Genomic DNA, 72,089 nt, shown 5'->3' on the forward strand with positions numbered 1-72,089 from the left:
GAGCAGGGCCTACTCTACTCTTCATTGTGATGTGTGGGCTTCTCATTGCAGTGGCTTTCCTATTGTGGAGCACAGGCCCTAGGTGCATGGGCTTCAGTGATTGCCACACATGGGCTCAGTAGTTGCAGCTCACAGGCTCTAGAGTGCTGGCTCAATAGTTGTGGTGCATGGGCTTAGTTGCTCCACGGCATGTGGGATCCTCCTGGACCATGGGGATCAAGTCTGTGTTCCTTGCATTGCAAGGTGGGTTCCCAACAACTGGGTCACCAGGGAAGCCCTGAAATATTTCTTAGAATGCACTCAAATTCAAGCCATCAGAATCTGGCATCCGTGTTTTGAAAAAGACAAACTATTCCTGCTTGCCAATAACTGGTTTTATAGAAATTCAGTTAATATCTCTGAACTGGCACTCGTGGTTAAGAACCCGCCTGCCAATGCAGGAGACATAAGAGACACAAGTTTGATCCCTGGGTTGGGAAGATCCTCTGGAGAAGGGTATGGCAACCCACTCCAGTATTCTTGCCTGAAGAATCCCATGGACAGAGGAACCTGAGGGACTACAGTCCATAGGGTCGCACAGAGTCAGACACGACTGAAGCAACTTAGCATGCATGCATGCAGGTTCCTTATCTATAAAATCAGAAAAGACCACCATCTCATCCTTAAATTCTCTTCTAGCACTCTTTACAATTCTATAGATAAAATTAAACATATATGATTTATGTTTTTATACATGTGTGTATATATATATATATATATATATATATATATAAAACTCCCCAAAGCAATAAAGATGTCAGCTGACTTTTCTTAAAAAATATATTTATATATATATTGACCAGAGTTAAAGGTTCTAATGGTCTGAATGACTACAAACAATGCTGCTTCTATAAAAGTATTCTATTTGCTGAATAAATATTGATACAAATTGGAAAATGGTTTGGGGCCTCTTTTGTGTGGTCTCTCAGCAATACTAGAATCACAATAACAATGATATATTAATAAAACATTGGACATATTCATTAGTTATATAATGTTGTCTAAAAGACAAAATATCAAGAGTAAGGAATCATATACTTCCTAAACCTGAGGTTGGGAACACTTCAGTATTATACATGAGACATATGTGAAAATGCTTCTTATCTACAGAAATTTTGAAAGAAAACATCATGCATGTAATGGGTACAGTTTTCATTCAAGGAAACATGTCATAAGTTATCATATAGGAATTATAAATCCTTTAAAGGTCTGTATATTTTATTTATGTATTTTTTAAAAAAAACTTTTTGACTCTAATTTATTTATTTTTGGCTGCACTGGGTCTTCGTTGTTGTGTGCAGGTTTTTTCTAACTGCAGCAAGCAGAGGCTTCTCATTGCCATAGCTTCTCCGGTTGTGGAGCACAGGCTCAGGTGCCTGGGCTTCAGTAGTTGCAGTGAGTGGCTCTAGGGCACATGGGCTTCAGTAGTTGCAGCACACAGGCTCAGTAGTTATGGCTCTTAGGCCCCAGAGTATGGGCTCAGTAGTTGTGGCCCATGGGCTTTGTTGTTCGGAGGCATGTGGAATCTTCCTGGACCAGGGATCCAACCCATGTCTCCTGCATTGGCAGGCTGATTCCTACCCATTGCACCACTAGGGAATATCCTGTACATTTTCATTTAATATGCAAAGGGCATTAACCATACTTACATTCCAAAATATTTTTTATTTTAATATTCAAATGTATTTATTATTAATATGTGCAATGATTCCACTGTGCATGAATTGATAATTGTTACAAAAATTCAAGCTCACAACTTACCAAAGTCTTATTTCTTCCTGTGATGGGAGCAGAGTGGTAGGCTATGGAACAAAAATTTCAAATTCTTGACTCTATCTAAAAATATGCAATCAGAAATATAATGGTTAGTTTTTTGGGTGCTCTGAAAATGTGTGAGCATAGTGTCACCTATAAAATAATTGTGAAGACATGATTTATATGCATATTTTTATTTATACCTTTATCTTTCACTATCAACCATTTTGTATTTTTGCCCATTAACAAGCCAACAATAAAAACTGATATTTTGAAAATGTGTTGCCTCTCTTATTTACATTATTTATTTTTAATTAAAGTGTCTCTTTTTATTGACACATGCAGTCATCTTACATGTTAACCAATAACACAACTTGTCCCGTTGAGATGGTTCACAGAGAGAAGGCTTTTCCCCTGAAATATACCTATGAACTATTCAGCCCTCTCTTGTTTTTCTTTTAAAATCATATCAAAAATAGTCTTTTGGGAGAAGCCAATTAGCTCAGGTGCAGAGAATGAACACCTCATTAAAATGTTCCTGGTAATAAGCATGCTGAAATGCCTCAAGTATAAGTAGATGGTACAGATGGGTAATTTGAATATGCATACACTGCTGCCTTTATGTTGCTCTGCCCTACTTAAACTACCATTCATTTGAGTTAATGCCATAGCATATCTATCCTTCTCTACATTGCATCCAGAGTTCAGACTGATAATTATTCCTCTGTGCTGTATCATGGATGAAAGATTCAAGAGGGATTTTTTTTTCCAGTGCCAGTCTTAATAACATGCAACTGAAGTTCCTCACTCACCATTACACCTAGGGAGTGTGGGTGTTCTCGCTTAGATAATCTCACTAACACTGCCATGGAATCTCTTTTTAGCCCATAAAACATCTGGCCTGCCTGTAGATTACCATGGTTCCAAACTCACAAATAAACCTGGTGCATTCTCTGCTTGTTAGATCATGTCAGATTTCAGTAAATTATCATCTTGTGACATGTCATTTCAGGCTACCCAACAGCAATTAAATCCCAAACAAACCAGTGCACAAAAGGAAATTAGCTTAACTCTTACAACATGCTGAATTCCTCAGAGTAGTATTTATAAATAGGTACAAGGTGATGACATGAGTATACAATAATGTGAAGCTTAATATGTGTTTAAATCAGTTTGCTCATGTAGTTCATTCCATGCTTTTCTTAATAAGAAATAGAAAAAATTGAGGTAGCACATTACTTATTTAAGAAATTTTGGGATACTTTTGATTGTTTTTTTTTATCTTCTCATAACACAAAAAGAAAATCATCTTAGCTCTCTTGATATTTGTTCTTCCTTGCAGTCTCTAGAATTCTGACTATGAACCAAAATGGTGAAATAATTAACATGCACGTTTTTGTCATACACAGTCTCACATTTTATTAAATTAATGTAAGTGTGGTGTTTGGGTTGCAGTATTTGTCTCTCTGAAAAATTTATTTCTTTTCCTCTAGTTTCCTTCCTTCTTTGATACTTTTCCTAATGCTAATATACATCTATATTTAGACCTCAGGTTTTCATCCAAGGTTGAACAGATGTTAGTTAAAACTTTTATTATTTTAATTCTTGTGAGGAGCAGTGGGGCAGGAAGTGGAGGCTAAGGCTTAGAAAAAATTGAAAAATGGAAGGAAAGAAGATTCAATTGCTGACAAGTGCTTATTGAACACCATGTCTTGCATCAGTGTGATACTGATCCACAAATGTAATTATGACTGTTAGTATGGCAAGAAGGAGAGAAAAGCCAGGGAATTCAGGTAACAAAAGAAGCAAGATCGGTGGTCATAGAAGAAAGAAATTACTTAAGCCTAGGAACACATAAAGATAATTTTTCAGAGATTTAATTTCAAAACAATTTAACCATGTTCATCAAATGCTTTAATACAAACATTTTATATACTCTTGGAAAATATCTGAGGTCCAGGAGTTTGTCTTTCCAAATAAAAGCAAATGGATTGCAGGTCAAAAGATAATTTATATTTAATAAGTTGTTGGAAACTAAGTTTCATTTCCCCAGAAAAGTACAGTTATAAGCAGTTAAATTCTCAGAGTGAGTGCTGAAGGTTGGACTCACTGGGAAATGGACTTTGGGACATAAATGTGCTTCTAGAAGCTTATTGAGCAATAGGATGAGCATCTGTGGGGGAGGAGTGAGGAAAGCAGGACTGGGCAGATGGAGAGGTTGAATTGTGTGCAGTCACAACGATGACCTCAGCCCATCTCACAGGGAGCTCTGAAGCTGGAATGGCTTTCCAGAATCATCTCAAATTAAGACAAGGGGGTAGGGGTTTTATATTTACATACTTACTAGTCATGAGACACAAAACAACCTTGGGGAAAGGGAGTAATTTGAGTGAAATAATCTTTGTTCAAGGCCAGATGCCAAAGAGGGACTCCACTGGAAGCCATCAGTTGGCCAACACTATTGGAAGCTGGGGAAATGGGTGTTTCAGTCCTGAAATGGGGAAAGAGATTAACTGGGTTGCTGACTACAACATCCACCATGCTAACCCATGACAGCCTGTTTCATCCTTAACACACCTGAGTTACCAGCCCAATGATACCACCCTTGATACAGGTGGGTTGTGTAATAAAAGTAGGAGCTAGTACTAAGCAAAATGTCAAAGAGGACAAAGGCTGTCATTGTCACCCTTCCATTTTCTTCTACCTACCCCTTCTTCATGATCACCTGGTGACTTATTCCTCAGACTGTAGGTTTTACATGTTGTTCCCTACTACCTCTCTTCCATCCCTACCCACATTGCAGCATTCCACCTTTGTTTTTCTCCTCCTATGAAGTTATTTACTTTTTATTGGTGTATAGTTGCTTTGCAATATTGTGTCAGTTTCAGTTTTACAGCAAAGTCATTCAGCATTTTCACTTTTTTTTTTTTTGGCAGTGCCTTGTGGCTTGTGCAAACTTTAGTTTCCCAACCAGGGATTGAACCTGGGTCCACAGCACTGGCAGGGAAAGCATGGAGTTCTAACCACTGGGCCACCAGAAGACTTCCAGCATTTTCATTTTAAAGAGAAGCTGTGGGAAACTTGAATGAATTCCCAGCTGGAAGAATTTCAGGTAGTATAACTAAGTGAAATGAAGTTAATGGATTTAGGAGCAAGACGTTATCTGCTGCAGAGCTCTCTCTCTTAAACTGACCAACAATAGAGAAGTACACTTTGATATCTTCTAAGAAGACCGCTTAAATTGCCATAGAAATATGGCTGATCTTTCTCTCAAATCCTTAAGAAAAGAGAATCCTTTCATTGATAGACTTGTAGTTAAGGAAGATGGCAATGACGACCCTGTATGCAAGACAGGAAAAAAGACACAGATGTGTATAACGGACTTTTGGACTCAGAGGGAGAGGGAGAGGGTGGGATGATTTGGGAGAATGGCATTCTAACATGTATACTATCATGTAAGAATTGAATCGTCAGTCTATGTCTGACGCAGGATACAGCATGCTTGGGGCTGGTGCATGGGGATGACCCAGAGAGATGTTATGGGGAGTGAGGTGGGAGGGGGGTTCATGTTCGGGAACGCATGTAAGAATTAAAGATTTTAAAATTAAAAAAATAAATAAATAAATTCTGTAGAGAAAATACTCAAAAAAATAAAATAAAATAAAATAAAATTTCTTCCATTTCTTAAAAAAAAAAAAAAATTTGAATGGAACCTCTTGGACCAAGAAGCTTTAGATGCAGTAAAAATTTTATAAATTAATAAAAAAAAGAATCACCATAGATAATGATAGTATTTTATCCTTCACCAGAATCATCTTGATTTTTATACAAAGCTCTATGTTTTCAGTTACAAAACTATATTCCAACAAGTTCAATATCAGACTGCACTACACTACAGCCCATGGGGTCCCAAAGAGTCAGACAAGACTGAGTGACTTCACTTTCACTTTCACACTACTGTTAGTAATTCATCAACAAGAAGTTAGATGACAATTTTCTTGTTGACTTAATTTAAAATGTTGTTGAGGAAATTAACCTTTCAGCTTCCTTCTTCAATTTTCCAACATGTAAAAATACAAGAGATTAATTTCCAGGGTTTCATATGTGCCTTTTTGTTAATAAGTTTCAGTGAGATTATAAGAATTATAAAATCAACCAAAATAACATTCCAGTAACTTTTAATTAATATTTACCTGCAGGGTCCTTTAGACTGGCATCTTTTGGTACCATTGTACATCTTTTTGGTTTAAACAATTTTATGTATTTCAGGATATGGCAAGAGTAGCAAAATCTCATAGTAAAATTCATTCATTGTTTTATCTAATACATATTTATTAAGTGTTTATCTAGTCTTTGGGTACCTGTCATTATTAGGACAACCCTATTCTAGATGTAGTTACATAAAGCAATAAGCTGGGTGGCTGGGATTACTAAATAAAGACAATAACATTTAGAATAAACTTAAAACAAACATTTAATAAAAACTGAGGCAATTCTCTAGGTAAACTAAATACAGGCTTTTCTGGCATAGAAATAACTAATTTGAAAGGTCTTCTATGAGTATGGTCAATACAGATAACTTTTCTCTAGCCATAAATGCTGAGAGTCAAAACATAAATCTGCTTCATTGTCACCTTCTTTCTTTTGATTTGTAAACACTTACTGAGTGCTTTGTATGCAGGATAATTTTATTTACCAGTCACTATAGGAAAGGTGTCCAGGCTCTATCAGATTTTCAAGGACTCCCAAAATCTGTTTGTGACATTAAAAACTCTTGGCACCCAATTAAGGAGAAAAAATTGTACATCAAGATCATTAAATGCTTAATCAAATGTTCACAAAATGGACATTAAGTCAACTTCATTAATTGTGAAATTTAGTATTCATAAAATTTTAATTGTATTTGAAAAAAATTTATGAATTAGGTCTTCTCATTTAAAATGGGAGAATCTCCAGGTATGTATAATGATTACACAGAAATCACTGTCAATCACAAATCAATGAGTTATTTGCACACAAATAATTTCAAAGCAAAATTACTTTAAAATTCCTTTAAAATTCCGAGTGTTTGAGCCCCATAAATGGTATTAAAATTATTATACATATGGGGTTGACCAAAAATTTTGGAGCTTCCCAGGTGGTGCTAATGGTAAAGAACCTGCCTGCCAATGCAGGAGACAACGGTTTGATCCCTGGGTTGGGAAGATCCCCTGGAGGAGGGCATGGCAACCCACTTCAGTATTCTTGCCTGGAGAATCCCATGGACAGAGGAGCCTGGTGGGTTATGGTCCATAGCGTTGCAAAGAGTCGGACATGGTTGAAGCAATTTAGCACCCATGGCAAAAGGTTCATTTGAGTCTTTCTGTAAGATGTTATGGAAAATCCCCAATGAACTTTTTGGCCATCCCAGTACATGTGCAAGCCTCTGTTCTAGATACCTTGCATAGATTATCTAAATTGATTGTAGCTGCTTCAATTCAATTCAATTCAATGAAACTTTTTGAATACCTGGTAAGACTGCTGAACAAGGTCTCAAAGTGTATACATTGACCTACATTGATCTTTGTAATTTCTATTCAACAGTAGTGTATTATCTATGCTGTGTCTGACACTGTGCTAGTTACTTTGGGTACAGAAATAAGATGGTTATGTACCCTACTCTCAAGGAGCTCAAAGGTCAACAGGAAATTCAGACAAATAAGTAAAAAATGTATATGAGAATGTGATAAGCATGGTTGATCTATGACATTATCTTCTGGATTTGGAGGAATAAAATCAGCTTTATGGAGGAAGATACTTCTAAAATCAAAATTAGTAGGATAAATTGAAGGCAGTCAAGGAAAATGGGTGGAAAGGGAGCTTGCAAGTTCCAGGAAGAAGGAGGAAGAGCATATGCCAGTCACAGGGCAAGAGAGAAAATGGCACATGGAGATAATTAAATTATCAGTAATAAGATGTATTTCTGTATCCTCTGAATAAGTCCAAGGAGTCTGACCATGTGGCCAAAAGCAGACAGAAATCCCTGACAACCCATCAAAAGATTTTTGCATCAAAAACTGCCTTTGATCCAACAGAATCAAGCCTGTTAAAAGAAAAGCTGTCAAAACGTGCATTAGACAAACCGATTTTCTATATAAGGAAGCTAACATCCCCACCCATATCTCCAAATTTATGCCTTCTCAAAATGTCAGCTGTTGTGTAAACATGACCTTTGAAAGAAGCAATTTGACTAATGATTTCAAATCATTCAGTGAAACCATGATACAGCTGCAGCATCAGAAAGAAAGTGAATGGTCCGTGCAGAGCCACTAATATAAGCCGTTAGCCATATTGTGCCTTCAGGAGAATTAGATGACCTTCCAAAGGCAATCCAAGTGTTTTAATGTTCTAGGGACCCATCATGTAAAGTGTAACTGACAAACAGCTTGTCTAAGGCAACTGTGGCCCACAAACTTAAAAAAAAAATGTATTTAGGTGGTGATATCTAATAAACCAAGTTATCTGAACTACACTTTCAGGTTTTAAAGAAGCAATTTGGAAAAAAAATATGATTAATAAAAGACTTCTGGGAGACATTTCTCCATGAATCTACTGCATTTCTGTATGTTTTGTGAACAGATGAACTGATTGTCTTTGTTCTGAACTATAATTTCAGAGATGTTTAAGATAGATAGATTGGCTCCCTCCAGAGCCAAGGGTGGGTTTGTTTACTGTCCAGTATCACAAGAGATATGGATTCAACCCCTGGCTTGGGAAGATCCTTTGGAGGAGGAAATGGCAACCCACTCCAGTATTCTTGCCTGGAGAATCCCATGGACAGAGGAGCCTGGTGGGCTACAGTCCCTGGGGTAGCAACTGAGTGACTGAGCACACATCACAAAGATAACATCCTCCTCTAGAGCAATTTGAGACAGTCGATTACTGGTAATCTAGAGCTCCCTAAGGGCTTCCCTGGTGGCTCAATTGTAAAGAATCCACCTGCCAATGGAGGAGATGCAAGTTTGATACCTGGGTCAGGATGATTCCCTGGAGAAGGAAATGGCAACCCCAAGTGTACTATGCTTGCCTGGAAAATCCCATGGGACACGAGCCTGGTGTGCTTCAGTCCACGGGATCAAAAAAGAGCTGGACACGACTTAGCGACTAAACAAAAACAACAAGGGCTTCCAGTTCCTTGGGTGTGATGTCAAACCAGGGTGTGGGCCACCCTCATATTCCTGTGTTTCGTCGGGGGAGGTCCAAGGGAACTAAGGTAAACATAATGAATAATAAACTCCAGGAGCCTCATGTTTTCTGACAGAGTGAATGGATTATAGCAGGCTAACTTTTTAGACTGCAAGTAGGGTAAAGTCTCAGACTCTTCATCATTCCTAACAATAACCTTTTCATCTTCCACATGTTTGATAACAAATCCATACTGAGAGGATTTATATATTTACATACTGATTTATTCAAACATTTTGTTCAATTTATATAAATAGGTTAAATCTTTGCCTGAGCTGAGTTTTATGACATCCCAATTTGCAAATGGTCCTTATCTGATAAGATTATTCATTATAATTAGACAAATTCATTCCTGCAGTCCATGGGGTTGCAAAAGAGTTGGACAAAAATTAGTGATTAAACAACAAAATATTTCTGCCTAGAGATAATTCATAATGAATAGAAATATTATGAATTAGTGGTTTACCAAGATCAAATTGTAATATGAGAAAGGATACTTGCTTTCTCCTGCCCTAGAAGGATTCTTAGGGTTAGATATCAGAAAGATACATAAAATACTTCTTGCAACTTAATTTCTACTCTTAAATGAGGTTATAGCATGACAGTAATTAACTTCTGAAATCTTATGGGATCTTGTTCCTGTGACAACTGATGGGCTTCTGCCAAAAAGAAAAAAAAACAACAACAAATTATTCCAGGTTATTTGCAATTTGATCCCAAGTTTCCAGTCAATATAGTCAGTCAACTTATTTTCAAAATTGACCTTAATACCTTAAGTCTGGGCTTCCCTGGTAGCTCAGCTGGTATAGAATCCACCTGCAAGGCAGGAAGATCCCCTGGAGAAGGTATAGGCTACCCACTCCAGTATTCTTGGACTTCCCTGGCAGCTAAGACGGTCAAGAATCCGCTTGCAATGCAGGAGACCTAGGTTTGATCACTGGGTTGGGAAGATCCCCTGGAGGAAGGCATGGAAATCCACTCCAGTATTCTTGCCTGGAGGATTCCCATGGACAGAGGAGCCTGGCGGTCTACAGTCCATGGGGTTGCAAAGAGTCGGACACAACTGAGTGACTAAGCACACAACACCCTAAGCCTTTGTTTTACTATCTGAAATATTCTGTTGCATTCTGAACCATATACGCATGCTAGAGTTAGTCCCTGTAATGCAATCAGACTCTAGTTTGTGTCACAGAGTGGCTGCACACTTAAACTGCCACTTTGTAAGCATCATTATATTAAGACTGATGAACAGCCATACAAGAGCAACCAATATACTATAGTAAAATAAAGTCTTAACAAAGGATGTAAAATAAATGTTTTAAAGGCCCTGAAGATAGTAAATACCCCCATAACTTTGATTCTGACCTTCTTTCAAAGATGTGAGTTTCAATCTAATTTTGAAAATAAAGTGGACTAAGCACATATAAATATTAAAAATACCTAAAGCCAATGAGTATTTATTATTTCACATCTAAAATGGTACTGATGTAAAGAATTTCAATCCAGTCACTTTATGACAAGACTAGAAATGTTTAACTTCTAATATTTTACTCTAAATATGCCTACCTTCCTGTCTCATATAGTAAATAGCTTTGTTTTAGATACTTTTAAGAAGTCTTTATAGATTAAAGTTGAAATTATTTTTAACAACTTCAATTGAGAACTGAATCATGGTATTTTGAATTGAGACAAATTTCTCATCTCATCTTGGTTTGAAAAAACAAAATTTTTGTGATCCCTTGGAAAATAATTACTAACTTTTTTTGAGACAAGTAGCCTGATTTAAAATTGGCCTAAGGGTGTGACAAAATTTGAAGTCAGGTAAACTCATCAGATTTCTTTTCTTTTTTTTAATGTAAATTTATTTATTTTAATTGAGGTTAATTACTTTACAATATTGTATTGGTTTTGCCATACATCAACATGAATCTGCCGCAGGTTTGCACATGTTCCCCACCCTGAACCCCCCTCCCTCTTCCCTCCCTGTACCATCTAATGCATATATACGGAATTTAGAAAGATGGTAACGATAACCCTGTATGCGAGACAGCAAAAGAGACAAAGATGTATAGAACAGTCTTTTGGACTCTGTGGGAGAGGGAGAGGGTGGGAAGATTTGGGAGAATGGCATTGAAACATGTATAATATCATATATGAAACGAATCACCAGTCCAGGTTTGATGCAGATATTTTTTCTAAGCAAATAATCCAATGTTCACATAGCATACAAAATATACAACTTCAAGGCAAATAAGCACATGCTAAGCTTTTTACAAATAAATATATTGCAGTAGTATCAATTAAAAATAAAAAATACAATGCAAGTAGCTGAAGTTCTTGAAGAAATACATTTTATTTGCAACATAAAATGTATTTTCAATTCATTCAAAAAGACTTTATTTGGCATCTGCTGTGTGTCAGTTGAGCTTTTTCAAATCCTAAAAGATGATGCTATGAAAGTGTTGCACTCAATATGACAGCAAATTTGGAAAACTCAACAGTGGCCACAGGACTGGAAAAGGTCAGTTTTCATTTCAATCCCAAAGAAAGGCAATGCTAAAGAATGCCCAAACTACCACACAATTGAACTCATCTCACACGCTAACAAAGTAATGCTCAAAATTCTCCAAGCAAGCCTTCAGGAATACGTGGACTGTGAACTTCCAGATGTTCAAGCTGGTTTCAGAAAAGGCAGAGGAACCAGAGATCAAATTGCCAACATCTGCTGGATCATGGAAAAAGCAAGAGAGTTCCAGAAAAACATCTATTTCTGCTTTATTGACTATGCCAAGGCTTTTGACTGTGTGGATCACAATAAACTGTGGAAAATTCTTAGAGATGGGAATACCAGACCACCTGACCTGTGTCTTGAGAAAGCTGTATTCAGGTCAGGAGGCAACAGTTAGAACTGGACATGGAACAGCAGACTGGTTCCAAATTGGGAAAGGAGTACATCAAGGATGTATATTGTCACTCTGCTTATTTAACTTATAGCACAGTACATCGTGAGAAATGCTGGGCTGGATGAAATACAAGCTGGAATCAAGTTTGCTAAGAGAAATATCAATAACCTCAGATATGCAGATGACACCACCTTTATGGCAGAAAGTGAAGAACTAAAGAGCCTCTTGATGAAAGTGAAAGAGGAGAGTGAAAAAGTTGGCTTAAAAGTCAACATTCAGAAAACTAAAATCATGGCATCTGATCCCATCATTTCATGGCAAATAGATGGGGAAACAGTGACAGACTTTATTTTTCTGAGCTCCAAAATCACTGCAGATGGTACTTCAGCCATGAAATTAAAAGACGCTTACTCCTAGGAAGGAAAGTTATGACCAACCTAGATAGCATATTAAAAAGCAGAGACATTACTTTGCCAACAAAGGTCCATCTAGTCAAGGCTATGGTTTTTCCAGTAGTCATGTATGGATGTGAGAGTTGGGCTATAAAGAAAGCTGAGCACAGCAGAATTGATGCTTTTGATCTATGGTGAAGCTGAGCCCAGAAGAATTGATGCTTTTGAACTATGGTGTTGGAGAAGACTCTTGAGATTTCCTTGGACTGCAAGGACATCCAATCAGTCCATCCTAAAGGAAATCAATCCTGAATATTCATCAGAAGGACTGATGTTGAAGCTGAGACTCCAATACTTTGGCCACCTAATGGGAAGAGCTGACTCATTGGAAAACACCCTGATGCTGGGAAAGATTGAAGTTGGGAGGAGAAGGGGCCGAAAGAGGATGAGATGGTTGGATGGCATCACTGACTCAGTGGGCATGAGTTTGAGTAAACTCCAGCAGTTGGTGATGGACAGGGAGGCCTGGCATGCTACAGTCCATGGGATTGCAAACAGTCAGACATGACTAAGTGGCTGAGCTGAGCTGAACTGTGTGTTTGAAACTATACAAAGCATTGGAGATGCAGATACCCTCCTGTCCTCAAGGAGTCTGTAGAGATGAGGATAATGACAGAGAGAGGTATAATAAAACATGCTGTGAAAGCATGAAGTAGGGGCACCCAACTCAGCTTGGGGTCATCAAATGAACAGTTTCCATGACTGAGTCTTTAAGGGTGAGTTGTACTTGTCCCAGAGATAAGAATGCACTAGGATGTGTAAAAGTGTATCTGTGCAAGAAAGAAGTTGAACCTGCTTCCAGCTGATGCTCTAACTTACCTAGGAAAAGTGGGGTGAGCATATGTGTGGAGTAGGAGGCAGCATGTTGTCTGGTGAGTTCCTCTGAAGAAGTCTTCATCCTCAACAAATGAAATTGTGTTTCACTCTGAAGACCACAATTGAGAAAAATTTTCTTTTTATTATAACCTTTTTAACACTATTTACTTTTTAATTTTTATTTAATTATTTATTGAGGTATAGTTGGTTTACAATGCTGTGTTAGCTTCAGGTGTACAGCAAAGTGTTTCAGCTTTATATGCATATACACATATGTCATTTCTCATATTTTTTCCCCTTATAGGTTATTGTAAAATATTGAGCATAGTTCTCTGTGCTATACAGTAGCACTTTGTTGGTTATCTATTTTATATATAGTAGTGTGTATATGTCAACCCCAGACTCCTAATTTACCCTCCCACCCTTTCCCCTTTGGTAGTTATAAGTTTGTTTTCTAAGTCTGTGAGTCTATTTCTGTTTTGTAAATAAGTTCAGTTTATCATCATTTTAGATTCCATATATAAGTGATATCATATGATATTTGTCTTTCTCTGTCTGTCTTAGTTTACTTAGTGTGACAATCTCTAGATGAAGCCCACAGTTATTTTTACAGAGTATATTTGCCAATACTTGCTAGACTTCTCTTATCTGGTTCTGTCTTAAAATATAGCTTATTTAAAATAAAGCTGACCCAGCTCATTGGATTGTAAGAAATAGCTCTGCAAAGAAAAGGCCTATTACAATGTTAAGTAATTGTAATGCCCATAATGATTCCAGGTTTGCTACCATCTAAACTGATGTGTGACCTTGTACACATCATTTAACTTCTCTGCTACAGATGTCATCGATAATTTGGGAGCAATATCATAAATGTTACCAAACTGTGAGCCTTAATAAAGCACTCTGAGAGACTCAAATAAATGGATTATATATGCATAAAGTGCATTATGATTATGAGAACTAATAGTAAATTGTTTCTTGGCACTTTACACACTAATTAGAAATGCAACCTGTTCCAGAGCGTTAGAGGAGTTGAAACTAAGTTGAGGATTCTGTTTCTCATTCTATTGCAGCTTATAAATAGAGTATCATATAATTTGGTAGGGGGGGGCAAGTCAGGATATTGTTGACTGTGAAAGAGCACACTAACCAGATGGAATGCTCAGACAACAGGCATAAATATGCGGGCACTCCTAGGCCAAACAGGATATAGAATCACCCTGCTTCTACATTTATCCCTTCATTGTTTGTACACACATAGCACCTTCCACAAAGCTGAAGGTCCTCTCTGGGAGATTCCAAGTGTTATGGTTGCCATTTGTGCAGAACTGTTGACAGTATCAAAGCAATTGTGGGGCAACTATGGGCATTTTAACCAGAGCACAGACAATAGAAGAATTTTACTGCACTCCACACTGTCAACCTGAACTTTTCACTTTATTTTGTTTATTTCTTTTATTTGGCGGTGCCAGGTCTTAGTTGTGGTATGTGGGATCTAGTTCCCTGACCAGGGATCGAACCTGGTTACCCCACATTGGGAGTCTGGAGTCTTTTTTTCTTTTTTTAACTTGGGATGGTATGGGGAGTCTGGAGTCTTAACCACTGGACTGCCAGGGAAGTTCCAGCCCAAACTTTAAAATGGAGCTCTCGTAACTATTTACACAGTCTCTAATCATGTACTTACCTCACCTTCATTCTCAAAAATGTTCGTTGACCTAAAGATGCATTTACCGCGTTAGCATAAGGTATTTGCTGTGCCCGCTGTATGTAAAAATCTGGCCTGTTTGAGCTCTGACTAATACAAGTCACTTGACATCTCTGAGCCTCAGTTGCCCCATATGAGAATTCAAATGTTCTTTAAACTTCTTTATGGCTCTGATAATGCTGAATTTTTTTGTCTTCTTTGTGTGCAAGAATGAGGAAAAAATATATTCTGTCTTTACTTGAAAATTCATAGAGGTTGATGTGATACAGCAATCCCACTTGTGGGCATATATGCAGACAAAATTTTAATTCAAAAAGATATATGCACTCCTATGTTCACAGCAGCATGACTCACAATAGCCAAGACATAGAAAAAACTTAAATGTTCATTGACAGATGAACAGATAAAGATGTTGTGTATATATATACACACTGGAGTATTACTCTGCCATAAAATGAATGAAATAATGCCATTTGCAGCCACATGGATACAGCTAGAGATTATCACATTAATACTAAGTGAAGTAAGTCAGAAAGAGAAAGACAAGTACCATATGATGTCACTTATACATGGAATCTAAAATATGACACAAATGAGCCTATCTACAAAACACAAACATAATCACAGACATAGAGAATAGACTGGTGGTTGTCAAGGGGAGTGGTGTTGTGCAGAGTGACAGAGTGGGAGGTTGGGATTAGCAGATGTAAGCTTTTAAATATAGGATGGATCAACAACAAGGTCCTACTGCATAGCACAGGAAACTGTATTCTATATCCTATGATAAACCATAGTGGAAAAGAATATTTAAAATGAATATATATATAACTAAATCACTTTGCTATTCAGTAAAAATTAATACATTATAAATCAACTGTACTTTAATAAAAATAAGCAAAATTCCTGTAGGTTGAAGACATTGTTTTTATCAATGCTTTCCCTCAGAGAAGGGGACGACAGAGGATGAGATGGTTGGATGGCATCGCCAATGCAATGGACATGAGTTTGAGTAAACTCCAGGAGTTGGTAATGGACAGGGAGGCCTGGCATGCTGCAGTCCATGGGGTTGCAAGGAGTTGGACATGACTGAGTGACTGAACTGAACTTTCCTCCTTCCCCAACTTGTCCAAACACACACACACACACACACACACACACACACACACACACACACACACACATGATTCATCACATTGAGAAGCAGCTGCAAGGAGAAAAGGCAAGGTAAAGGAAATTATATTGGTGAGGTGATGGTGTTGTTTAAAAATGGAAGGAGGGATGAGAAGATGGTTGGGAAGGGAGGCAAAGGAGGCAGAGCCAAGTGCAGGGCAGTGGGCAGCCTGCCATGCCAAGCACATTCATGATTGCTAGTCATGGTCACGGGCTAGGAAGACAAGGAAAAAGAAATTACTTTTAAAACTAATTTCCATTTTACATTTTCAATCTGTAGAAGAAGTCCAATAATATGTAATCAGTCAATGACTTGCAAGATCATTAAACTCCTACACTAGAAGGAAAGAAGTCATTCTCACAGATCTTCTTAGTGGCAAGTTTCAAAAGAAAATGTAGAAGTTGGTTACCAGGTGCAGAAATCTCTGAACTCAAGTTCAGACGACAGCTCTCACCAATAGTCTCTCAGGCTAACACATTGCTGTTGTTGTTGTTCAGTCGTGTCTGACTCTTTGTGACCCCATGGACTGCAAGCACATCAAGCTTCCTTATCCTTCACTATCTCCCAGAGCTTGCTCAAACTCATGCCCATTGATTGGGTGATACCAACCAATCATCTCATCCTCTGTCACCTCCTTCTCCTCCTGCCCTTAGTCTTTACCAGCACCAGGGTCTCTTCAATGAGTCGGCTCTTCTCTTTGCATCAGGTGGCCAAAGTACTGGAGCTTCAGCATCAGACTCAGTCCTTCCAGTGAGCATATTCAGGGTTGGTTTCCTTTAGGATTGACTGGTTCGATTTCCTTGCAGGCTGACGAATGGACTGGAGCAATTTGAGTCATGGACTTGTTAAAATAAAAATGATTTTATTTATGCTCCAAAAGCACAATTTTCAAGAGATGCTTACTCGAAAGGCATAGAAAATGATATATATTAATAATAATACAATTTGACCAAAGAGATGAGCTTCTGTCATTACTTGTATCTAGGCTAATATTTCACTGTTGTTTGAATGGAGGTGATAAGCACAGATGACTGAGCCTTGAACTGAAGATCCAAAGCTAAAGGACTGTTTGGGGTTTTAAGCATGCTCACTAGGAAGCAGTAAAATGGACACAGGGCAGGAAATATATGTAAAATCTTTCCTTTTCTCTGTATAACTAGCAAGATAATACCCTCTGCCAAAAAAAAAAGAAAGAAAAAAGAAAGAAAGTTTTGGACTCGGTATCAGGATACCTATACATTTTATTTGGTTCTTTAATTTAGTCAAGAAGCATTTATTGAACACCTAAAATGTGCCAGACATTGTGTCTTCTGTTAGGGGAATAACAAGTAATAGAGTTTGGGAAAAGCATAGAACGCATGGACTGGGGTAGGGAAAGGAATAAAAAGCTGGGAAAGCAAGTAGTCTGGGATACATCATTGACTTTGGTTCCTTGTAATGATGTTCCTTAGTTTTCTTACACTAGCTTGAGTAGGTTTGTATCACTTTTATCCTGAAGCTCCTCGCCTAAGATAATGTGTGGCTTACACATGAATGAACAACAACATGAATTAAAAATAGGGATAACATACAAAGTTATCTCAAAAGTAGAACCAAAGGAGATGATGTCATATTGGCCATCTCAGCAACTTGTATTCTTTTCACAATATATCTGTTTCTTTGTCTTATGCTTAACAGTGGTCTTTGCCTGTCCCCCTTTTTGACTTGTTGAGGGGAACAATTAAGTTTGTGGACTATTTTCTACATGTAAATCCTTACCCTATAATGAGGTAGTCTGTGAAAGTCTAAACATGCTTGTTTAGTGTTTTTGCTCCCACAAAACTGGAAATTGTATTTTATGGCCATACCAGACATCCTAGAGAAGACAGGGAACAGAAATTCCTCCCTTCTTGGCCAAAGAGGTACTGTGAAATCACAAAGACAAAAAAGAAGAAGGTGGAGAAGGAGGAGGAGACAGGAAGAGGAGGAGGAAGGAGAAGAAGAAGAAAAAAAACCTTCACTCACACCGATTTCCTTCATCAGTGCTTAACTGCTCAGTCTCTCAATTGTGTCTACTCTTTGTGAACCCATGGACTGCAGCACACCAGGCTTCCCTGTCCTTCACTATCTCCTGGAGTTTGCTCAAACTCATGTCCATTGAGTCAATGATGCCATCGACTTTATTTAAAGACCTCATCATTAAAAATGAGTTCTGACCCAGTGGCTATGTTTGCTATGTAATAAGTGCTGCCCCAAATGAGATATCTGCCTATGTGTGAAACATAGCTTGTTTATCTTTTTGGAAACAACAGAAAAACAATTTTCTCAAGTATAAATACTAGTGGAAGTATTTCCTCCAAATTTCTTCATTCATTTTAGTTGCTACTTTTTGATAACTGGGCTTTCAATGAGGCTATTTATATATTGTGTCATGATGTTGATTTTCTGTCTGTATATCTATTACCTTTCTATGTAAAATAACAAAATTGAAGAAAGAAGAAAAAATTTTAATTCCCAAAATAAAAAATTGAGTGACAAAGTAGTGAAGTTTAAGTTCAGTTCAGTTCAGTCGCTCAGTCATGTCTGACTCTTTGCGATCCATGAATCGCAGCATGCCAGGCCTCCCTGTCCATCACCAACTCCCAAAGCCCACTCAAACCCATATCCATTGAGTCGGTAATGCCATCCAACCATCTCATGCTCTGTCAGCCCCTTCTCCTCCTGCCCTCAGTCTTTCCCAGCATCAGGGTCTTTTCAAATGAGACAGTTCTTTGCATCAGGTGACCAAATTATGGGAGTTTAAGCTTCAGCATCAGTCCTTCCAATGAACACCCAGGACTGATCGCCTTTAAGATGGATTGGTTGGATCTCCTTGCAGTCCAAGGGACTCTCAAGAGTCTTCTCCAATACCACAGTTCAAAAGCATCATTTCTTCAGTGCTCAGCTTTCTTTATAGTCCAACCCTCACATCCATACATGACCACTGGAAAAACCATAGCCTTGACTAGACAGACCTTTGTTGACAAAGTGATGTCTCTGCTTTTTAATATGCTGTCTAGGTTGGTCATAACTTTCCTTTCAAGGAGTAAGTGTCTTTTAATTTCATGGCTGCAGTCACCATATGCAGTGATTTTGGAGCCCAGAAAAATAAAGTCAGCCACTGTTTCCACTGTTTCCCCATCAATTTGCCATGAAGTGATGGGACTGGATGCCATAATCTTAGTTTTCTGAATGTTGAGTTTTAAGCCAACTTTTTCACTCTCCTCTTTCAATTTCATCAAGAGGCCCTTTAGTTCTTTTTCACTTTCTGCCATAAGGGTGGTGTCATATGCATATCTGAGGTTATTGATATTTTTTCCCAGCAATCTTGATTTCACCTGGTGCTTCCTCCAGCCCAGCGTTTCTCATGATGTACTCTGCATATAAGTTAAATAAGCAGGGTGAAGTTTACTATATTCCAAAGCCAAAATTTACTTTGGACTTCCTGTCCTTCAAATTCTTTTCATCCTCATGCCCTTCCCTGAATATAGAAGCTATTAATCAGACCTTAGCTCCTGGCTACCAGGGACAATGCAGTTTTACCCCCAAGCCAGACATAATACTATCTGACCTATATTGGCTTATTGGTTTATTTGCCACTTTATATGCTGAAAATAATGGGGTCAGGCTGACTGGTGACACAGGGTTGACCCATTGAAACTGGCAAAAGGGGAAAAATGTGTCACTTCTTCCTCCTTTCCCAGAAGCCTTCAAGTGAGCACAAAGGATAAAATGGAAATAATTCAGGGTAGCAAGAGAAAACAAAAGAGACCAGACGATGTCTACAGGAGGCTGCCTCATTCATGTCTGAGTCTGTCAGGTGTTAGAAGCAAGTGTCTGAAATAATAATTCACTTCATCTTTCTCTTTCCCTCTTAGTGGGATATTTCCCTGACCCTCAATCTTCGTTTCCACAGCCATGTCCTTGGTAAGGCAGGCAACATCCTCTCCTATAGCAGCCTTCAGTTGAGGCTCCCTGTCTAGTGTCTCTCCTTCTGCCCCACCCAATCTTGTTTGCTATACCCACATTTAACCTTATGAAATGCCAGTGTCTTTTGATTTATTCCAGAAAGCTCAGAAGGCTAAATGAAAATTATCCCCAATACCTAAGCAGTCGTGGAAGAACAGTCTCAGAACTGTTCATCTCAATTGGCTAGTTATGTTTCATATTAACACAGCATCACAAAACTTTCAGAAGGAAAGAAGAATGTTTTGTGGACCATTTGTTTTGTGTGTGGCAATATCATTAGTTTTTTAAATCAATTCTTTTTATCGGAAATGACTTAACCAAAATCTGTCACAGAATTTGAGGCCTACAACACTTTCTTCTCATCCATTGGCTCAAAATGAAATTCTTCCCTTTGTTTTCATGTCCCTGTCCCAACTCCACCCAGTCACAACTTTTCTTATCTCATCTTTTATATTTTCACACTTAGTCTTTCCTTTAGTCAAACAGTTGCCCTACCTATAGTAGAAATAGTACAAGTGTGTACAATAAGACCATATAGGAGGCATTTCCATTATTTTAAAAATTGCTGTCTTTAAAATAGAGGTTAAGTATAGGGAGAATGTAAGGAGAAGGAACATTGAAGGAGGCAAAAGACCAAAGACCAAGCACCTGACCCCACGAACTCCAGGTTGCAGGCTTCCTACTGCTACCCCTCACAGTTCTGTTGTGGCCATTAAGCGAAAAAGACAGTGTCTGTTAAATGCCAACTACATGCCAGGCCCTTTCAGGTGTGTCATTTCATGGAAGATTAATGGCCCTCAAGTCAATGGAATAAAAAGCAAGTGAGCCAAGACCGACTCCAAAAACCCAGTCCTCTTCCATTTAATGTTCTGTCTTTGGTTAAATGAGGTAACAAGGAAGTAGTCTATATTGATTAGATCCCCGCCTCAATCCAGCCTTCAGGCAAACTGGATTAAGAAAGGTAGCTTGTTAATGTAATTGTCTTCCTTTCAGTAGTGCTTTTATTTTATTTTTTCCGCCACAGCACATGGCCTGAGAGATCCTAGTTCCCTGATCAGGGACCTAACTAAACCTTCAGCTGTGAAGTGTGGAGTTCCAACCTCTGGACAGCCAGGAAATCCCCCAATGATGCACTGAGATGGCCTTTCATGGATCCAAAATCAGGAAAGAAATAAACTCACGAAGTCTTATCAGTAGCAACTTTAATCACACAAATATACCTATGAGTAAAATAAAAATATAAAGATTACCTTTAAAATCTAAAGTGTAAATGGATTTCCATTAGATGTAGTTATTTTAAATCTAAAATATAACACATTAATAGAACAATAGCATCTAAATGCAGAGTTCCAAAGAATAGCAAGAAGAGATAAGAAAGCCTTCTTCCGCGATCAATGCAAAGAAATAGAGGAAAACAACAGAATGGGAAAGACTAGAGATCTCTTCAGGAAAATTAGAGATACAAAGGGAACATTTCATGCAACGATGGGCTCGATAAAGGACAGAAATGGTATGGACCTAACAGAAGCAGAAGGTATTAAGGAGAGGTGGCAAGAATACACAGAAGAACTGTACAAAAAAGATCTTCACGACCCAGATAATCACAATGGTGTGATCACTCATCAAGAGCCAGATATCCTGGAATGTGAAGTCAAGTGGGCCTTAGAAAGCATCACTATGAACAAAGCTAGTGGAGGTGATGGAATTCCAGTGGAGCTATTTCAAATCCTGAAAGATGATGCTGTGAAAGTGCTGGACTCAATATGCCAGCAAGTTTGGAAAACTCAGCAGTGGCCACAGGACTGGAAAAGGTCAGTTTTCATTCCAATTCCAAAGAAAGGCAATGCCAAAGAATGCTCAAACTACCACACAAATGCACTCATCTCACATGCTAGTAAAGTAATGCCCAAAAATCTCCAAGCCAGACTTCAGCAATACGTGAACCGTGAACTCCCTGATGTTCAAACTGGTTTTAGAAAAGGCAGATGAACCAGAGATCAAATTGCCAACATCCGCTGGATCATGGAAAAAGCAAGAGAGTTCCAGAAAAACATCTATTTCTGCTTTATTGACTATGCCAAAGCCTTTGACTGTGTGGATCACAATAAACTGTGGAAAATTCTTAAAGAGATGGGAATACCAGACCACCTAACCTGCCTCTTGAGATATCTGTATGCAGGTCAGGAAGCAACAGTTAGAAGTGGACATGGAACAACAGACTGGTTCCAAACAGGAAAAGGAGTCCATCAAGGCTGTATATTGTCACCCTGCTTATTTAACTTCTATGCAGAGTACATCATGAGAAATGCTGGACTGGAAGAAACACAAGTTGGAATCAAGATTGCCGGGAGAAATCTCAATAACCTCAGATATGCAGATGACACCACCCTTATGGCAGAAAGTGAAGAGGAACTAAAAAGCCTCTTGATGAACGTGAAAGAGGAGAGTGAAAAAGTTGGCTTAAAGCTCAACAGTCAGAAAACAAAGATCATGGCGTCCGGTCCCATCACTCCATGGGAAATAGATGGGGAAACAGTGGAAACAGTGTCAGACTTTATTTTGGGGGGCTCCAAAATCACTGCAGATGGGGACTGCAGCCATGAAATTAAAAGACGCTTACTCCTTGGAAGAAAAGTTATGACCAACCTTGATAGCATATTCAAAAGCAGAGACATTACTTTGCCGACTAAGGGCCATCTAGTCACGGCTATGGTTTTTCCTGTGGTCATGTATGGATGTGACAGTTGGACTGTGAAGAAGGCTGAGCGCCGAAGAATTGATGCTTTTGAACTGTGGTGTTGGAGAAGACTCTTGAGAGTCCCTTGGACTGCAAGGGGATCCAACCAGTCCATTCTGAATGAGATCAGCCCTGAGTGTTCATTGGAAGGACTGATGCTAAAGCTGAAACTCCAGTATTTTGGCTACCTCATGTGAAGAGTTGTCTCATTGGAAAAGACTCTGATGCTGGGAATGATTGGGAGCAGGAGGAGAAGGGGACGACAGAGGATGAGATGGCTGGATGGCATCACTGATTCGATGGACGTGAGTTGAGTGAACTCCGGGAGTTGGTAATGGACAGGGAGGCCTGGTGTGCTGCAATTCATGGGGTCACAAAGAGTCGAACACCAGTAAGCGACTGAACTGAACTGAACTGAACTGAACTGAATAGAACATAAAATTGAAAGGGGCTCTTGAAGGTTATTTGATCTTTAATGCCCTGTAAAATGTTGCTTCCACTTCTTGCATGGTGATTGAGATGGCTGCTGTCTTTCACAGCAAATCCTACTTCCCAGCAATATTACTCAAGGGTGGCATCAAGAGCAGATTGAACTTACCGATATCTCACTCTAGATTTTCTTCTGTTGATTGCAGCTAAAGAATACCTTCTCCAGTAGCTGCATCAGACTACTGATGCATACTGAATTTAAAAGTCAGCTAAAAGAGCTTAAAGTGGTTTTCATGAATTGCTGTGAAGTCACACTTCCTGTAATATGCACTTACACAGTTGAGTTGTTTTTCAGGTGAGGTTTGAGAATCCTAGGTCAATATCTTATGGCTAGCTCTACTATAAATGTACGTTATTGGATTCAGACTATCAGGAGACTAGTCAAGGCTGATGGCCAATTTTCTGCCTTGGTTACTGAGCAGTGCAGTTAGAGATAAGAAACTCAGGAAGGAAAGCAGATATAGGGGAAAGAATCAAGTAGTTTTTTTTTTTTTTTAAGGTGTTGAGCTTGAGCTCCTCGTGCTAACACAAGAGAAGAGGTCTGGGACTCAGGCATAGCTCTGGGAATTATTAGCTGATCGGTAGGAATTTAAATAGTGAAATTATGAGGAGGATCAAATGCTTATGAATATTAGTGTTTATGGTATAGTTTATATAGGTTTAAGAAAAGCAAGTTGTAAAGGTTATAAAAAGCAGAGAGAGAAAAAATTTTGTAGAATTATGGTGCATGTGCCATATGATCATCAGTGTCTGACTCTTTGTGACCCTGTGGACTATAGCCCACCAGGCTTCTCTGTCCATGGAATTTTCCAAGCAAGAATACTGGAATAGGTTGCCATTGGCTCCTCCAGGGGATCTTCCCAACCCAGGGATCTAACCCACGTCTCCTCTGTCTCCTGCATTGTGGGTAGATTCTTTACCTGCTGAGCCATTAGGGAAGCCATCAGGGAAGAATTGTGGAGCAACAGGAGTTCAAGAAGAAATCACACTTATAGTGTCAGTTAATGTATAGCAAAGGATGCAAGAATATACAATGGGGAAAAGACAGCCTTTTCAATAAAAGATGTTGGGAAAACTGGATAGCTGCATGCAAAAGAATCAAGCTGGATTACTCTCACCATATATAAAAATAAACTCGAAATGGATTATCAAGTTAAATATAAGGCCTGAAACCATAGAACTCCTAGAAGCAAACAGGCAGTACACTCTTCTGTATTTGGTCTTAGTAATGTTTTTTGATGTCTCCTTAGGCAAGGGAAGCAAAAGCAAAAGTTTAAAAATGGGACTATGTTAAACTAAAAGGCTTTTATACAGCAAAGGTAGCTATCAAGAAAATGATACTACTGAAGATATTTACAAATAATATATCTGATAAGGAGTCAATATCCAAAATATACAAAGAACTCATACAACTCAATATCTAAAAACAGCCTGATTTTTAAAATGAGCAGAGGACCTAAACTGATATTTTTCTTTTGTTCAATATAAATTTATTTATTTTATTTGGAGATAAATTACTTTACAATATTCTATTGGTTTTGCCATATATCAACATGCATCTGCCACAGGTTTACACGTGTTCCCCATCCTGAACGCCCCTCCTTCCTCCCTCTAAAGAAGACATATGCATGGCCAACAGACACACAAAAAGATGCTCAACATCACCAATCACCAGAGAAATGAAAGTCAAAAACCACAATGAGATATCACCTTACACCTGTCAGAATGGCTATCATTAAAAAGACAACAACAAAATAGCATTGGTGAGGGTGTTGAGAAAAGGGTGGGATTGTAAATTGGTGCAGCCACTATGAAAACAGTATGGCGGTTTCTCAAAAATTTAAAAATAGAACTGCCATATGATGACCCAGTGATTTCACTTCTGGGTATTTACATGAAAAAAAATGCAAAGACAGTATTTTAAAAAGATATATGCACTTCAATGTTCATGGCCACATTATTTATAATAGCCAAGATGTGGATGCCACCTAAGTGTCTACTGATGGATAAATGGATAAAGAAGATATGGAATATTACTCAGCCATAAAAAATGAAATCTTGCCATTTGAGACAACATGGATTAAGAGAGTATTATGCTAAATGAAATGTCAGACAAATACTGCATGATCTCACTTATACATAGAATGTAAAAAACCAAGCAAAGCAAACTGAAAACAGATTCAGAAACAAACTGGTGACTGACAGAAGTGAGGGGGCGGGTGGGTAAGTGAAATAGGGTAACGGGATTAAAAGGTACAAACCTCCAGTTATATAGTAAATAACTTATGGGGATATAGTATACAGCATAAGGAATATGGTCAGTAATATTGTAATAATTTTGTATGGGGACAGGTAGTTACTAGAATAGATCATTTCATAATGTGAGCAAATACCAAAAACTAACATAATATTGTATCAACTTATTTACATTTAAAAATTATTTTTTATTTGGCTGCATTGGGTCTTAGTTGCAGCAAGTGGGATCTTTCCTTGCTGCACAGGGTCTCTAGTTGCAGCATGCGGGTTTAGGTGCTCTGCAGCATGTGGAATCCTAGTTCCCTGACTAAGGATCAAACCCTCATCCCCTATATTGCAAGATGGAATCTTAACCACTGGACCACCAGGGAAGTAAACCTTCACTGACTGTCTGGTCCTTCTTTCTGTAGCTATTTCTCCACTCTTCCCCTGTAGTATATTGGACACCTACCGATCTGGGGGGCTCATCTTTCAGTGTCATATCTTTTTGCCTTTTCATACTGTTCATGGGGTTCTATTTATTGGAAGGACTGATGCTGAAGCTGACGTTCCAATATTTTGGCCACCTGATGTGAAGACTCATTGGGAAAGACCCTGATGCTGGGAAAGATCGAGGGCAAGAGGAGAAGGGGGCAACAGAAGATGAGATGATTGGATGGCATCACCAACTCAATGGACAAGAGTTTGAGCAAACTCCAGGAGATAATGAAGGACAAAGAAGCCTGGCTTGCTGCAGTTCATGAGTTGCAAAGAGTCAGACCCCACTTAGCAGCTGAGCAAAAACAGCCAGGGAAGTCTCTATTTCAATTTTCTAAAAATTTTCAATAAAAAGTTAATGTCAATTCACCTGAAAGTCATATAATCACCTTTAATCAAAGACTATCAAGTTAAAAAGAGAAGTAATCAAAAAATAATCCATTGTTTTAAATACAACTAGGGGATAGTTTGGGAAAAGTGAAATTCTGTGGTCTGGGTAGTCTATGCCTGTACAATTTCCTTGATCTTTCTCATCAATGAAAGAAATGGTCTGTTATGATTTTTCTTGGTGACCTCCTGGTGGATTTGGCTGATCATTGCTTTCTCTAATAAGAGCTAACAAACTTTCATAACTCCTTCTCAATTCATGCACAAATTTGAACATGTATCCATTGGTCTGTAAAGGACCCATTTTCTTTTTCTTATCGACTATCTGACTGACTTTTCTCTCATGTATGGATGTGAGAGTTGGACTATAAAGAAAACTGAGCACCGAAGAACTGATGCTTTTGAACTGTGATGTTGGAGAAGACTCTTGAGAGTCCCTTGGACTGCAAGGAGCTCCAACCAGTCCATCCTAAAGGAGATCAGTCCTGGGTGTTCATTGGAAGGACTGATGTTGAAGCTGAAAGTCCAATACTTTGGCCACCTGATGCGAAAGCTGACTCATTTGAAAAGACCCTGATGCTGGGAAAGATTGATGGCAGGAGGAGAAGGAGATGATGGAGGATGAGATGGTTGGATGGCATCACCAACTTAATGGACATGAGTTTGGGTGAACTCTGGGAGTCGGTGATGGACAGGGAGGCCTGGTGTGCTGTGGTTCATGGGGTCGCAGAGTTGGACACGACTGAGTGAATTGAAATGAACTGAACTGAATCTCTTGGTATATTTTCCCATTCTCAGTAATCAACAGACATGTTGAACAATTTCATCTACAGAATCTCTTAGAGACCTGGTGTTTGATGCCCCTTGATCAGGAGCTGTACATTTATTTAGAAAAAAGAAGGGATCTTTAGAAAAATTTCCCCATGTATCTTGAGTTAATATAGTCATTCTGCCATTTTTATAAAAATACTGTTATTCCTTTCCACCTAAAGGACATAAGCAAAATAGTTTGACTTTTAAAACTTCAAATGCCATCATAGTAACTTAGTCAATTTGTCAGTAGAATGATGCCATTGAGTTTCAAAATTCTAAAGGCAAGATGTATTCAAGATCATTCCTAATAGCCTGCAAAGAAGTGTTTTACCCATGTTCTATTAGCTATAACAAGAATGCATATTTAATTCCCTTCAAATTACATTGAAACTTTACTGCATCACATCTTCAGACAGCAGATTTTTATGATCTGCTTAATGGAATTAAATCTTTCAGCATTCTCATAAATTATAAAATGGCTGACATTGCCTCTACTGGTTTAGCTAGAACTAGAACTATCAAGTCATTTAACTATAGATATGAATAGTACTTAAGTTAGAAATGCCTTAATCTTAGAATAGGAAAAACAAAAGCAGATTGTACCTTTACCTGTAACCCTAAAGAAACAACAATTTTATCTCAAGGCAAATTTACAATTTAATACTGAACTCACAGATGTGAATAAGAAGAGAAGCCAGTAGCTTTCTTGCCAGTTTTTTTCTGGCTCTTAGCAGGAAAGTCTAGTTGCCACTTCTGAAAACTCACTTTCTATTTCACACCCCTCTGCAGTACCAGAAAAACTGTGTCTCTTCCATGGCAAAATTGTCTTTCATTTCAGGGGTCTAAAGTAGTATTTCTGGCTTCTCCTATTTTAAATTTTTAAATTTGGGTTGGATAAAACCCTCAAGATCCCTCCCCTTGCTTAACCAATATCTATTCATCACTTCCTCCCCCGCCTCTCCTCCTCCCTTACAAACAGTTGTCTGGGAAAATCAACACAAGGAGATCCAGCTAGATGATTCACCCTACAGCCACACAACTCTTTTCAGAGGCACAGACCTTGGAAAGCTGATGGGGACCTCCTTCTCAACAGCAATTTGGGAGTTAATCCTCAACCAAACAACTCTGTTAAATAATTCAGAAGTACAGTTTCTAAAAAGAGTTGTAGAGAAAATGTAGAACATAGTACCTATATATCACTTTATTGAAAACTCCAGAGATCCTTCTGCCCTTCAAGCAGATGGAGATCCCACTCTATCAAAGGTTTTGTCTGTTAGCTCTTTTAATGAGGCTGGTGCTGCTGACTCTTGCAGAGTAAAAAAGAGAAAGGTAAGGATTTTGCTGATTTACAATTGTCTTATATTTCTGGCTACTTTGGGTCTTTTTTAGGGGCTCATATTTGGTTTAGTTTTATTTAGTTAGTCCCAAATGTAATCAATATTCTCTGAAGTCTAATGTATGACTTCAGATGACTAGTTCTTTGAAAGTCATTTTCAGAATCTTGAATGATAAAATGCCTAACTCTCATGACAGCACCAAATCCCCGAAAAAAATCTAAACAAGTTGAAAAAGAGTTCCACATTATTACAGATTCTATGAAAGACAAACTGGTTTTAAGTTAATGCTCAGTAGGGAATTTAAATAGTGTTTTAAAATTAATCACAGAAGACTGCTCAAAGCCTTCAGACTTTTAAAGGTCAAATAAGAACTAAACATTGCACGAGTAATAAGGGATTCATAATTTTAATTCTAATTTTTAATATGTTCAGGAAACATGGTCCCAGATTAACCATTATAGAAAAACATTCACCATGACTGATATTTTTGGTCATTAAAGATTGAAACCACTTTATATAAAAATGTTTTTAAAGTGTTTCTGGTTTTGACTCTGGATCATTCCGTATAACAAAATTGAATTGCATTTGTATAGCATTTTTAAAGGCATTTGTTTCCATTTTGCATTTATATAAATACTTATGAATAGCTACAGATGAGGAAATGAAAGCAGAAAGGTCTTAAAGTCACACAACAAATTCATAATACGGCAGTTATAAATTCTGCTTGGTTGTTCACAGCTTTTCCTCTGCCACTATCTTTTATAAAGAGAAATATGCATCTTAGTCTCAAGGTCTTGGGTGAATACTACTGCCAACCTTTGTTCCAAAAAGATTGCACTGATTTGAACTATCACTTAGCTGTACGTATGGTGTCTCTGGAAACTGGTCCTTGGTCAGAAAAGGAAATTATACTTTTTCTTCATCTTTTGATGTCCACTGGTACTGTCATCAATTGTGTCTTTGTCCTTTTGTTTTGAATTGTTGTACTTGTCTATTACTTATGGAATTGTAGGAACTTACTGCATGCTTAGGATGTGAATTCTGTGTCATTTGTGAACATTTTCTCTTATTTATTTGCTTTTCAATTTATTATATAATTCAAAATTTATAACCTTATGAATATTCAATATACTTAATCTAGCAATGACTAGAATTTATGAAAAACACACCATACTAATGTAGTTTTGTCAGGTTATCCTTCTGTTTCTAACAAATTTAATGTTTGTTTTTAGATGTTTTGTTTTGTTAACTGGTTGCAGATTAGTTACTGGTATGATTAGAAAGTCAGTGTTGGACTTACAGAAGTTGTGAGATTTTACTTAAAACAGATCTATCAGTCTTACCACTTATGAATTGCAACTGTGATGTAAGGCTTAGAAAATTCGACTCATCCTATGATAACTTCAATGTTCTACCTATATTCTTTTCTAGAATTTAAAAGAAACTTTCAATTCCCGTGGAATTAGAGAGGTATGATTTTCTAGGTGTCTCCACTGAATTTACTGAAACATACACTCTGTCTCACTCGCTTAAAATGCCACTCTGTCTCTCAGATTTATCTCTGGCTGCATTGGCATTTTCTCTAGTCTTTGAACATGCCAAACTCATTCTCATGTAAAGACCTTAATATTTGCTATTACTTGGACAGTGAGCATGGCTCACTGCTTTACTTAGGTCAGATCACCACTTGAATGTTACCTGCTCATAAAGCCTTTCCCTGAACACTTCATCTAAAACAAAATACCACACTCTTTGTAGTCTGTTTTTTCTTCAAAGCACTTAATTTTACTTGATATTTACATGTATTTACATACTGGTTTATTGTCTTGTTTATCATCATATGTTTCATGTGGGCAGAGATTTTGTCTTCTTACTCAGCCTCTATATCCCCAGTACCTAAAGAGTGATGGGCAAACATGAAGAGATCAATAACTACTTGCTAAATAAAGAAATTAATACCAAATGTTAATACTGACCTGTATATTTCTGAAATGTCTAATATATTCCTCTGATTTATCCATCTTTTTCCACACCAATTCCAAAATATGTATCTTTATAATATATTTTTATATAATGTATTTTTAAATCTACAAGGACATTCTTCTTTACTTTTTCATTTAAAAGATATATCAATGTCTAATCTTCTGCATATATCCTTCTAAATGAACATTTTCCCCATTTCCAAGAAAATTGATATTTTAAGTGAAATTCCATTAAATCATGAATTAATGTGGGGAAACTTGATAGCTAGTATTTCTAACCAGGAACAAATTTACATCCAAACATTTAGTTGATTCTTCCTTTCTGTCCCTCAGTAAAGTTTTTATAGTGTCCTTCATGTAAGTTCTGTGCATTTCTTCTTGTGCCTATTTCTAAGGATTATATAGTTTTGTTGTTATTGTAAAAGGAATTTTCATTTTCATTATTTTCTATCTGGTTATAAAGTTAGTATAAAAATTATATATTTATCTGTTATATTTAGCAAATAATTAAAATTTTATAATATACTCAATATACTTAATCTAGCAATGACTAGAATTTATGAAAAATATACCATACTAATATAGCTTTGCCTACTTATCCTTTTGTTTCTAACAAATTTAATATTTATTTTTAGATGTTTTGTTAACTGATTGCAGATTACTGCTGGTATAATAAGAAAGTCAGTATTATCATATTTTTGGTTCATAACACCTCTTTTTGGTCTGTTATATGATTTAAAACACAAATGCATAAACAGTAATTATAAATTCATGTTAATGGTCAAATGATGTGACAGGATGTAATTTATGATGATAACAAGATAAAGGGGGAAGCAAAGGTGTTTAGATACAAATAATAAGTGATATTGAAACTACATTCATATCAGTTCAAAATAGATTGATGTAAATTTAAGATATTAACTGTAATTCACTTGGAACCACTAAGAAGATAACTAAATATGCAGAAAAGGAAATGAAGAGGGAATTAAAATGGCACACTAGAGAAAATCAAACTTGAAAGAAAGCATTATTGAAAGAATTGAGAATCAAAACTATATAAGATATATTTATATTTCTTAATTCTAAATATATGAGTATTTCCTAGTTATTTATTTGAATTTTAACATGTCCAACCCGATAGCACTGTGATCAGATAATATAATCTTCACAATTTCAAAATTCCATTGTTTTATCGAGAATTCAGCCATCATCTAATGTTATTCCTCTAGAGTCAATCTATCTTTATTTTCCTCTGGATGCACTTAAGATTTGATGTTTGATGTTGTTGTTGTTGTTTTTTTTTCCATCAGTTCTATAACACCTAGATGTAGTTTCATTAGTATTTATCTTGCTTTGTGTTCATAAGGCTTTCTGAACATTAAAAAAAAATGGGCTAAATCTCAAAACAATGCTGGGAAAAAGATTACAGACACAACAGTGTATGATTCTATTACATGACATTAGAAAATACATATATATTCTATGGTTAAAGATCAGTGGATATCTGGGGCCAAGAAAGGGAATAAACTGCAAAAGGAAACAATGGTATATTTTTGGATGGTCTCTGTCTTAAATATGGTGGAAGTCACATAAAATTTTGTTGTTTTAAACCACTAAGTTTTAGGGTGGCTTATTACTTTGTAATAGATAACTTATACAGCAATTGGATGTAGAAACATGGTTATGTTGTAATAAAATCCTAAAAGGTGTGACATTTTCTATGGGATCAGAAGGATGCAGAGACTAGAAAAACAGTGAGGAATCTGTTGGCAAAGGCTTGAGGAGTGTTAAGCAGCTAGTGAAAACTATAAGGGCAGTGAAGAACTGCCATTTGAATCTAGCAAAAAGAGAATTCATGTCTTGGAGTAGCAGAACTATTAGCAAAATATCACTCAAGTAAACTTGGAAAATAGGAAGTGTACATAAATAAATTTAGAGCTCTGACCAAGGACAAGTCTCAGGAGAATGTTGAACATGACAATTGGCTTCCCCTAGCTATGCATGACAAAGTACAGGAAATGAAAGATGAATCCACTGATTAATTCCAACAGTTTTTTTGTGGAATATTTAGTGTTTTCTATATATTAATTTTAGGTTGGTGAAAAAGTAATTGCAGTTTCAGACTGTGAATTTTAAATCATTATAGCTAGGTTCAGACACATCTTTATTAATCACAATAGGAACCCTTACAATCAACACATTTTTTTTTTTTTGCCACGAGAAATAAGTTGGCTTATTTCTGTAGCATAAAAATCCTTGCTTTAGGATTCCAAGAACTCTTGAAAAGTACTTTCTGCCTCCTGCTGGTTGAGGAAGAGTTTTCCCTGCAAACGTTGTTTCTTTATTTTTTAATATAAATTTATTTAATTGGAGGCTACTTACTTTACAATAATGTAGTGCTTTGCCATACACTGACATGAATCCACCACGGGTGTACATGTGTTCCCCATACTGAACCCCTCTCCCACCTCCCTACCCATCCCATCCCTCTAGGTCAATCCAGTGCACCAGCCCCGAGCACCCTGTCTCATGCATTGAACCTGGACTGGCGATCTGTGTCACATAAGATAATATACATGTTTCAATGCCATTCTCCCAAATCATTCCACACTTGCCCTCTCCCACAGAGTCCAAGACTGTTCTATATTATATCTGTGTCTCTTTTGCTGTTTTGCATTATAAGGTTATCGTTACCATCTTTCTAAATTCCATATATATGCCTTAGTATACTGTATTGGTGTTTTTCTTTTTCTTTATTTATTTATTATTATTTTTTTGCATTGGTGTTTTTATACTTTACTCTGTATAATAGGCTTCAGTTTCATCCACCTCATTAGAACTGATTCAAATGTATTCTTTTTAATGGCTGAGTAATACTCCATTGTGTATATGTACCACAGCTTTCTTATCCATTCATCTGCTGATGGATATCTAGCTTGCTTCCATGTCCTGGCTATTATAAACAGTGCTGCAATGAACATTGGGGTACACGTGTCTCTTTCAATTCTGGTTTCCTCGGTGTGTATGCCCAGCAGTGGGATTGCTGGGTCATATGGCAGTTATATTTCCAGTTTTTTAAGGAAACTCCACATTGTTCTCCATAGTGGCTGTACTAGCTTGCATTCTCACCAACAGGGTAAGAGAGTTCCCTTTACTCCACACCCTCTCCAGCATTTATTGTTTGGAAACTTTTGGATAGCAGCCATTCTGACCAGCATGAGATGGTACCTCTTTGTGGTTTTGATTTGCATTTCTCTGAGAATGAGTGATGTTGAGCATCTTTTCATGTGTTTGTTAGCTATCTGCATTTCTTTGGAGAAATGTCTGTTTAGTTATTTGGCCCACTTTTTGATTGAGTCATTTATTTTTCTGGAATTGAGCTGCAGAGTATATTGTATATTTTTGAGATTAATTGTCAGTTGCCTCATTTGCTATTATTTTCTCCCATTCTGAAGGCTGTATTTTCACCTTGCTTAGTTTCCTTCGTTGTGCAGAAGCTTTTAAGTTTAATTAGGTCCCATTTGTTTATTTTTGCTTTTATTTCCATTACTCTGGGAGGTAGGTCATAGATGATCCTGCTGTTATTTATGTTGGAGAGTGTTTTGCCTAAGTTTTCCTCTAAGAGTTTTATAGTTTCTGGTCTTATGTTTAGATCTTTAATCCATTTTTAGTTTATTTTTGTGTATGGTGTTAGAAAGTGTTCTAGTTTCATTCTTTAACAAGTGGTTGACTAGTTTTCCCAACACCACTTGTTAAAGAGATTGTCTTTTCTCCATTGTATATTCTTGCCTCCTTTGTCAAAGATAAGGTGTCCATAGATGTGTGGATTTATCTCTGGGCTTTCGATTTGGTTCCATTGATCTATATTTCTGTCTTTGTGCCAGGACCATACTGTCTTAATGACTGTAGCTTTGTAGTATAGCCTGAAGTCAGGAAGGTTGATTCCTCCAGTTCCATTCTTCTTTCTCAAGATTATTTTGGCTATTCAAGGTTTTTTTGTATTTCCATACAAACTGTGAAATTATTTGTTCTAGTTCTGTGAAAAAATACCATTGGTAGCTTGATAGGGATCACGTTGAATCTATAGATTGCTTTGGGTAGTATGCTTATATTCACTATATTGATTCTTCTGATCCATGCACATGGTATATTTCTCCATCTATTTGTGTCCTCTTTGATTTCTTTCATCAGTGTTTTATAGTTTTCTATATATAGGTATTTTGTTTCTTTAGGTAGATGCCTTAGGTTAGGGCTTTTCACAGGATAGTTCTCTCTCTCTCTCTCTCTCTCTCTCTCTCTCTCTCTCTCTCTCTGTCTCTCTCTGAGTATCCCACAGTTTGGGTTTCTATCTCACGTTAGTTCCCTCAGATTGCCCTCAAGGCATTCAAGCCTGGTCCTTACCCTAAGCAATGCAGCCCGTGCCTCCCTGTTCAGCCCCTGCTTGCTGGTGGCAGATGCAAGGGCTGGGAGTTGCTGTTAAGCACATAATCTGTGGATTTGATTTGTTTATTTTTCCTCCCAGTTATGTTGCCCTCTGAGATTCCAAAACTCCCCACAGACCTGGTGGTGAGAGTGTTTCCTGGTATTTGGAAACGTCTCTTTTAAGACTCTCTTCCTGGGACAGATCTCCATCCCCACCTCTTTTGTCTCTCGTTTTATCTTTTATATTTTGTCCTACCTCCTATCAAAGACAATGGGCTGCCTTTCTGGGTGCCTGATGTCCTCTGCCAGGATTCAAAAGTTGTTTTGTGGAATTTACTCAGCATTCAAATGTACTTTTGATGAACTGCTTGGGGAGAAAGTGGTCTCCCTGTACTATTCCTCTGCCATCTTAGGACTGCCTCCAAAACTGATGCTTTTGAGCTGTGATGTTGGAAAAAACTCTTGAGAGTCCCTTGGACTGCAAGGAGATCCAACCAGTCTATCCTAAAGGAAATCAGTCCTAAATATTCTTTGGAAGGATTGATGCTGAAGCTGAAACTCCAATACTTTGGCCACCTGATGAGAAGAGCTGACTCATTGGAAAGACCCTGATGCTGGGAAAGATTGAAGGTGGAAGAGAAGGGGTCAACAGGAGATGAGAAGATTGGATGGCATGACTGACTCGATGGACATGAGTTTGAGTAAGCTCCGGGAGTTGGTGATGGACAGGGAAGCCTGGAATGCTGCATTCCATGGGATCACAAATAGTCAGACATGATTGAGCGACTGAACTGAACTGAAGATTAGCTAAATGTTTATCTGTTTTGCTTACCTTACCTTATTCCATTTTTGAATGGAAGCACCCATCATAGTAATCTTATCCTTGTCTCTTATGTGTGTGTGCTCAGTTGTGTCCAACTCTTTGCCACCCCATGGACTATAGCTCACCAGGTTCCTCTATCCGTGGGATTTTCCAGGCAAGAATAATAGAGAGGGTTGTCATTTCCTTCTCCAGAGGATCTTCCAGACTCAGGAATCAAACCCATGTCTCCTCCATTGACAGGTCGATTTTTTTTTTTTTTTTACCACTGAGCCACTTAGGAAGCCCCTATGTATATCTGAGGGAGGCAGATAATATCTCTGTTACTTGATAGGTCTCAAAATCAAGAAGATCTCCACCTCCAGAGATGTACTGCATGCATGTGTACTAAATCACTTCAGTGTTTCTGACTCTTTGTGACCCTATGGACCATAGTCAGCCAGGCTCCTCTGTCTATGGTATTCTCCAGGCAAGAATACTGGAGTGGGTTGCCATGCCCTTCTCCAGAGGATCTTCCTGACCCAGAGATTGAACCTGCATCTGCTGTGTCTCCTGCATTGGCAGGCGGGTTCTTTATCACTAGCACCACCTGGGAAGCCTAGAGATGAACTTTATCTAATGAGTCTGCTCTATATTTAGATTAGATTTAGATTTAGATAATGAGGTTAAAATTTTGAGCCTGAGCCAAATATCATAATGGGATTTGAATTTTGGGTGACGGGATAAACTATTCGATACAAGGGAGGAGTATAAATAATTGTGCCTAGAAGAAACTATGCTAGATTGAAAAGCATGGCCACAATACATTACAGCTCCCACTTTCAAAAGGTGGCATATTTTCCCCCATTCCATGAATTGGACCTTCCCTATTGTTTTGCCCAGTGAAATATGATAAAAGTAGCATCATGTGTTTTCCAGAGACTAATCCTAAAAAGAAAGCCTTGAAAATTCTGCCTTCAATCACTTAAAATGCTGTCCTGAAATTGAGATACTGTTGAGAAAGACCAGATTAATGTCCATGTGAAGAGAAAGGTCCAGCCATCCCAGATGTTTCGAATGAATCAAGACCCCTGACAACCTGTCAGCTGAATGCAGCCACATGAGTGAGTCCAGGGAAGATCAGCAGAAAAACCAGTCACTTCACCATCATAAAAATAGTAGATAAAACCTTGTTGTTTTAAGCCACTAAATTTGGGAAGCAGTATTATGTAGTATACTAGCTTTCTACTGCTATTTAAAAATTATTCTAAAATTTAGAAAGTTAAAACAGCAAACATTTTTTACATTAAAGTTTCTGAGTGGTTGGATTCTTGGATCAGCTTAGCTGAGTGTTTCTGGCTCAAGGTCTATCATGAGGTTGTAGTCAAGCTTTTGGCCAGAGCTACAGTCATTACAGAGCTTGGCTGGGGTTGGAAAATCTGCTTCCAAACTCACTCACATGGTTGTTGGCAGGTTTCTGCTCCTTTCTGACTGTTGGCCAGAGGCTTCAGTTCCTCATTATTTGGGCCTCTCCATAGGCCAGTTCACAGCATGGCAGTTTTGTTTTTTTTTTTCCCCAGAATAAGTGACCCTATTGGGAGAAAGTACACAAAATGGAAACCACAGTTTTTTTTAAACCTAATCTCAGAAATGACATATCAACATTTCTACTGTATGCTATTGGTCACATAGGCTAACTTTGGTACAGTATGGGAAGGTACTATCTAAGAGTTTGCATATCAGAAAGTGAGGAGCATGTGGTGTCATCTTGGAGGCTGACTACCACACATATCAAATGAGATCTGAAACAGATTATCACAGAACTATTGTTGGCTTGTTTGTTATGAGACATAAAAATTATGCAAAATTTTAAAAAATTATATATACCTCTCATAAAATTTATAAGAATTATATATTTCTCATAAAATTATAAAATTGTTATCTCATATAAACTATATCTCATAAGAATTATATGTCATAAAAATCTCATAAGATTATATATAGTTCTCTTATGAAAAGTTCAGATGTTTAGAAACACATCATCAAGATAGAGTATATTATGATATGGGTAATAATATGTATTTAAAATACTTCAGCAGCAATAATAATAACAAAAAAAGAATAGATAAAGCAAGTGAGGGAATATTAAAGATTGTTGAATATTGGTGATGGGCATAGGGAGTGCATCATCTTATTTATGTAGGCTTGAAATTTTTCCTCTAAAATTTTATCTTTTTATTCTTTTGTAATAACTTAAATCTAGACAGTGTATTAAAAAGCAGAGACATCACTTTGCTGACAAAGGTCCATCTAGTCAAAGCTATGTTTTTTCCAGTACTCGTGTATGGATGTGAGAGTTGGACTATAAAGAAAGCTTAGCGCCAAAGATTTGATGCTTTTGAACTGTGGTGTTGGAGAAGACTCTTGAGAGTCACTTGGACTGAAAAGAGATCAGACCAGTCAATCCTAAAGGAGATCAGTCCTGGGTGTTCATTGGAAGGACTGATGCTGAAGCTGAAACTCCAGTACTGTGGCCACCTGATGCAAAGAGCTGACTCATTGGAGAAGACCCTGATGCTGGGAAAGATTGAAGGCAAGAGAAGCGGATGAGAGAGGATGAGATGATTGGACGTCATCACCAACTCAATGGGCATGAGTTTGAGCAAACTCGAGGAGATGGTGAAGGATGGAAGCCTGGCATGCTGTAGTCCAAGGGGTCACAAAGAGTTGGACATGACTGAGCAACTGAATAACAAATAACTTCATTTTTTATTTATATTGTAGTATAGATGATTTACAACATTGTATTAGTTTCAGGTGTACAGCAAAGTGAATCAGTTATACGCACACACACACACACACACACACACACATCCCGTCTTTTTTAGATTCTTTTCCCACATAGGACATCACAGAATATTGAGTAGCATTCCCTGTGCTATACAGTAGGTCCTCACTAGTCATCAGTTTTATACATAGCAGTGTGCATATGTTCATCCCAATCTCCCAATTTACCCCTCCCCACTTCTCCCCCTTTTTCTCTTTTTCTCTATTTTCCTGGGCTCCAAAATCACTGTAGATGGTGACTGCAGCCATGAAATTCAAAGATGCTTGCTTCTTGTAAAAAAAAGCTATGACCAACCTAGATAGCAATAAAAAGCAGAGACATTACTTTGCCAACAAAGGTCCATCTAATCAAATTTTCAATTCCACACATAAACTCTAAAATTTTAAAATCAACATTTACAACATGCCAGAAACAGAATCCTTTGTAATTTTTTAAACTTGGGGAAATATTTAGATATCAACTTAAAAATGTGTAGGAATACCTACTTTTTTTTTTTCAAATTTCTCTTAAGGGTTATGCAAACAAAATATAAACAAAGACTACTGACCAAAAAAGGGTGACTTTTCTTTTTGCCTTTGAATAGTATCAGCAGCCCAAACCTGAGAACAAAGGACAGTTAAACACTTGACATTTTAAGGAGGGCCTCCAAGGTGGCTCAGATGGCAAAGAATCTGCCTGCAATTCAGGAGACTTGGATTCAATCCTTGGGTCAGGAAGATTCCCTGGAGAAAGGAATGGCTACCCACTTCAGTATACTTGCCTGAAGAATTCCATAGACAGAGGAGTCTGGCTACATTCCATGAGGTTGGAAATAGTTGGACACAACTGAGTGACTAGCACTTTCCCTTTTCATTTTCCAAGACCAAATCCATAATTGTGGTCAGATATCTCTTACGGTTATTAAAAAAAAAAAAAAAAGCTGCTGAACTGACTCTGTTAGCCTAAAGTATCTGGAGAGGCCAATGGCAAAGTCTATAAGAGGAAAAGACTAAAGAGAGGTAAGATAAGTCAGCATTTAGTAAGCACTTTAACAGCAAATGGGCTTCCCCAATGGCTCAGCAGTAAAGAATCCACCTGCCAATAAGAGATGTAGGTTCAATCTCTAGGTCAGGAAGATTTGTTGGAGAAGGAAATGGCAACCCACTCGAATATTCTTGCCTGGAGAATCCCATGGACAGAGAATCTTGGTGTGCTACAGTCCATGGTGTCGCAAAGAGTTGGACATGACTGAAGCAACTTGGCACTTAATGTCAAGATATAGCAGCTTTTCTCTTTCCTACACCTGAAGATATAGGAGATAATTATCTTACTCCTTGGCATAATGCTGGTTACAGCCTGCTTGTCACACTGTTGTAGGAGTGTAGTGGATGAGTAGTGAGCCTTATGGGAGAGCTTGGCATGCGCCTCATGGAGTGTGAGTAGTATATGGAGACATAGCTATTGTTGCCTGCATCTCTACTAGAAATGTCTGCCATATGTATATGATTTTTTCAGAGTAAGAATACTTGCAGAGATAAAAGAAGGGTTATTTCTTTAGACTATACTACAAAGCTACAGTCATTAAGACAGTATGGTCCTGGCACAAAGACAGAAATATAGATCAATGGAACAAAATAGAAAGCCCAGAGATAAATCCACACACCTATGAACACCTTATCTTTGACAAAGGAGGCAAGAATATACAATGGAGAAAAGACAATCTCTTTAACATGTGGTGCTGGGAAAACCGGTCAGCCACTTGTAAAAGAATGAAACTAGAACACTTTCTAATACCATACACAAAAATAAACTCAAAATGGATAAGAGATCTAAATGTAAGACCAGAAACTATAAAACTCCTAGAGAAAAACATAGGCAAGACACTCTCTGACATAAATCACAGCAGGATCCTTTATGACCCACCTCCCAAAGTAATGGAAATAAAAGCAAAAGTAAACAAATGGGACCTAATTTAAAAAGCTTTTGCACAAAGAAGGAAACTATAAGCAAGGTGAAAATACAGCCTTCAGAATGGAGAAAATAATAGCAAACGAAGCAACTGACAATTAATCTCAAAAATATACAAGCAGCCCCTGCAGCTCAATTCCAGAAAAATAAATGACCCAATCAAAAAATGGGCCAAAGAACTAAACAGACATTTATCCAAAGACATACAGATGGCTAACAAACATATGAAAAGATGCTCAACATCAGTCATTATCAGAGAAATGCACATTGAAACCACAATGAGGTGCCATCTCATGCCGGTTGGAATGGCTGCTATCAAATATTCTACAAACAATAAATGCTGGAGACGGTGTGGAGTAAAGGGAACCCTCTTACACTGTTTGTGGTAATGCAAGCTAGTACAGCCACTATGGAGAACAGTGTGGAGATTCCTTTAAAAACTAGAAAGAGACCTTCCATATGACCCAGTAATCTCACTGCTGGGCATATACACCAAGGAAACCAGAATTGAAAGAGGCACATGTACCCCAATATTTTTTGCAGCACTGTTTACAATAGCCAGGACATGGAAGCGACCTAGATGTCCATCAGCAAACAAATAGATAAGAAAACTGTGGTACATACACCCAATGGAATATTCAATTAAGTTCATTTCAGTTCATTCACTCAGTCGTGTCCGACTCTTTGCGACCCCATGAATCGCAGCATGCCAGGCCTCCCTCTCCATCACCAACTCCCGGAGTTCACTCAGACTCACGTCCATCAAGTCGGTGATGCCATCCAGCCATCTCATCCTCTGTCGTCCCCTTCTTCTCCTGCCCCCAATCCCTCCCAGCATCAGAGTTTTTTCCAATGAGTCAACTCTTTGCATGAGGTGGCCAAAGTACTGGAGTTTCAGCTTTAGCATCTTTCCTTCCAAGGAAATCCCAGGACTGATCTCCTTTAGAATGGACTGGTTGGATCTCCTTGCAGTCCATGGGACTCTCAAGAGTCTTCTCCAACACCACAGTTCAAAAGCATCAATTCTTCGGCACTCAGCTTTCTTCACGGTCCAATTCTCACATCCATACATGACCACTGGAAAAACCGTAGCCTTGACTAGATGGACCTTTGTTGACAAAGTAATGTCTCTGCTTTTTACTATACTAGGTTGGTCATAACTTTCCTTCCGAGGAGTAAGCGTCTTTTAATTTCATGGCTGCAATCACCATCTGCAGTGATTTTGGAGCCCCCCAAAATAAAGTCTGACACTGTCTCCACTGTTTCCCCATCTATTTCCCATGGAGTGATGGGACCGGATGCCATGATCTTAGTTTTCTGAATGTTGAGCTTTAAGCCAATTTTTTCGCTCTCCTCTTTCACTTTCATCAAGAGGCTTTTTAGTTCCTCTTCGCTTTCTGTCATAAGGGTGGTGTCATCTTACTCAGCTATTTAAAAGAACACAACTGAATAAGTTCTAAGGAGGTGGATGAAACTGGAGCCTATTATACAGAGTGAAGTAAGTCAGAAAGAAAAACACCAATACAGTATACTAACGCATACATATGGAATTTTGAAAGATGGTAATGATGACCCTATATGTGAGACAGCAAAAGAGACACAGATGTAAAGAACAGACTTTTGTACTCTGTGGGAGAAGATGAGGGTTGGATGATTTGAGAGAATAGCGTTGAAACATGTGTATTATCATATGTGAAATAGATCTCCAGTCTAAGTTTGACGCATGAGATGGGGTGCTCAGGGCTCGTGCTCTGGGATGACCCAGAGGGATAGGTTGGGGAGGGAGGTGGGTGGGGGATTCAGGATGGGAAACACATGTACACCCATGGCTGACTCCTGTCAATGTATGGCAAAAACCACTACAATATTGTAAAGTAATTAGCCTCCAGTGAAATTAAATAAATTAACCCTAAAAAGGGAAGGGCCATCTCATGATAGAGAAATAGTAAATTCATCAAGAGAATATAATAAATAATCATAAATATTTATACATCAAATAACAGAGCTTCAAAACACATGAAGCATAATGTCATTATTTATAGGCAGCATAACTGGGTACATAGATAACCCCAAAAGACATAAAGAATTATTACAATTAACAAGCAGTTTACCAAAGAAACTATATACAAGTCAATGTATGATGTTTTCCAATTTCGCTATTCTGGTGGGTATATAATGGCATCACATTGTAGTTTTAATTAACATTTCCAGGGTGACATTTTAACGTATTTATTGATTATTTAGAAATGTCCTGTACAAGTCTTTTGCCCATTTTTCTGTCAGGTTGTCTGTCCTTTTTCTTTATTGACTTGTAGTAGTTCCTTATATAATCTGTTTGTGGGTGGTATGGTTCAGTTGCTAAGTTGTTTCTCACTCTTGTGACCCCATGGACTCTAGGCTACCAGTCTCCTCTGTACATGGGATTCTCTGGGTAAGAATAATGTAGTGGCTTGCCATTTCCTTCTCCAGGGGATCTCGCTGACCCAGGGATCAAACCTGTGTCTCTTGCATTGCAGGCAGATTCTTTACCTACTGAGCCACCAGGGAAGCCCATATAATTTGTATATGAGTCCTTTGATAGACATACACATGGCAAATATTAGAGGAGTTTTGTCAGTACAGCCAGAACAAAGAGGGGATGCCCTATAGTGTTCTTGGTAGGAAGGGAAGAGTCCTCAAACAGAATAGTAACCAGTACTCCACAGTACTGGGGTGTACAGAAAAGGGCCTCAGCTGTTTCCTTGAATCTACACAAAGGATTATATTGTACAGAAGAGACAAATACAGTGGGGCTACCTAGGCAGCCAAAAAATGAGGAAATATCTGAACCAGAGAAGTTCTTGGGGTGTGGCTCTACAACATTTCATCAGCCAGATAGAAGGCTCAGAGAGATTACACTGTACTCTGTACACTGCCCCACCCTCCACAAAGCCAAAAGAAAAAAACAAAAATGTCTGTGTTGTGCATTACCATTATTTGTCAGTATTGAAAGCCTTTTGATTTCTTGGACTTCCCTAGTAGCACAGCAGGTAAAGAATCTGCCTGCAATGTGGGAGACCTTGGTTCGATCCCTGGGTTGGGAAGATCCCCTGGAGGAGGGAAAGGCTACCCACTCTTGTATTCTGGCCTGGAGAATTCCATGGACTGTATAGTCCATAGAGTCACAAAGAGTCGGACACAACTGAGCACCTTTCACTTCACTTTGACCTCTGGACACATGAAACAGTTGCGTATTGACATTGTGTGATGTGGCCCTGTGGTGTGAACTGGTCACATCACACAGTGGTGTGATGTGGCCAGTTTTAATTTCACACACAATGTGAAATGAAATGTGGGCAGAAATTGCATGCATCTCTTCTATACTGAAGGATATAATTGCCAGTGTTTGGTGCTACAGCCTACTTTTGCCCACTGCAGTGCCTGTAGAAGCATTTATTATTGAGATAACATATTGATTGACACATCTTAGAATACTGAGCCAACGTATGGAGGAATATGAACTGAAGTGTCACCTAGACTCCTGAAGACTTTGTAAGATTAATGAAAAAGCTTTTTTTTTTTCTTCACAAGACACTGAGATTTTGGAGTTGTTTATTACTGTAACAGAGTCTAGAAAATCCTGTTACTCCATCAATGATGGATTAGCAAAAGTCACCAGCAACTGATAGAAAACTTGTTATGGGAGATGATACATGCAATCTCTCTTATTTTTCCATCTCTCAATCTTAAAGAAGTTTTGCTTGAGGAGGAAGAAGTCCAGTTTCCTGTCAGTGGTGGAGAGAGGTCTCCTGATATCACTTTGAGGAAAGCATTGAATCCAATATGAGAGTCAATATTGGAGTAAAGTTAGATGACTTATGAAAATTACTGAAATTGGGTAGTGATCGGAAAGCTACAGCATCTTGTCAAGATAGTTTTAAGGTATTTGTCACCTACTATGGAAGCAATATCAGAAGTAGTACAATTGGGAACAATGATGACAGATAACAAAATTTCTATAAGTGTAACCCACCAAGATCAGAGTGATCATGATCAGTAAACTAGTTATATTTCCTACAAAATTAAAGAACACACTATATACAGAGAGAATGATTAATAGTATCTGCTTTTCTGTTTCTACCATCTGAAAAGTAGGTACCATTTCTTACATTTCTCAGTTGAAACTTCAGAGTGCCCACCACAGTGTTTTGTTGTGTTGTGTTTTGTTTTGTTTTCAGTTGCTAAGTCGTGTCTGACTCTTTGCGACCCCATGAACTGCAGCACACCAGGCTTCCCTGTCCTTCACCATCTCCAGGAGTTTGCTCAAACTCATGTCCATTGAGTCGATGATGCCATCCAACTATCCCATTCTCTGTCGCGCCCTTCTCCTCCTGTCCTCAACCTTTCCCAGCATCAGGGTCTTTTCCAATGAGTCAGCCCTTCCCATCAGATAGCCAAAGTATAGGAGCTTTAGCTTCAGCATCAGTTCTTCCAATGAATATTCAGGGTTGATGTCTTTTAGGATTGACTGGCTTGATCTCTTTGTTGTCCAATGGACCCTCAAGAGTCTTCTCCAGCACCACAGTTCGAAAGCAGCAGTGGTTTTTAGATTATGTCTAACTAAATATTTATGACATAGTTTACTAAAGGACAAGGAGCTCTCAGGATGCAAACTATTTACAGAATAGTCAAATTACAGGTATTAATACAACATCTCACTTATCACTTACATTCAGTTGACTTAGTGTAAATCCTTAGTGTTTTCTGCTTAATTATTTATTTATTTATGGCTGTGCTGGGTCTTCATTGCTGCACAGGCTTTTCTCTAGTTGAGGAGAGTGGGGGTTACTCTCTAGTTGTGGTGCTTCTCATTGCAGTGGATCCTCTTGTGGAGCACAGGCTCTAGTCCCTCAGGCTCAGCTGCAAGTATGCAGGTTAGGTGTTCTAGAGTGAAGGCTGTATAGTTGTGGCACATGGGCTTAGGTGCTCTGGAGCATGTGAGATTTTCCCTGACCAGGGATCAAACCCCTGTGCCCTGCATTGGCAGGCGGATTCTTATCCACTGTACCACCAGGGAAGTCCGTGTTTCCTGCTTTTAATACTTTGTTCTTGTTCGAGATTTCCATTATCTTCATCTGTGGGTTTACACTGTCCTCTCTTGATTTTGTACTCTTGTTTCTATCTGCCAATCTAAGCTATTTTATCTCATCTCCTAAGGCATTTGAGGAAATGTTGTCCTTCCTGAATATCTGCTTCTCACCAAACACCCTCCCCTCACCACCCTCCCCCACCATTTCATAAACACTCCTCAACTCAGTGGCATGCACAGCCTTAGTACAGACTATCCCAGAGTTTGCTCTTTCTCTTGAGACACATCTCACCTCCCTGAACTGTCCCTTCTCCATACATATATGTTCCTCTTGCCCCTCTTATTCCTTGCTAACTAGCAATTCTACTGTCCTCCAGTGCATAGCACACACATTCTCTGGTCCTATTCGAGCTGAGATTACTCTCAAAATGACATGTGATTTTAAAGCCAGGTTTGATGAATTCAAGAAGATAATAAAAATCTCTCATTATAGCTAATGAAAAATTGTATGGGACTTTTCAAATTTCTCAGTCATTTAACAGTCTAGAAGTTGTATTTAGTCACAGAGATTAAAACATATTCTTGAATCTTGTGTACTCCTTGAAAAGACTCCAATTGTAATTTAAAATAAATCTAGATGAAATATTCACTGCTAGTATCGTGCTATTTTCTTTTAATGTCAATTTCCCCTATATTTCTAGTTTATAAAATAATTCTAAACAATTTGCAAATATTAATTGTGGTTTTGATGCAGTTTGAGTCAACTTATTTTCAGAGTTACTCTTATAGCTTGAATAAAAAGTCACTGAATTTAAAAATGGTAAATATAAACTATAGTGTATCTTATTTTTCCATTTGTTTTCTTACCTTTTAAAAATTTTCTTCCTCCACTGTTTTGGTGAGCTAGACATCTACTCTACGTCTTTGCTACAATTCAAGGAGCTGCCACCAGGTGTATGACAGCACTGCTATTAGATGAAATTGGCTCAAGAAGTTCTTTTGTCACTTGTGAGAAAGGAAAATTAATATACATGACCTAGATTATGTTTTAGAATATGCTTGATATAGTAACACAAAAGTGTTAATGTGCTAATCATATCTATTATCTCACAACTGCAGAAGAAAATCAGCTGATAAGTGCTTCATAGTGTTGGAAACCTATAAAACCAACCTCTGAGAAATAAATAAGACAATAAGGCAAAAAAATATAAGATTTTACAAACATGCTATAGTAGACAGATTCACCTATATGTCAAATAGTGCTTCAAAAGGCAGTGCCTCAAGAAAATAGGATGATAAAACTATAATTCCAGGATTGTTTTGAGTAGTTCTGATGCATAAGTCTGTACTAAAAACATAGAAGATTATGTAGCATAAGAAAAATGGGAGACTGAAGGAAAAGCTAAAAGCTAAAGTTTCAAATGGGTCACTGAGAATTCAAGTTCCTGCACCCTGTTTTAATTCTCTTCATATCAAAATGTCCTTTCACACAACAACTTTAAGCCTAATTTTTCCTAGATAAACAGCAATTAGTGATTTAGAGAACTGCTCTCTAAACATTTTAAATCATGCACCCAGATCAGTTTTAAAAAATAGTTCAGGAGAGCAAGACAGAGGAGGAGTAGGTAGACGTGGAGTACATCTCTCTCCACAGATACAGCAGGAATACACCTTCAGACACAGAAGTGCATGCAGAACACCAGCTGAGAGTGCCAGGAGTACCTGACCAGAGGAAAAGAATATATAGAACCTCGCAAAACTCCACAGGACTAAGAAACTAGGGGGAAAAACAGGAGCATTAGTAGAACTGGATCTGCCCTCTGCAGGTGGGGGAACTGAAGCAGGGGTCTGACCCCCACATTGGGGCAGTTGTCTGAGTCAGGGAAGAAACATTTAAGGCTGAAAGTGAAACAGCTGATCTGTAGCAGCCTAAATGGAATGAGAATCAGACAGTCCTTGCTGCAGCCATACATACCCCAGAAGGGATGCAGGTCTCCTGGAAGGTGCAGCAGCTTGGAGCTGAATTTTAGGGATTGTGGAGCAATCCCAGGGCTAGGACTGCTGTTGACTGTGGAGAGACAGATTGGATCAAGGGGATGTGAGGGAGGAGATTGCGGTGGGAAATGCCTGTGGAGGAAAGCCAGGCAGCCATGGAAGCAAGGCGATACTGCTGAGTCACACATAGGGGGTGGAGCCATCACCATAGCCTCTCTCTCCCCACACACCAGCATCAGCATCTGAACAATAGAGAGGCTGGCCCATCAAATGCCTGACACACAGCATTACAGAGCAGGACCCCACCCAGGGTGCTCCTTTAAGTGATGGATGTGCCAATCTACAGGACCCCAGCCAGGGGGGGACCCTCTATGTGCCTGATGTGCCAAACAACAGAGAAGGACCCCAGACAAGGGAACCCTCTAAGTGCCTGAAAGGGTGGAGCTATGGAGAAAGATTGGCCAAAGAGGCCTTCTGATCGCCAGCCACAAGAGGCTCAAAAAAAACCTCTGATAGGGTCATAACTTCTGCAGCATAAGTCTGTGTCCCTGTGCAGTTGGCACCACCAGGGTCCCTGCAATCCAAGCAGTTGTGCCACCTTCACACTCAACTCTCACTGGGGAAGAGCTGCCACAGTCAAAAAAAAATGTCTTGTGTCGATGCGCACAGGGTCACTTCAGTAGTGTCAGACTCTTTGAAACCCTATAGACTGTGCCCTGCCAGGCTTCTCTGTCAGGGATGGTGGTTCTCCAGGGAAGAATGTTGGAGCGTATTGGCCAATACTGGTTGCCATACCCTTTTAGAGCATTATATTTCCTGTTGCCCTAGCCACCAACACCCTTGAGTACCTGGTGCTGCCAGAAGCCCTGCAGTCAAGCAGCTACACCATCTCCACACTTGGCCCTCACAAACCCAAGTCCTCCAAAGCAGCCTCAGGAACAAACCCCAGTGGATGACCCACATGCAGAGGTGGAAATAAAACCACAATTGAAGCCCAGGGGCAGTGTGCCTAAGGAAGAAGACCCAAAACCTTCCCACCAACTGTACAAGCTGCAGATTAAATCCACACGATCAAGTAGGCAGACTCTGTGTCTATGGAATATATAAAATGTCACTGAAAGCTCCTATAAAAGAAAACGCACTCGTTTTGATAGCTATGGACACTGGAGACAAGAACACACAGGAGTAGGACAAGATTAGAATCTGAGCTACACACATAGCAGGTCCAGAGATCAGCACGGTGTTGAAGGGCATCTTAGGGAGGTGAGGTGGACTATGACTCCCAGTGAGGAAAAGACTGACAGCAATGACTTGAGAAAAACACTTATTATTCTTATATTTTGACTTGTTTTGTAGATTCTTTTGGACTTTTTTTCTTTTTTTTTACTTCCTCCCGCCTCTCCCCCCATTGTAGTTGTCGATTTTACTGGAAGTATGAAATCTTATTAAGCTTTTGTGCTTTTATTTTTTCTCAGTCACATTTTTTATTGCTGTTATAAACCTCTGCCTCTGCATTGGGCTTTGACTGTTCTGTGGAGTTTTCCATTTTTTCCCCCTTTTTTCTTGCTTCTTCTGTGTTTTTTTTTCTCTCTTTTTTATATTTTTAATTTTTTAAAAAAACATTATATTTTTTCTACATTTATTCCTTTGTTTGCCTTTCCTACTGTTCTTTTTCCCTTGCAGTTAATCTTTAATGTATATAAATCTTCTTCAACCCCAAACAATAAAGAAAATGGCAATAGGAACATATATATCAGTAATTACTTTAAATGTAAATGGATTTAATGCTCCAACCAAAAGACACAGGCAGGCTGAATGGATACAAAAACAAGACCCATATTTATGGTGTCTACAAGAAACCCACAAGCAAATGGAAAGCAAAAGAAAGCTGGAGTAGCAATCCTCATATCAGACAAAATAGATTTTAAAATGAAGATTACAAGAGATAAGGAAGGACACTACATAATGATCAAGGGATCAATCCAAGAGGAAGACATAACAATTGTAAATATCTATGCATTCAACATAGGAGCACCTCAATCCATAAGACAAACACTAACAGACATAAAAGGAGAAATTGACAGTAACACAATGATAGTAGGAGACTTTAACACCCCACTTACACCAATGGCTAGATCATCAAAACAGAAAATTAATAAGGAAACACAAGTCTTAAATGATACATTAGATGAGATGGATCTCATTGATATTTTCAGGACATTCCATCCAAATGCAGAAGAATACACCTTCTTCTCTGCACATGGAACATTCTCCAGGATAGACCACATTTTGCATCACAAATCAAGCCTCAATAAATTTAAGAAACTTGAAATTGTATCAAGCATCTTCTCCAACCACAATGGTATGAGACTAGATATCAATTACAAGAAAAAAGCTAATAAACACAAACACATGGAGATTAAACAATACATTTCTAAATAACCAACAGGTTACTGAAGAAATCAAAAGGGAAATCAAAACATTTCTAGAAACAAATGACAATGAAAACATGACAACTCAAAACCTATGGGTTGCAGCAAAAGCAGTTCTAAGAGGGAAGTTTATAGCAATACAATTCTACCTCAAGAAACAAGAAAAACATCAAATAGACAACCTAACTTTATATCTAAAACAACTGGAAAAAGAAGAACAAAAACACCCAAAATTAGTAGATGAACAGAAATCATAAATATCCCAGCAGAAATACATGAAAAAGAAGTGAAAAAAATGATAGTAAACATTAATGAAACTAAAAGCTGGTTCTTTGAAAAGATCAACAAAATTGACAAGCCTTTAGCCAGACTCATCAAGAAAAAAGAAAGCAGAATCAAATCAACAAAATTAGAAATGAAAAAGGAGAAATTACAACAGACAATCTAGAAATACAAAGGATTATAAGAGACTCTTATGAACAACTATATGGCAATAAAATAGATAACCTGGAAAAAATGGACAGGTTCTTAGAAAACTTCAATCTTCCAAGACCAAACCAGGAAGTAATAGAAATAATGAACAACTGAATTACAAGCACTGAAATTGAAGCTGTTATCAAAAACCTTCCGAAAAACAAAAGCCTAGGACCAGATGGCCTCACAGGAGAATTCTATCAACATTTAGGGAAGAGTTAATGCCTATTCTCCTAAAACCCTTGCAAAAAATTGCAGAAGAAGGAACACTTCCAAAATCATTGTACAAGGCCAACATCACCTTGATACCAAAACCAGACAAAGACAACACACAAAAAGAAAACTACAGGCCAATATCACTGAACATAGATGCAAAAATCCTCAACAAAATTTAAGCAAATAGAATTTAGCAACACATCAAAAAGCTCATACACCATGATCAAGTTGGGTTTATTCCAGGTATGCAAGGATTTTTCAATATATACAAATAAATCAATATGATACACCATATTAACAAACTGTAATATTAAAAACCATATGATAATCTCAATAGATGCAGAAAAAGCCTTTGACAAAATTCAGCACCCATTTCGAAAAATGGACATAGAAGGAAACTACCTCAACATAGTAAAGGCCATATATGATAAGCCTACAGCAAATATTATTTTCGATGGTGAAAAACTGAAAGCATTCCCCCTAAGATCAGGAGCAAAACAAGGGTGTCTACTTTCACCACTATAATTCAACATAGTTCTGGAAGTCCTAGCCACAGCAATCAGGGAAGAAAGAGAAATAAAAAGAATCCAGATTGGAAAACAAAAATTAAAGCTTCTCACTGTTTGCAAATGGCATGATACTGTACATAGAAAACCCTAAAGATCATATCAGAAAATTACTAGAGCTAATCAGTGAATTTAGTAAAGTTGCAGGACGCAAAATCAATACACAGAAGTCACTTGTATTTCTATATACTAATAATGAATAATCAAAAAGAGAAATTAAGGAATCAATCACATTCACCATTCCAACAAAAAGAATTAAATATCTAGGAATAAACCTACCTAAGGAGACAAAAGAAGTGTACACAGAAAATTATAAGACACTAATGAAAGAAATCAAAGACAACACAAACAGATGGAGAGATATTCTGTGTTCCTGGGTAGGAAGAATTAATATTGTGTAAATATGGCTATACTACCAAATGCAATCTACAGATTTAATGTGATCCCTATCAAATTATCAATGGCATTTTTCTCAGAACTAGAACAAAAATTTCACAATTCATATGGAAACACAAAAGACCCCAAATAGCCAAAACAGTCTTGAGATAGAATGGAGCTGGAGGAATCAACCTTCCAGATTTCAGATTATACTACAAAGTTACAGTCATCAAAACAGTATGGTACTGGCACAAAAACAGAAATATAGACCCATAGAACAAGAGTAACAGAAATAAAAACAGAAGTAAACAAATGGGACCTGATTAAACTTAAAAGCTTTTGCACAGCAAAGGAAGCTATAAGCAAGGTGAAAAGACAACCCTCAGAATGGGAGAAAATAATAGCAAATGAAACAACTGACAAAAGATTAATTTCCAAAATAAACAAGCAGCTCATGTAACTCAATGCCAGAAAAACAAACAGCCCAATCAGAAAGTGGGAAAAAGACGTTAACAGACATTTCTCCAAAGAAGACATATAGATGGCTAACAGACACATGAAAAGATGCTCAACATTACTCATTATTAGAGCAATGCAAATCAAAATTACAATGACATATCACCTCACATCAGTGAGAGTGACCATCAACAAAAAGCCTACAAACAATAAATGCTGGAGAGGATGAGGAGAAAAGCAAACGTTCTTGCACTGCTGGTGGGAATGTAAATTGATACAGCCACTATGAAGACGGTTTGAAGATTCCTTAAAAAACTAGGAACCCTAAGCATATACCCTGAGGAAACCAAAATTGAAAAAGATGCATATGAATCACATTGTTCACTGCAGCACTATTTACAATAGCTACAACATGGAAAAAGCAACAGAGTTCTAGAAAAACATCTACTTCTGCTTTACTGACTATGCCAAAGTCTTTGACTGTGTGGATCACAAAAAAACTGTTGAAAATTCTTAAAGAGATGAGAATACCAGACCACTTGACTTGCTTCCTGAGAAATCTATATGCAAGTCAAGAAGCAACAGTTAGAACTGGACATGGAACAACAGATTGGTTCCAAATTGGGAAAGGAGTACGTCAAGACTGTATATTGTCACCTTGCTTATTTAACTTATATGCAGAACACATCATGAGAAATATTGGACTGGAGGAAGCACAAACTGGAATCAAGATTGCCGGGAGAAATATCAATAACCTCAGATATGCAGAGGACACCACCTTTATGGCAGAAAGTGAAGAACTAAAGAGCCTCTTGATGAAAGTGAAAGAGGAGAGTGAAAAAGTTGGCTTAAAACTCAACATTCATATGACCCAGCAATCCCACTTCTGGGCATACACACTGAGGAAACCAGAATTGAAAGAGACATGTATACCCCAATGTTCATTGCAGCACTGTTTATAATAGCCAGGACATGGAAGCAACCTAGATGTCCATCAGCAGATGAATGGATAAGAAAGCTGTGGTACATATACACAATGGAGTATTACTCGGCCATTAAAAAGAATACATTTGAATCAGTTCTAATGAGGTGGATGAAACTGGAGCCTATTATACAGAGTGAAGTAAGCCAGAAAGAAAAACACCAATACAGTATGCTGCTGCAGCTGCTGCTGCTAAGTCACTTCAGTCATGTCCGATTCCATGTGACCCCCTAGACGGCAGCCCACCAGGCTCCCCAGTCCCTGAGATACTCCAGGCAAGAACACTGGAGTGGGTTGCCATTTCCTTCTCCAATGCGTGAAAGTGAAAAGTGAAAGTGAAGTCGCTCAGTAGTGTCCGACTCTTAGCGACCCCATGGACTGCAGCCCACCAGGCTCCTCCGTCCATGGGATTTTCAAGGCAAGGGTACTGGAGTGGGTTGCCATTATCTTCTCCCCAATACAGTATACTAGTGCATATATATGGAATTTAGAAAGATGGTAATAATAACCCTGTATGCGAGACAGCAAAAGAGGCACAGATGTATAGAACAGTCTTTTGGACTCTGTGGGAGAGGGAGAGGGTGGGATGATTTAGGAGTATGGCATTGAAACATGTATATTATCATATGTGAAACAAATCACCAGTCCAGGTTCGATGCATGATACAAGATGTTCAGGGCTGGTGCACTGGGATGACCCAGAGGGATGGTATAGGGAGGGAGGAGGGAGGAGGGTTCAGGATGGAGAACACATGTATACCTGTGGCAGATTCATATCAATGTATGGCAAAACCAATACAATATTTTAAAGTAATTAGCCTCCAATTAAAACAAATAAATTTATACTAAAAAAAAAAAAGAAAAAAAAACTCAACATTCATAGAACTAAGATCATGGCATCTGGTCCCATCACTTCATGGCAAATAGATGGGGAAACAGTGGAAACAGTGAGAGACTTTATTTTGGGGGGTTCCAAAATCACTGCAGATAGTGACTGCAGTCATGAAATTAAAAGATACTTGTTCTTTGGAGAAAAAGCTATGACCAACCTAGACAGCATATTAAAAAGCAGAGACATTACTTTGCCAACAAAGGTCCATCTAGCCAAAGCTGTGGTTCTTCTAGTAGTCATGTATGGATGTGAGAGTTGGACAAGCTGAGTGCTGAAGAACTGATGCTTTTGAAATGTGGTGTTGGAGAAGACTGTTGAGAGTCCCTTGGACTGCAAGGAGATCCAACCAGTCTATCCTAAAGGAAATCAATCCTGAATATTCATTGGAAGGACTGATGCTGAAGCTGAAACTCCAATACTTTGGCCACCTGATGCGAAGAGCTGACTCACTGGAAAAGACCTTGATGCTGGGAAAGATTGAAGGTGGGAGGAGAAGGGGTCGAAAAAGGATGAGATTTTTAGATGGCATCACTGACTCAATGGACGTGAGTTTGAGTAAATTCCGCTAGTTGGTGATGGACAGGAAGGCCTAGTGTGCTGCAGTCATGGTGTCACAAAGAGTTGGACATGGCTGAGCTATTGAACTGAACTGAGACCATGGAAGTAACCTTGATGTCTATCAACAGATGAATGGATAAAGAAGGTGTGGTACACATACATACACAATGGAATATTGCTCAGCCATAAAAAGGATAGCATTTGAGTGAGTTCTTATAAGGTAGATGAACCTAGAATATATTATACAGAGTGAAGTGAGTCAGAAAAAGAATATAAATATCGTATTCTAACGCATATATGGAGAAGGAAATGGCAACCCGCTCCAGTGTTCTTGCCTGGAGTATCTCAGGGACTGGGGAGCCTGGTGGGCTGCTGTCTATGGGGTTGCACAGAGTCGGACACGACTGAAGCGACTTAGCAGCAGTAGCAGTAGCAGCAACGCCTATATATGGAATCTAGAAAAATGGTGCTGATTGGTACTAGAAGAATGGTATTTACAGGGCAGCAATGTGCCTGGAAAATCCCATGGATGGAGGAGCCTGGTGGGCTGCAGTCCATGGGGTCGCCAAGAGTCGGACACTACTGAGCGACTTCACTTTCACTTTTCACTTTCACGCATTGGAGGAGGAAATGGCAACCCACTCCAGTGTTTTTGCCTGGAGAATCCCAGGAACAAGGGAGCCTGGTGGGCTGCTGTCTATGGGGTCGCACAGAGTTGAACACGACTGAAGTGACTTAGCAGCAATGAAGATACATATATAGAGAATAGAGTTATGGACATGGGGAGAGGGGAGGAGAGGGTGAGATGTATGGAAACAGTAACATGGAAACTTACATTACCATATGTAAAATAGATAGCCAATAGGAATTTGCTGTATGCTCAGGAAACTCAAAAAGGGGCTCTGTATCAATCTAGAGGGGTGGAATGGAGCAGGGAATGGCAGGGAGGTTCAAAACTGAGGAGATATATGTATAACTATGGCTGATTTATGTTGAGGTTTGACAGAAAACAGCAAAATTCTGTAAAGCAACTATCCTTCAATAAAAATGTACAAATATAAAAAAAGAATGGTTCACTTCACATTTGTGTTGATGTCTGTAAGTCATAGGCATAGACATATTGAGAAACTTCGAAGAGGCTTTTAAGTAGTTATGATTAAGTTTAGGGAAATGTTATTAAATATTGCATGGAAACAATGATTTTGAACATTACTGACATATGTTTTGGGATATATGTTAATGTTCAAAGTGCTTAGTTTTTAACATTTTTCTAATCAATATGGCTTCATGCTATCAGTTGCTAATAGTTCATACTGTTGATATATATTTAGAGTGGAATTCATTGTTAATGATAGTAGGTATACATTTGAATTTCACATAGACTTCAGAAAAAAAGAAATTTTAAATGTATCTTGGCCATCTTCCAAAATAAATCTGTACCATTAGTTTTACTGTTTATGATTGATTAAAAAAAAAAAACGGATACTAGAAGTGTCAGCCCCATTTTGTTTGTTCGTACTTACATATTAATATATCCTATAATCAATCTTTTCTTAAATAATTTTCTATTCAAAAGTGCATAATATAATCCACTGTTGTTGTTGTTTAGGTGCTGAGTCATGTCCAACACTTTTGTGACCCCATGGACTGTAGCCTGCCAGGCTTCTCTGTTCATTAAATTCTCCAGACAAGAACACTGGAATCTGTTGCCGTTTCCTTCTCCAGGGGGTCTTCCTGACCCAGGGATCAAACCCTCGTCTCCTGCCTTGGCAGGTGTATTCTTTACCACTAAGCCACCAGGAAAGCTGAATATAATCCATAAATACACTAAAATGAGCACACACATTGTTACATGTGGCAGTATGCCAAAAGCAACAGGGTACTACTGACTTCCCCTCCACATGTTGAAATGCCTGCACTTCCCTGAAATGTCATATACCACATGTAGTATTTGACTATCTGACATGTGGATCTAGTGAGCATGCCTATGTCAACCTATAATACTAAATCTTGGTAAACTTTCATTTTTTTATGTAAATAGAGAATTTATTACTAACTTCCAGCATCCAAGTGAATCTTCTTGCACACTTGCTAGAGTGCTTGTATCTACTTTTAAGGGCATGGATTTAGAGCATGGATTTACTCTGGCAGATCTGGGTTCCAATTTCTGTTCTACCACTTACCAGCTGTGTGACCTCAGGAAGACACAATCTCATAAAATCTGTTTTTTTCTCATCTGTAAAATGAAGATGTTAAAGTGTTTATCTCATGGGGTTATAAGAATTAAGTGAGATAATGTGTGTAAAACAATTGCTGCCAAGCCCAGCACATACTTAATATATGATATATCTTGTCTATTATTAATAAGATTACATTTGTAGGTTCAGAATGATTCATTGAGAATGGAAGGAAAATATCTACTAGTAGCTAGAACTGTCCTCAGAGGACAACCATTTAGGGTGAGACTTTCCCCCAAACTGGCCATGCTTAAAGAACCAGAGTTCAAAATGAATAGATCCATTGGTCCTTGGAGAGAAAACTTTCATTCCTGCTTACTTTCTGAGATATTATCCACTTCTCTGGCCTGTCTATTGCCTGGTTGGTGCATCTCAGAGTGGTAAATTTATACTTATTATACTTGCTTAATGTTAATCTTCATCTATACTTTCTATTCGATACCAAAGTTTTAAGGATTTGGCAAGAGTTAGGACATTAAGTAAATGAATTTCAATCGTGTTTTTCTAGAAATTGCAATTAATTGCTCTCCCTTTTTTTTTTTAAATAAACTTCAAGTTGTGTTGCTCAGTAACACATACCACCAATGAAATCTGTGTTAGCCTCACAAGTTTTCAGGTGTTAATGTTTATGTTGCCTATTCATGACTTTCTCCAGCACATCCTGGCAAAAATCATCCCATGGAGGAAAAACAAGTCTGTTTCACACAAGATCTACATTAAATTATTCTATCATCTTACAGTTTATTATTGTCAAATGCTGTGTGTACTGTTTTTGTACTGCTGATGATTCATTGGGGTTTAGACAAGAGTGAATGTCTTGGGAGCAGTCTCTCAGAGCTATCTGAGAGGCTGCCTCCCAGGCTGTAGTCCTCATTTTGCCCCAAATAAAACTTAACTCACAACTCTCAAATTGTACATCGTTTTTAGACAACAGTTATGGCGACTGATGAAGCGACCCAGAGGGGACTTCCTTCCTTTGACTGGACTCCATGAGGAACCCGAGCTTTGTTACCAGCAGCAGCCCCTTGCACCAATCTGCCTCCTCAGGGAGTGCAGACGAATTTGGTGGTCATGTATGGATGTGAGAGTTGGACTGTGAAGAAGGCTGAGCGCCGAAGAATTGATGCTTTTGAACTGTGGTGTTGGAGAAGACTCTTGAGAGTCCCTTGGACTGCAAGGAGATCCAAACAGTCCATTCTGAAGGAGATCAGTCCTGGGTGTTCATTGGAGGGACTGATGCTGACGCTGAAACTCCAGTACTTCGGCCACCTCATGTGAAGAGTTGACTTATTGGAAAAGACCCTGATGCTGGGAGGGATTGAGGGCAGGAGGAGAAGGGGACGACAGAGGATGAGATGGCTGGATGGCATCACCGACTCAATGGACGTGAGTCTGAGTGAACTCCGAGAGTTGGTGATGGACAGGGAGGCCTGGCATGCTGCGATTCATGGGGTCGCAAAGAGTTGGAGACGACTGAGCGACTGAACTGAACTGAACTGATGTCTCAGTGTGTGTCTTTGTGTTTTTGAATAATATTGCTGAAATTAGTTTGTAAATGAGCTCTAATCAAACTGACCTTTAAAAAAAAGTTAGCACTTACAAATCAAATAATTCTAAATACAAGAGAAATTAACCTAAATGAATTTCAGGTTCATGTGAACTGGGAAATATTCAGTATTAAATACTTGATATTAATGTTTGTTGATCTAACTAATGTAGACATGTCTAAGAGTAATTAACATTAAGCAGAATATTTTCATTGTACCTAGGTTTAATATAAGTTAAATATTATATCTGTTACAAGCTTGTCAGCAAGGAAATTACCTTGAGTGAAGAAACTTCTAAAAAATGTAAATGAAATTATGAGCCTTTAGATAAACTCTATTAAGAATAATTATGCTTTAAGAATATCTGTCGAAAAAATAGTCTCTCCAGATTGGGGTAACTTGAACTTCTAAGGATTGTGCTGAACTAAGTGTTGGAAGTATACTGAATAGCTATTTCCAAATAAAATAAGATTTTGAAACATTTACTATCCTAATTTCCTCTTATAGAGAAACTAAAGAGGTTTGGGATTTTAAAAAAATGAATGATGTTTGGTGCCATCCTAAAATGTTCTAAGAAAGCAAATGTTTTAGAAATTATCACTGATATTTATGCTCACCAATCTATAAAATGCTAATATAAAAGTCAGTTCCTGGTTGCTTAAGGGTAGTAGGAAGTGTGTTTTCGGGAAAGAAGGTATGAGGAATGGAATTGCATTTTGTGAAGGGAAAAGGAAGTAAGCCTGACTTACAGGTGGATTTTTAGGATGCGAGAACACAGTCATGGGTCCAGAAAGTGATAAGGGTTGTGAAAAGTGAACCATGAGGAAAGAGTTTTGTACATGGTTAGGACTAAGTTTAAAATAAAGTTAAATTTACCTGTAAATAAAGTAAGCTGGTGCAAAAAAAAAAAAAAAGAGTGAATGTCTTGCTCTTATGTGTTGTTGAATTCATTTTGAAAACTAGTGAATTTGATCTTAAGAAGGGATACAGTAAATTTTTCCTTTTTAAAACACCTCCTTCATGAATCAGGATCACTATTCCTGTCCTGGCTTCATCTCTGCCTAAGTTCCTGATTCTAATGTTATCATCAATGCTGCCTGAGTCATGATGTCACTATAAAAAGGTCCTTTTGTTTTTTTAATACAAAAGTAACAAGAGGAAGAAACTAAAAGCCTGAAACATCTTAGAGAAAATGTCTCCTGAGAGAACCATTCAGGAATAACTAACCTGTTTGGTTAGTTGGCCTCCAGCTCTGAAAAAATTTCTGCCTACACTACTCTAATAGTTTCACCTCATGTTATTAACACAAAGGAAGTCTATTAATTAGTGATATCTTTGGATTAACATGAATTCTCTTTGAGCAACTTAAGCATTGATGTCAACAAAAAAGGGATTATTGATCATCCAGACATTAAAAGGGACTTAAAGCAGATTGTTTTCTTCTTGACATTGGGGTATAAAATGAATTCTCTGAAAGGAACATATGGCAGTTTTATTAGAGACAAATACAATAGATAATGTTGGATCCTGCAGCATTTTAAACAGCAGGATAAGTCTGTTTGGAATCCCACAGTCGTGGGCAGGGGTCTATGCAGGGCAGCCTGAGGGCATTGAGTTTTGTGTGGCTAAGAAGACACTGGTATGTACCGCGAATCAATAAAATTTTACCTTGAACTGATCATTCACCCTGGTAAAAATAATCTCTTATTTCCCCTCTCTTTTCTCATTCCTTTATTTCATGACCCAAAACCATGACCTCAGATTTAGCATTGCATTTCATTACAGGCTTTGAAGTTGACCTGTGTACTTATTTATTCTGCAAATTGTCTTTAAAGAAAAATGTATTACAAATTTTAAGCAACCAACATACAGTGGAATACTGGAGCCCACCTATTTTCTTAGGTTGAGGACTACCTTAATTCCTATATCATGATTCTTTCTGGGAAGATATAAAGACCCTCTTTGCTGATATTCTGAAAGGGGAATATTTAAGACTATTCTGTCCATTAAAAAAACTGTATTAAAGCCATATTAAAGTGAAAATTATACTCTCCTCTGCCTACTGACATTTTCCAAGAAGTATATGCAAAATGGTGGAATATTTTTAAATATTTGGTCCATTTGTGTCAAATTGTTAATCATCTTGTCCTCCCTTCTAATGAGTTGTAATCTCAGAGGCTGACAGATCGAATCTGACCTTGTTCTGGGGACAAGCTAAGAAGGCCTGCTGAGAGACTTTAGTTCTGTGTATCATTTAGATGTTTGAGGTATAATATCAAAATAAATTGGTTCCCAAAAGAAAAATATCAAATGCATACTAAAAACCTCTTGCTGTCTGCCTGCCATTCCCATCAAACTTCAAGCAATGCTGCAATAAAAGTGACTGATCTGTGTTCTCACATTATCTTGCTTATTCTCCCTCTCACTCAGACCATCTGGTGGGTTTCCGCAGATAATACCCTGCCCAGTTACTATTGGGGAAGTAGCAATTATCAGTTTCTTTTCCTCTTTCTATTGAAGATGGGATTGCTCTGCTCCATTGAAGAAACCTTCCGGTGGACTATGTTGTAGCTTCCATTACATTCAACTTCGGTAAGACGTAAGCTCAAAATCTCAGCTTTCCTCATTCAATTCTGTCCTCATTCCATTTGTTCCCCTTATACACTGCTGTGCAATATTTCTTCAGCACTCTAGGTGCTTTATTTCTTCTTGTGTAGAAACACTAAATTATGAGTTAACATTTTATCACAAATTTCTATCTTTCCTTTGAAGCAATAACTACAAGAGATTCCTCCTCACCCCTGCCCACACATACCAAGCTTTGTCAGAGTTTTTAAGATTTTAGGTAGGTAAGGAAGGTCTTAATGACAAAGTACATGAACTCAACACTCTTTTTTTAATTTAAATTAATTTATTTCTAATTGGAGGATAATTGCTTTACAATATTGCTTTGGTTTCTGCCACACGTCAACATGAATCAACCATAGGTATACATATATCCACTCCCTCTTGAACCGCCCTCCCACTTCCTACCACATCTCACCCTTCTAGGTTGTCACAGAGCACTGGACTTGAGCTTCCTGCATCATAGAGCAAATTTCCACCAGCTATCTGACAGAATCTTATATCGTGTTCTGAATGGTATTCTCTTTGTTCATGACGAGAATAAGTGCTTTGTTTTGTTCTGGCTTTTGTTAATATTTTTGACTGCACTGGGTCTTTGTGGCTGCCCACAGGTTTTTCTCTAGTTGCAAGAGTGAGGGCCACTCTTCGGTGCAGTGCACAGGCACTTCACTGTGGTGGTTTCTCTTGTTGCAGAGCACCAGCTCTACAGTGTGGGCTCAGTAGTTGAAGTGCATGGGCTTAGTTGCTCTGCAGCATGTGGGCTCTTCCCAGACCAGCGATCGAACCTGTGTCCCCTGTTTTGGCAGGCAGATTCCTAACCACTGGACACCAGAGAAGCCCCAAGAATGAGTGCTTAACCAACTTGGTTTATTAAATTCCAGCTGTCAGTCTGTGCCTGTGGACTGACCAGAAAAAATGGCTTATCCAATGGCTGCCTTTGCTCTAGGGGCTGGTTTTCAAGAGACAGTTCTACCCTGAACATTACAGCAGAGGGAAGAAATTGAATGACTGGGAAACTTGGAGATGATCCTGATATTTTTTCAGCAGAAAGCTTGCTACTTCACAGCTAAATGTTTTTATCCCAGCCTGAACTGCTGCTCTCTAACTTGACTTTAAGAAGAAAGGAATCTATGCTTAATGAGTATGAACTTTTCCTTTAGGATGATGAAGTTCTAGAAGTAGCAATAGATAGTAGTGATGGTTACACAACACTGTGAATGTACTAAATACCATTGAATTGTACACCTTAAAATGGTGAATTTCATGTTGTATATTTCACAACATTAGGGAAAAAAAGAAAGGTATCTAGGAAAAAAGAACAGGACTGTTCTTTCCAACTCATTTACCGACTTCCAGTCCACCTCTCCCTAATTGTGTAGGGATTCTTGCTATGCTCTGTCTACCCAGAGCTACAGTTTTCTGCCTCTTTTAAGTCTGGCGTTTCTGAGTCAGTGCTGCACATCACTCAAATGATACTTACACTATCTCTTCAGTCTTGCCAATACTCATGTAAGTTCTCATTCTGTTTACAATGTAGGAACATACCCACCCTTTGGATGAAAATGTTCCTGCTGAAATTGTTCTGTGTTTCCCAGAAAGATAACAGTTTCCCAGAAAGATAACAGTTTCACTCTTTGGATGAAAATGTTCCTGCTGAAATTGTTCTGTGTTTCCCAGAAAGATAACAGTTTGGAACACTGCAGTGGAAATAAACAGAATTAGGGCACAGTATGTTATAAGGAAGCATGGAGTTTAGATGAATGGATAAAGATATATATATATATATATATATATATATATATATATATATATACACACACACACACACATATGTATCATACATATATGTATTATATATATCATACATTTGTATATACATATATATATGATATATATATACATTTATATTTATAGAAAATAGGTCTTTCTAAGACCTGTATCACATGATTCACTTATATGTGGATTCTCAAAAACAAAACAAAATGAAAATAGATTCATAGATACAAAGAACAAAAAGGTAGTCACCAGAAAGGAGAGGGTAGGGGGTAAAATAGGTGAAGGAGTTGAGAGGTACAAACCTCCAGTTACAAAATAAATAAGCTACAGAGGTGTGATATACAACAAAAGGAATAGGGTCAATAATATTGTAATAATTTTGTATAGGGACAAATTGTTACTAAATTTACTGTGGTCGTCATTTCATAATGTATGTAAATATCAAGGCACTATATAGTACACCTAAAACTAATGTTATATTATCAATACATCAACTATACTTCAAGTTTTAAAATTGTACAAATTTTAATTTTGTTAGTTTTCTGACCTTTTACATATAGCTAATTATTTCTAGATAAGAGATTTCTGGATAAAGGAGAATACTGTAATTATAAATAGAGACAGCTTATTTTTGCCATTCTATCTGATCTGTTGCCTTAATTTGACAAATAAGTATAATTATAAAATATTATTGGCAGTACAACAAAGCACCTGGTTTATTTAATTCTTAGTTTTCTATTTAATTGAAAATAGAGCATTATGGGGAAAATATACGTGGGGTTTGGAATCAAGAAGATTAATACTCTACAACCTACTATACAGCACAGGAAATGCATATTATCATGAGCCTCAATATTTTGTCTTTAAAAATGGGACAACGCCTATCACATATAGGAGCTGTGACATTAAAATAAAAATGTGTTTATAGTGTCCCATACTACACACATTTGATAAACATTAGCCATAATCATCCCATCTCTCTAATTGTATAGTTCTGGTAATAACTAAATGTAGAATTTTCATCAAGTCTTTTAATCCTCTGAGTAAAATGAGGAAGGTGAATAATGGGGCATTAACAAAAAGAACTTTATAAATTTCCTCTGGGTTTTTATTTTAGGTCATGTAGGACACAGTTTTGATGATGTACACAGTTTTGAAGATGTACATCTTCTCTGTACACTAACAGAGATCCTAAGTCTTATGGTTTAATGAAGAGTGGATGTAATTAATTACATAATTAATTCATGATGTAATTAATTATATAATTAATTCATTATGTAATTTTTTTTTATTTTATAAAAAGACAATCTGGAATTTACAAAATTCACACAGAATCATATGCTATAATCTCAAATTATAAAAACAGATCTATTGTACACATATTTTCCTTACAATAAACAAATACTCAGATAGATGGAACTTCTAAAATGCTTGGAATTTTTCTTGTTCAAGTAACCATACATAACCTCATTTAGAGAGCCTTTCATCAAAACCGGTGTACTCAAGTTTTGTGCCATTAACTGAGAGAAAATGCACAATTTTACCATTATATTTTATGAAGTATTTGGAATGAAAATATGTTCAGTTACAATTAAATCTTTTTTATGTAAATATTTTTGTCCCGGTAATATATAGTACTAATGTTAATGAGTTACTGAAAAGTTCATTTTTCCTGTCTACTCAACCACTTATGTAGAAAAACTGAATCAACAAAAAAATGTACTGAGTTCTTATGATTTTCCAAGTATTGTGGTTCCTTGCCCTCATGGACTTAGTCGTCTAATAGGACACATAGATATTAATCAAATGCCATGCAGATTAACATAAAATTGCACTTTAAGATATACTAAAAGTAAAGGTACAAGGTGTTATGAAACTGTGTAATAGGATATTAGCATAAAGTCATGGGTGTCAGGAAATGCTTATTGTTAGCTTATCTCTTTATAATGACCCATAGAAGAGCTTCGCTTAATTTTTAATATTCTAAGTTGGATAAATAGCATGCCTGTTCATTCAGTCACCCAAACTTGAATTTCACAATCATCATTGATCTAACCTTCTTTCTGGACTTCTTTTATCCTCATTCAGTTACTGTATCCTATCCTTCTTCAGAGCAAAATCTCACACATACTCTTGCTGCCCACAGTTCTGGGCTATTGCCTCACAGCTGAACTATTACCTCTGTGTTCAATTTTTGATCCTACCTATGCCCTTTCCACTCTCCAATCCTTCCTAATCATTGAGGCTAGAGTAATCTTTCTTAAATTACCTCAGTATCTTCCTTTGCAATATGTCTCTAATGCAGTGATTTCCAAACAGTGGGCCTCAGATCACCTGTAAGACTTTTTCCAATAGAAAATTTTCTGGGATCCCCATCCCAGGCCTCTGAATCAAACCTTAGGATGGGGTCCAGGAATTTGATATAACCAAAAGCTTTCCAGAAGATTTTGATGTGTAGAGTGGTTTGAAAACCATCTTCTCAACACGCCTTTCCAGCCCTGTCTCTCTCTGCTGCCCTACAAATAAGCAGGACTATAGCCATTCCTTCAATACCATCTGTTTTTCCTGTTTATTTGTACTGTTCTCTTTGCTTAGAATGCCCTCACCTCACACATCTGCCAATTACAATCCTTATTTTTGAAGGTTTCATTCTGAGGCCACTTCTTCCACTGAGCTTTGAGATTTCTCCTCAGCTGGAATTGATTTCTCACTCTCTTGTGAGCTCTTGAAGCCTTTAGTTTATAGCTGTTATACATCGTATTAGGATGCCTTGTCTCCCCTACCAGACCATAATCATCTATTCTTTTTCTAAGACAATCTGTATCTACCAAAATGCTTAGCTTAGTTCTTTGGGTAAAGTAAGTGATAGAGGATATATTTGCTGAAAAAAATGAAATAAGTTTTACTATTCTACAAAGAGCAAGATTGCCTGTGAATATACTACTATCAGAACATCTCCTCCTTAACTACAAAAGCTATTAAAGTATACATAGACAGCTGCTGTTTTCCATAAATATAAATATAGCCTATAGGTATTAGAGGAGAAGCAGGGGGTGACAGAAGATGAGATGTTTGGATGGCATAATCAACTCGGTGGACATGAGTTTGAGCAAACTTCGGGAGATAGTGAAGGACAGGGAAGCCTGGTGTGCTGCAGTCCGTGGTGTCGCAAAGAGCTGGACACAACTTAGTAACGGAATAACAACAAATAAGTGTTAGACATGGATATATGAACTCATATGGTTTCAATATACAGGATTTCCACTAATAAAAAATCCCAAGTCCTTTTTGTCATTCACTCAATTTTACTTCACACTCTGACTTCTAATTCATCCATTTTCACAGAGCAAACTAGATGATATGTCTTCTCCAGAAGCAATGCTGATGATGCCATGCTGTGAGTCACTGAGAAAACAGCACTGGAGCAGCAGATTCTTGGCATTTCTTCAAGTAGACCTTCCAGAGGTCATTTCCAAAGTTAGGTTATTTTTAACTTGTTCTCATCCAATGAATCAGTTCACACTGTGGACCAAAATTCAAAAAAGAAAAAAAAGAAGGTCCTGCTATATAATGAGTGAAATGAGTATTAATACTTCAGAAAGATTTACACAAAGATATATGCCTCATTGACTGGATGAAGTCAAGTACCTTTACATAAGTGGGCTCAAAGTCAATAGCTTTTCAGGAATAAGACTTTTAGAGTAGAATATGTTCTAGATTTGTTAACCAAAGTGATCAGGCATTTTATGCGTTGTTGGATGAACATGAACTAACATGTAAATTTTCTCATGGTTGCAAGGCCTCTAGGATGTTTTACTAGCCCAGAAGAAATTGTTCTTTTTAATTGATAAAGTTTTAAATAAAACTGAAACTTGTCCCTGTAGCACCGAAGCACTCTCTCTCTATTGTTCTCACTGTTTAGTTTTCTTTTTTTTCCCTCCAGATTATCAATTTTCTTTGTCATCAAAGATATATTGCCCTAGGAGTTGGGAAATAGGCTGCACATCCCTTCTGGAACCCTTTTTCTGCCCCCTCTCATTGGTCTTTATCTTCCTGCTATTATCTGAAAGTATACACCCTCTACTGTGGTGATTCTCTTCTCTCCTGCCCAGACTTGAACCACTTTCCCATATTATAAGTTCTTCTCAAACTTTATGTGCATGTGACTCACTGGTCTCTTGTTAAAATGCATATTCTCATACAGTAGGGCTGGGTTGGGGCCTATATTTCTAATGATCTCCTTGGTGACCACCACATCTGCTACTTTGGAGAGAGCACTTTGAATATTAAGGTTTTAGGGGACAGAAAAAAACTTTTCATCAACTTATTACTACCAAATAATGGTGTCAAAATTTTACCTTGTTCAGAAGAATGTGCATTTTAAAGTAAACCTTCAATAACTCTTAAGCAAATATAATATGGGAATCTTAAATACTACAGCCATATCAATGGAAGAAATATTTAGGGATAATTATCATTGAATCCCTTAAATCATGTGACAAGGTATACAGATGCTTTGCTCATAAAAATGGCCAGGCCTACTAATTACAGGACTCTGTAAGCAAAAGTTACAATTCCCCCACTTCATGGATGTGGAAACTGAGTTCTAGTTAAATCAAATAACTGGCCTGAGGTCATAAAAATTGGATTGGAGACAAAGAGGATTTAAAACTATTTTTCTGACTAGAAAAAAAAATTCAGTGCTGTTTCTACAATGTAACTATTTCCACCTGGCAGCTAGAGAAATGTATAGAGTCATAAACGGGCTAAAAAATCCCTCAGGGGGCTTAAGACTTTTTAAATTTAATTATCAGGTCAATGCAACTAGATTCTGGGGGAAGGGAAAGGGGCATTTGTTATTTCATTTTGTTATAATGTACACACATGTGCACATAATATTACTAAAAGCAAAAACTTTAGATTACATATTCAAATATATCTCCAAACCTTGGTAAAGTTGATTTAAAAAAGATAAAAACATTAAAAACTCATAGATGAATTTAAGCAATAACCTTCTTAAAAGGATAGTTTTGTTACTATCTTTGGAGGTTTATTGATTTTTGTCCAGCATTCAATCTCACCGTATTTTCTTATCAACTTGTAGAATTTCATTCACTATTTCTTTAAAGCTTGACTACTCTTTTTTAGTACAATTTTAATACACTTTCTACTGAATTATTGAAATATAATTTAAAGTCAGGGAACAATAATAACAGTAGGATTCCAAGTCCAATGTACTGCAGACTGATCTTAAAATAGAGTCTGGAATAATAGTGCCCATTATCAGCTTTAGGACTGAAAGAGACCAAGAAATAAATAATATGTAATGGGAAGGAAAAAAAATCTAGTTCATTTCAAGTTGCAGTTCCTATTTCTTTGTATACAGTCAGCCACAGTCATTTCTTGAAGCTGAATAAATAAAGCAAAACATAACAACTAGCATCTAAAAACACATATAAAATTTAGTAATAATCATAAGCAGGAATATTTTTTCAATTGAAATGACTTCAATTTAGTTGAAATAGTTTTTCTCCTAAGTCAGAAATACCCATATTTTAAACCCCCTTTTCACAATCAGTCTATCTTCCAATAGTTACCAGCCTAAGTTAATGTGGAGACTAGGGGACAGCAGCTCCTTTCAAATTTATGTAGCTCAGGTCAGGACCTTCACCACTGGATCCACCTTAACCTCTTCCTTCCAGAGCAGGCTTTCATGGAAAAAATAGTGAACTGTACCAATCCTATAGAGTGTATGTGTCTAAAGCATCATCTGACATTTTATGAAGACTGCACTTTCCAGAGAATAGAAACAGTGGGTTCTGCTCCTCATCTTAGACACTAACTGAAGATTGCTTGGGGCAATTTCGGTTCCATCTCAGCCATAATTCCCAATCTTTTGATGAGCTAATGACTTATAATCAATCGTTTTTGTCTTCTGCTTGTGACCTGCTCTGGTCTATCTTCCCTGTTTCTCCTTGCATTCGCTCACTTTGATTTCTCTAACTTGAAAGTGTGCTTGGTATGGCACACCAGTCATTTTAGATCTCCAGGCTACTCAGTGGAGGTGAATATGTCAACCCAATCTCTTTCCCGCTTGGTGTCCATACATTCATTCTCTACATCTGTGTCTCTTTGTGCTTTGCAAATAGGTTCATTTGTACCATTTTTTCTAGATTCCATATATACATGTATGTGTTAATATACAATATTTGTTTTTCTCTTGCTGACTTACTTCTCTCTGTATGGTAGACTCTAGGTCCATCTGCATCTGCAAATGTCTACTTGCTTTAATGATTATTATATTTAAAAATTTGTTAGTTTTACATTTCTCACAGGAAAAAGAGCCTATTCTGACTCAGTCTCAAACATACAAACATACAGAAGCATGTTAAAGTACAAAACTTTGGCTTTAGGGGATCATACTCATGCTGCTACTGCTGCTGCTAAGTCACTTCAGTTGTGTCCGACTCTGTGTGACCCCATAGACGGCAGTCCACCAGGCTCCCCTGTTCCTGGGATTCTCCAGCCAAGAACACTGGAGTGGGTTGCCATTTCCTTCTCCAATGCATGAAAGTGAAAAGTGAAAGGGAAGTCACTCAGTCGTGTCTGACTCCTAGCGACCCCATGGACTGCAGCCTACCAGACTTCTCCGTCCATGGGATTTTGGAGGCAAGAGTACTGGAGTGGGGTGCCATTGCCTTCTCCGACTCATTCTACTGTAGGGCATATTTGATTACAGTCCTCATATTATTTTTGTATAATGAATACATGTCACATAGCATGGGTATCTTTGTTTGAAATAACCTGTGGTTTGCTTTGTATCATTTCCCAAATTTAGCTAATTTATTTTGCTTGTGTGGGTGTAATTTAGTTAAAATTAGGTTTTTTTTTTTAACTAAAACGTTATGATTTCTGAGGTTAACTTTAAAAACTGCTCCCCAATGTGTGAAGTCCCTGATGCTCCTACCTGAAACAAATGGAGAAATTATTTTTTAGATGTATCTTCAAAAAACCAGGATGCCTAGGATTTCCACAGAGGAATATGCATGCACACACTCAAACAATAAACACACAATGCAAATCACACAAATTTGTGATCTATCCTTAAGAAGTTCTGCAGCTATAAGAAATAGTAATCCAGAAATAAAAAAACAATACTAACTCCCTCCCCCAAACCAAGCCCTAAAGATATATATATAACATGACTAAAGGCACTAAAGGGAATAGAAGTCACAAGAAGAAAACTAGAGAAAATGACTACAATAATTATAAAACTTCAATCAATAAAAATAGGGTCACTAAATTTAAAAATTAAGTTGATTCAGAATTGAGATAGAAAATATTACAGAGTGATTAAGAGACATAGAAGTGAGAATGACACACCTGACAAGCATTCCAAAAGAAGAGAATAGAAAATATAAAGAAACAATATGAAAATAAGGAAGGATTTTCCAGAATTTAAAGAAGACATGAATACTCAGATTGAAAGAGTAAAGCGCCGATCAAGATACATTGAAGGGTGAAAACAAGATTAGTTGATGTCCAGTTAGCAATCAAAGAAATAAAAGTTAAAATGTGGTGTATATATTTAGTTAACATTTTAAAGACACATATCCTCAATGATGACAATGTGGATACTCATTCTTCTTTATCCATCCATCCATCAGTGGGCTCTTAGGTTATTTTCTTATCTTGGCTATTGTATACAATGCTGCAATAAACATAGGGGTGTGCTGTGATAAGTCATTTCAGTACTGCTGGACATTTTGCAACTCCATGGACCATAGCCTAACAGATTCTCTGTCTATGGGGATTCTCCAGGCAATAATACTGGAGTGGGTTGCCATGCCCTCCTCCAGGGGGTCTTCCTGACCCAGGGATCGAATCTTGTCACTTATGTCTCCTGCATTGACAAGCAGGCTCTTTACCAGTAGTGCCACCATATTGCACATCAAAACTACAATGAGCTATCTCCTCACAGCTGTCAAAATGGCTATTATAAAAAAGACAACAAATTACAAATACTGCTGAGAATGTAGAGAAAAAGGAACACTCAAACACTGTTAATAGGAATGTAAATCGATGCAGACAATATGGAAAAGTGTGATGGGTCCTCAAAAAAATTAAGAATAGATGTACTATATGATCCTTTTGGATATTTATTAACTATTCATATTCCTCCTCTGTGAATTGCTTGTCCATATTCTTTGACCATCTTTTATTAATAACAATTAAAAAAAACAAATATAAAGGAGTTCTTTATGGATTCTTGATCCCTCAACTGGTTTTGATTATACCTGTTGGCATTGACTTCTCCCAGTTGTATGTTCTAATTTTACCTTGTCCTTTTGTCATATGGAAAGATTTAAATTGTTACTTCCTAGAAGTGGAAGTCCCACCTTGTTTTTAAACTCCTCCAAAGTATTCATCATAGTATGAGTTTTAAGGGCAATGCCTAATAAGCAACCCCATGTCCAAGGAGCAGTAGCTGTGTAGGCACAGGAGGGCCAAGGGGAGCTACTCCATGTTCAAGGTCAGGAGGGGTGGCTGTGGGGAGATACCCCTCTTCCAAGGTAAGGAGCAGCAGCTGCGCTTTGCTGGAGCAGCCCTGAAGAGATACCCCACGTCCAAGGTAAGAGAAAACCAAGTAAGATGGTAGGTGTTGTGAGAGGCATCAGAGGAGACACACAAACCATAATCACAGAAAACTGGTCAATCTAATCACACGGACCACAGCCTTGTCTAACTCAATGAAACTAAGCCATGCCCGCGGGGCAACCCAAGATGGGCGGGTCATGGTGGACAGGTCTGACAGAATGTGGTCCAGTGGAGAAGGGAATGGCAAACCACTTCAGTATTCTTGCCTTGAGAACCCCAAGAACAGTATGAAAAGGCAAAATGATAGGATACTGAAAGAGGAACTCCCCAGGTTAGTAGGTGCCCAATATGCTACTGGAGATCAGTGGAGAAAAAACTCCAGAAAGAATGAAGGGATGGAGCCAAAGCAAAAACAATACCCGGTTGTGGATGTGACTAGTGATAGAAGCAAGGTCCAATGCTGTAAAGAGCAATATTGCATATGAACCTGGAATGTTAGATCCATGATTCAAGGCAAATTGGAAGTAGTCAAACAGGAGATGGCAAGAGTGAATGTTGACATTCTAGGAATCAGCGAACTAAAATGGACTGGAATGGGTGGATTTAACTCAGATGACCATTATATCTACTACTGTGGGCAGGAATCCCTTAAAAGAAATGGAGTAGCCATCATGGTCAACAAAAGAGTCCGAAATGCAGTACTTGGATGCAATCTTAAAAACAACAGAATGATCTCTGTTTGTT

This window comes from Ovis canadensis, chromosome X, assembly GCF_042477335.2.
Source record: "Ovis canadensis isolate MfBH-ARS-UI-01 breed Bighorn chromosome X, ARS-UI_OviCan_v2, whole genome shotgun sequence".
NCBI classification, from domain to species: domain Eukaryota; kingdom Metazoa; phylum Chordata; class Mammalia; order Artiodactyla; family Bovidae; genus Ovis; species Ovis canadensis.